This window comes from Abramis brama (genome assembly GCF_963993115.1).
Source record: "Abramis brama genome assembly, chromosome: 17".
NCBI lineage: Eukaryota > Metazoa > Chordata > Actinopteri > Cypriniformes > Leuciscidae > Abramis > Abramis brama.
Window position 1 is genome coordinate 31,766,858 of NC_139979.1, and position 72,089 is coordinate 31,838,946.

General features: G+C 38.8%; 3 protein-coding genes across 4 annotated transcripts; 2 read left to right on the plus strand and 1 right to left on the minus strand.

Annotated features, from left to right (window-relative positions):
- Positions 1 to 2,773: 2,773 nt before the first annotated feature.
- Positions 2,774 to 6,359, minus strand: LOC311067525 (uncharacterized protein). The gene is made up of 2 exons (XM_084089433.1): positions 6,261 to 6,359; positions 2,774 to 4,801 (listed from the first exon to the last, which is right to left on the minus strand). The coding sequence occupies exons 1-2, from the start codon at positions 6,277 to 6,279 to the stop codon at positions 3,354 to 3,356; spliced, it is 1,467 nt and encodes a 488-aa protein (XP_083945559.1). The 5' UTR covers positions 6,280 to 6,359; the 3' UTR covers positions 2,774 to 3,353.
- A 786-nt stretch (positions 6,360 to 7,145) lies between these two features.
- Positions 7,146 to 13,152, plus strand: rrp15 (ribosomal RNA processing 15 homolog). The gene is made up of 5 exons (XM_084088352.1): positions 7,146 to 7,261; positions 7,876 to 8,174; positions 8,702 to 8,799; positions 8,918 to 9,104; positions 12,708 to 13,152. The coding sequence occupies exons 1-5, from the start codon at positions 7,213 to 7,215 to the stop codon at positions 12,855 to 12,857; spliced, it is 783 nt and encodes a 260-aa protein (XP_083944478.1). The 5' UTR covers positions 7,146 to 7,212; the 3' UTR covers positions 12,858 to 13,152.
- A 3,311-nt stretch (positions 13,153 to 16,463) lies between these two features.
- On the plus strand, positions 16,464 to 56,797 carry tgfb2 (transforming growth factor, beta 2). 2 transcript variants are annotated; one of them, XM_084088836.1, is made up of 8 exons: positions 16,464 to 16,614; positions 16,808 to 17,743; positions 42,639 to 42,802; positions 46,839 to 46,971; positions 49,923 to 50,033; positions 52,199 to 52,364; positions 54,057 to 54,210; positions 54,393 to 56,797. In XM_084088836.1, exons 2-8 carry the CDS (start codon positions 17,398 to 17,400, stop codon positions 54,549 to 54,551), a joined length of 1,233 nt encoding a protein of 410 aa, XP_083944962.1. In that variant the 5' UTR covers positions 16,464 to 16,614; positions 16,808 to 17,397; the 3' UTR covers positions 54,552 to 56,797. The 2 variants fall into 2 exon arrangements, with proteins under 2 accessions (XP_083944962.1, XP_083944961.1); XM_084088835.1 differs by lacking the exon at positions 16,464 to 16,614 and adding an exon at positions 16,656 to 16,718.
- Positions 56,798 to 72,089: the final 15,292 nt, after the last annotated feature.

A 72,089-nucleotide genomic window follows, 5' to 3' on the forward strand; every position in this document is an offset into this window, starting at 1 on the left:
TTAACTAAAACTAAAACCATTAAAAAACAACAACAACAACAACAACAACAACAACAACAAAAAAAAAAACATTTAACGGTAGTTACATTTTAACTGAAATAAAATAATAAAAGCATTGTTTCATTTCATTTAGTTTAATTTGAAGTATTAAAATAACTAAAACTAATACATAAAAATAATAAAAACTGTATAGACATATTTTTTAAATAATTATTAAAGTGACAAAAACACACAACAAATTGTAATCAAATTTAAAGTGAAAACATAAAAACCAAACTAAATTCAAAATATGAACAAAAACTATAATACCTTTAATGACCTATAATGGTACATTAAAAATACCTTGTACACTTTTCACCATGAATGAATATGAAAATGGCATATCAGTTTTTCCATAAATCATGACAATCATGTTTACATTCTGCCACGACCAAACATTTAGCCCCATAAACTTTTTTTTCTTTTCTTTTTTTTTTCCTGAAAAGTTAGCATACTTGCTTACCAAGGAGCCAACAGCATCAGATTGGTTTATCGAAACATTAAATACATAACATGAGAAAATACAACAGGAAACAGAACACGCATACCGTTATATGACACGCTAGATTCACACAAACAAGCTTTGTTGCTATGTGAACAGTGATGCTGTTGTGTGAGGATTCTGAGCATGCGCAGACGATCAGAGCTCCCTCACTGGTCGGTGTGCGCTCACCTCACACGTGCGTATGCAGAGAGACGTCAGGAGACAGGAGATGTCCTTCAAAAAACTAACAGAGACAAACTGCATCTTGTGCGCATTTCAGTATTCGATTTTAACTCTGTTTTTAATCTGGAATGGACATATTTGTATAACTGTGTTTTGATAGGTATTTATCATTCATGCCAAAGACTTTGCCCTTACAGCACCTGAGAGCACAGACCACCGGAGATGGACACAACTCGTCTCGCTTTCAATTCATCAGTGTGAATATGAATTGGTCGCACAACAGGTTGTTGAACTGGAATGACACGAAGAATTCAAAGAAATTCAAGATTCACATAACAAAGGAATTTTAATAGTCCACAAGATTACAGATATGACAACAATTTTAAATAATTAACAATTCCATCTTATTCTCCTCTTCTTTCATTTTATTTGATGGAATGAAAAAAAGTCTATCCATCATCACACCTCATATTCATATATGGGTCTCATATTCATGAAACACAAGCAGAATTAACTTTTGGGTTGCACTTTATTTTACTGTATATGTGTAGTTAAAGTGTACCTAAAAAAGTACTGGGTAATATAAGGTAACTACATGGGTTAAGGTTAGGTTTAGGGGTAGGCTCAGGGTTAGTACTAGTTATTACCTAGTTAGAAAGTAATTGAATAGTATTTACATGGGGAACAGGACTGCAATAAGTGCTACCATTTTTTGTGCAAATCTTTCAGTTATGTTGACATACATTTTCAGATTCATGAAAGTGTTCCTCATTGATGCGTAACTTAGTCACTATGAAATCAAAATTGACAATTCTAATTTTTTAGGGAATATAGTGTTTATTATAAATTAATTATCCATGCACAATGTTATATTTTTCAAATTCATCTGCTCTTGTAATCTTTCATCAGAATAAGATCCCCTCCCTCTTGTAGCATTTCTTCTCTTCTCTGATGATGAGGGCGGGGCAACCTGTCACTCACACGAGATCAGCCAATAACAAACCACAACCATCCAATTAATTCCACATAGACTAAATCAAGCCCCGCCCAACAATTTTTCTGGTTCCAGATGCCATTTGACTCGGATATACGTCACATTAGGGAAGCAAAGACTTTAACACATTTAACTAATCAAATCTGAGGTTTACGAAGTGTTTGTGTATCGGAAAGGCACATAATAAGTGCAAATTTCTCTGTCTGAATTTACTTCTTTTTTTTTACATTTTTTTTTGTGTGTATATATATATATATATATATATATATATATATATATATATATATAAAGATACAACGTATATACAGTGTAACCCACACCCAGGTCACACTTATATTGATGATGATGTGGTTATGACGGGCTGGACTGATCTACTCTGCTGTGGATGGAAGAAGACAGTGGCCCTGGTTTGTGGTTTTAATAGTGTTTTCCACCCTCTAGTGGTCACTTTGAAGGTGACTTGACTTGACTTGATATAAAAAGAAGAGTATGAGAAGTAATGTGAAAAATTCTGAAAAAGGCCTCAGGTTGTTCCCGCGGTGCATGTGTTTCACTTGTTCTCCAGCCAAAAATCAATAATAAAAAAATGACTGCATTCTGAAACTTTATCACTGGCAATGGGAAACTAGATTCTGACATTTTAATATTTGACACTTGTCACCATACTATATTATTATGTAGACGAAATACTCCAAGGCACTCATGTGGTAAGTAAACAGCCTTTTATGAACTGGGCTAAATCATTAAAACCAGTTAAAAACTACATTACATTCTACATTATTGTTTGATTTTAATTTAGTTCATTTTGTTAGGTGTAGTTGTTACCTTTATGTTTTTTTTGTTTGTTTTTTTACAGGTGAAATTACAGTACTGTTCGATATATATTCTCTGAAAAGTCTTAATATCTAAAACAAGTTTGCCTATCAGGGAAATTGGTCTTGTTTTTAAACCCGGTAAAGCCTGACATATTAAATAATTTATATATATATAATAATACGTTGGAATAGTTTATTGGGCCTTCAGACAAAATCTTTTTAAAAAATGTTGAATTTATGGCACAAATAGTATAATATAAAGAGAATATGGAGCTCAAAAAGCTCAGTTTTATTCAAGACGCCAAAAATTAGCAATTTGGTGCAGTTTCTGGTATTTATATGACCAAAAAGTAAGATGAAATTCTGATGCTTTTAATGGAAATCAATGAGATCTTTATAACAGTACAGCGACTACTTACATGCACATGAATATCAGTTGTCACTCTATATCTGCCAATATTATGTCTTAGTTAGATGATATAAATGCTTAGCTTTATGATGAAAACTGTAGCTTTAATAATGCAATACAATACAATGTTGATTGAGAGATGAATCATATCGCATACACACATTTTAACATGATTTTTCTGAACATGATGTATGGATAATCAAGTGAACGTTGCTACAGTACAGTGAATGTTCATCTTGAAATATTACTAACAATATCAAAGTTATTCTTACATTTACTTTATAAAAATCATGATCTCACAGCACAAATATATTTGTAACACAACATGAAAAAAAAGTATAAACTATTAATTATCATATGAAGCACTACATCCACTGTTATATAGTCCATAGAGGCTGATTCTTGCCATTCCATTAGTATCATGGCATTTCAAAAAAGATTTGTCATGGCAAAAATGTATGCCACACACACTTGAAGCCCTATTTTAACAATGTCCCACTTTCCAAACACCAAAAGGCCAAAGATCATCCCAGCAGTGGTTGCTATTGTTCCTCCCCATGAGGATGATTTCACAGCTAAAGCTGCAGCTCCTCCCATGGCCACACCAGCCGCTCCAGCCGCCCCACACAAAGCCCCCGCCGTACCACCTACTCCCAGCATCAGCGCCAACGCTTCAACTATCTTCAAAACAACCACTGCAACTACAGACGCCCACACTATCACCTTTCCTCCGGCCTCTCGTGCCATCGGACCCCCGACTGTTGCACCTAAACAAACCTGACACACTTCTGACACGAAGAATCCTGCAGACACTGCCTGTACGGAGGATGTGTGTGTCATCCAGATGCTAATATTCTCCCTGCTTATGTTTTGTCCTGCCCTTCGCATTTTTACAGACATGCCTGCCACCTCCTGTCCGGCATGAACAGTCAGCACAGCAATGGCAAATGTGGCAAACATTGCCATGCATCCTGTGAACATCCAAAAGCTCATACGCCGTGACCTCATGAGCCAAAACGACATGCTCAACACCAACACTAACAGGACGACAAAAACAAATCTGTAATCTCCAAACCCAAAGATGCCAAAGCCAGTGGTCACGAATGCAGTCACGGTCATCGGAATGCCAGAGAATGCAAGAAACTCCATGTATTTGTCCACCGCTTTGAGCAGCCGTTGTCGAGAAGTCCTTTTCTGCATTTCCAGTTCAACGCCCTGTCTCTTAATTTCTACTCTTTCTCTTTGTTGGCTCTTCCAAGCCTCTAGATCTTCCTCTTTCAGTTCCTCCATCTTGCTGGCAATGATCCGCTGTTCCATTTCCATTGCTGCTCGCTCTCTTAGATCGACTTCCATAGCAAATAGTTTTACTTGTTCTTTCCTGTTAAGTTCAGTAAAAATTCCACAGAATTCCCATTCCGTGCATGTAAACTTCACCAAGATGTACATGAATAGTTTTAAGACTGTGAAAATCCCCAATGCCCAAAGCAGGCTGACCATCCCGTAGCTCATGCTCAGTTTTTCAATGACGGCCCCTAGTGTTGCCCCGCTTGAGGTTGTGGTGATGCCCGCGGCCAGTCCTGCGGATGCCCATCTCTCACTCTTCCTCACTCTTAAAAGAAACAAGGCCACAGAAGCGGCTCCGACGACCCCCGTTACCACCGCTGTCATCGATGTGATGAGCGCAGTAGTTCCTAGAAGCGAGCCCAGTCCCAGAGCCCCAACACTCTTAATGCCAGATACGACGGGTTTCAGATGGGTTCCTGAGATGATCCCGGTCATAATCTGATTCACTGGCACCTCCATGGCTCCCAGCGTACTTCCAGCCACTGATCCAAGCACAAAGCTAATGGCATACTCCATTAATGGGCTCTTGGTCTCTGGAAAAAAGTGAAGTACCATCTGTTACAAGTTATTAACATCAAGTCAATAACAGAAAACAATAATGGTGACCTTTTTTTTTTTTTACCAAAAAGCTAAAGTGTGTGTCACTAAATGGAATAAACACAGCATTTTTTTGGACCACAAACCAAATTTCTCTGCTTTTTGTCCCATTTTTAAACTTGGTTCCACGCCTTAAAGTCACAATGAAATGACATATTTTTTTCCACCATACTGTGATGTACATCCGAGATTGTGATTCACAAAAGAAAATGCAAGCGGGGCTTGGTTATATCCATTGGTTGTTTATTGGCTGGAGGCAGATCTGAATGCAAGTTTGCTGTTGATTGTAAGAAAGGGGCGGGGTTTAAACAGACTAAATGATTGGAGAAGTCCTGCATACATCACCAGAGAGAAGTCTGATATTTCACTGGAAGATCCAGTTATGACATTTAGATTAAGAATTACGAGGTCAAAAATAGTACAAATTTAACCCATTTGCCTACAGATGAATACTTTACAAAAAAAAATCAATAGCATGCATGCATCTAGAAAATAGAAAGGGTGAATTATCTGGTGACTAAGTTTTTGTATTAAATTTAATTTGATCAGCTAAATGGAATGTTAGTTCAAAATTTACTTTTTTTGAATATATTTTCCAGAGGAAAGAGTGTTGACTGAAACATGTCGAGCCAGTTTAACCAGGTGCCATACAACATGATGGTGTGTGTATTGTGTCAACAGGCAGGTTGTAGTTAAATATGAATGTGACAACATAGGTTTTAACTTCAGTCAACAAAACTGTTTTCCTTAATACAACTGAAGTAACAATATCTCCTTCTATACTTTTCCAACCATTTGCTGTCCACTGCACTCTAAATACACTCTATTCACACTTTAATTATGTGACATTCATCACATTATACAGAAATGTCAAGTCATTGTCAGTGATTGTCAGTTTAGATTAAATGTTTGTAAATCAGAATTGCACAAAACAATTAATTTATTTTTTTAAATTGCCGTCTTTATGCCTAATATTTTCTACCTGTAGAAGGGTATGTGACACATGTAACATGTCCATTCATTTTTTTATTTTAAGATTTTTTTTGTCAATATTTAGATATAAGTCCATGCATTCTCAATTATGCAGTTTTATAACAAATACATGCATAATAAATATCTAAGAATTAACAAGATAGTACACAAAACTAGTTTTAGATGGAATTTAGCATATCACACCAGAGGACATTTCAGCTTTCTAAAAATATTCCATGTTAATTATACCCAAATATCTATTTCAGAATTGAACAATGGTAAGGAAAAACAACACTGCACATATTATAATATGTAATCTATCCAACCTGCCATACCTCATCAAAGTCTTCAATAACATCTCTGACCTCCAAGTTTTATAACTATTTTTCACCATTGTTAAATGTTAATCGGGTTTTGTCTTACTCTGCTGTGATGGCACCATGGTGATTGGGGCAAACAGGTAAAGTCCTTCCGCTTGAGTGTGTAGATATCACTCGCTCCGACTCTCTCCTTTCCTTCAGTGCAGCTGAGACAGCAGCTCCTTTGCTGACAGCTCTGTATGTGTGTGTGTGTGGTAATACCAGTCATTTTTGACCTTGTGGGGACATTTTTTTTTTTTTTTTGGTTCCCATGAGAAGAGAAAGAGAGAAAAAAAAAACAGCCATCATACTAAATTATTATTATTATTATTATTTTGAATATGTAAAATTGCAGATAGCTTTTTGTAATGGGTAAAGTACCTAAGGGAAGAATATACAGCTTGTTCAGTAAGCCATTGTGTCTATGGAAAGTTCCCATAAAATGTGTGTGTGTGTGTGTGTGTGTGTGTGTGTGTGTGTGTGTGTGTGTGTGTGTGTGTGTCTGTGTCCTAGTAAACCCTACATTTTGGGGACAAAAAGATGCCAATAACCAAAATCCTTGTCCTTGTGGGGAGATTTGTTTGGTCCCCATGAGGAAAAAAAGCTTATAAATCATACTAATTGATTTTTTTGAAAATGTAAAAATGCAGATGGGTAGGTTTAGGTTTAGGTATAAGGTGGTAGAATATACAGTTTGTACAGTAATTAATATGTCTATGGAAATTCCCCATACAATAAAGTTACCGGTGTGTCCTTGATGAATGTTTGTGTATGGGCTTCCTTAATTCCTGGTTTCCTCTCAGGAGTCGTAATTTTATCTAACTATCTTTTTTTCTTTGCAACGTCGCCTTTATTTTATTTTTATTTTTTTATTATTTTTTTTTTTATTGGGGGTTTGTGATGTTCTGTCAACGTTACACGAAGAAAACGTCAAAACTAAATAGATGCGGAACCTTTCCTGAGCGCCTCTTGTTTCACACGGACTGTTTAGAGAGTACTCGTAAATATCAGTAAAGATGGCGACGCTCGTGAAGAAGCCACATGTCGTTGTTGAAGATGGAAATGGTGAGAAATTGTACTTTTACAGTCAAATCATAATATAGCACACATAGCATGTCCTTTTCATAGGATACGTATTATTAATCGTCAATCAAACGACCGTTCTTGACTCAAACTGGAACTCAAAAAGGAGTGATTCAAACTCGTTTACAGTAGATTGTACAGTATTTAGAATATACAATCATCCTCTTTGCAATATATTTAGTGACATGTTGGACAGCTGACTTGTCTTTGCTAAAAAGCTTTTATTTTTAATCTCAATGGATTACATTTAAACTGGCTAGAATTACACAGTTTGGGGTCATTCTAACTTTACGTACATACAACATGTGACTGCAAATGCCCTCAACTAACTTCATAGGGTGCATCCTGAGATGCTGTTAACATGCAATTCATATATTTGAATTATATAACAAATTTCAAGCATTTAAGCCTTTTGATCAAGAGATTCTGAAGATTCAGTCATTTGTGATTAACATTGCACTCCTTGTGTCTAACATTTGGTACATTTTAAAATTAAGCAGAAACTGCTTGAACATAAACTGTGATGCCTTAACTATGTATGAAATTGATGTTGCATTGAATTTATTTTTCTGTCTTTCTGTGATCTGGATGTTCAGATGAAGAGTATGGAGTTTCTGATGACAGCATCAGTAATGATGGAGAGAGTGGACCAAGAAGTGATCAGGAGGGATCCGATGGGGGAAGTGATGTAGAAGACAGCGGTGATCAGGATGGAAAGAGTGAAGAAGAACAGAATGATGCTGAGGAAAATCCCAACGCTGGATGGGCCGAGGCCATGGCCAAAATCCTGGGGAAAAAAACGCCAGACAGCAAACCCAGCATCCTCCTGAAGAACAAGGAGCTGGACAAGATCAAGGAGAAGGAGAAGAAAGAGCGCCTTGAAAAAAAGAAACAGGTGAACTTAACATTGGGTATAATTTGACCTTTGGCAAAACTGGGCTTTACCAAATCTCACATGAATTTTAAAAAATTTGTGAACTGAATGTTGGTAATCAAACAGTTGACGACACCCTTTGACTTCCATAGTATTTTGTTCCTACTGTGGAAATCAATGGCTACCGTCAACTGTTTGATTACCAAAATTCTTCAGACACAGTCAAGTGAAATAAGTAAACTAAGTGTACAAAACTGTTAATCACTATGGTACTAAAAACACTTTTAGTACCATAAATTTCAAAATAAATTTATGGAAATTTATTCGTTTCATTAATTTATCTTGGAGCAAATGTAGATGTTGCTTAATGATGTTCTACATGTTCAGTTGTGAATAATGGCTGCATAGTTTTATGCTCAGTATGAACTTCTAAACATTTGAAGTAAGATTTAAAAAGGCTGAAAAACACCCGTTTTCTTCATTGCATTGGAGAGGTGTTAAAAGGCACATCACATCAGAACATGTTTTTATACATATATAATGTACAGATTGATAAGAAACGAACATGGGAGAATATGTGCCGAGAGAAGCCTGATGTGGTTCGAGACCGAGAGCATGAGAGGAACCTACAAAGAGTTGCTACCAGGTGAAACCTCATTCAGTTCCCCTTTACCAACACTATTGTGATTAGCCAAGCAATTTATGACCTCTTGTGCTATTTTCAGTTTAATGTAGTTCACTGTGTCTTTGTGTGATGCCTTTAGAGGTGTGGTGCAGTTGTTCAATGCGCTGAAGAAACATCAGAAGAATGTGGATGAAAAGATGAAGGAAGTTGGTGGTTCAGAGAGAAAGAAATCTAAAGTTCTGTCCACCGTGTCCAAGAAGGACTTCATTGATGTACTTCGAGGAGCAGATGTGGCTCACGCGTCGACCATGAAGAAGGAGAAAGTGGTGAGATTACTGTACTTTCCCCATACACTTGCTCTCTCTCTCTTTCTTCCTTTTTACATGGCACATTTTCCTTGCTTCAAGTCAACATGGTCAAAATGTACTCTATTTACCAGTGTAACCTAAAACAAAATCAATTTAATTAAAATATAAATATTATATGAAAAAATAGATATTATGTTTTTAACTGAAATAAGATTAAGTTGAAGTACTAAAAATACCAAAACTGAAATAAAAAGTAAATTCAAGATAAATGTAAAATGTTTCATAAAACTCAAACTAATAAAAATAAATATTCTTTTCCATTCAGCAATACGCATGATGGAAATAAAATCAGATGTGAATGCCATTTTATGTTCATTTTATAATAACAGCATTGTCATTCAGTGTAGATTTACGGTAAACAAATTATTAACCATTGCCACAAAAAATTGTTTTGCTCCTTTGGTCAAAAGGTGTCTCGAAGATCTTCACATCACGTCCTTAATCACAGTCTTTGGCATTTAATGTTTTTTTTTTACTCGTCCTCATTATTACTGAATATTTAGGTTACATAGAATGAGTTGTGAGCAGCATGTATACTTTGAAGTCAAGAAATGCATTGTTCTTTTTAAGGATGTCCCGAGCTGATATCAAGGATCGGTATCGGGGCCGATTAAGTTTTTTTTTTTTTTTTTTTTTTTACTGATCGTTATCCGCTATCCTGAGCCCGATCTTTATTTTAATGTCAGGTGTCATGCAGTAGGTGGCGTTATGCACCTTCAAGTGGGTTTGCTAACGGCCATCAAAAGAAGCTCAAATGTGTGTGCGTGATGCTCGAGAACGTCATGCATGTTCGAGCTTCCATGTTTTGCATATTTGATGCGCACTTTTGTAGCAAAACACTTGAAAGTCTTTTATGTATTGTTTATTTATATCTGCAGTCTGACTGTCTGATCTTCTAATGAACTTGAAGTGTGCATCAAGCACATGGAAAATGCAAGTATCGGGACTCACTCTTGGCAGACACTCTATATTCAGTGACTCCGATCGAATCGGGGGCACAAAAAACTTGATCAGGACATCCAGTTCTTTTGCTTTTCTTAAAGTCCCCCTGTAGTCAATAATTGTATCCCTTAACTCAACTTTGATCACCAAAATTATATTTAAACTAGTGCAAAATGCCTGTGCAAAATCAGTTTTTGTGTGTGTTTTTAGTAATTGTTGGTTTGGTGCCCGTGAAAGAGACTGTGAACGCATTGAATTCAGGGAGCAGGCTAGGTTACTACAAATGATGGCTGTGGATAAACTATAATATTCAGAAGTAAACAGTGTAGCTGACAGTGTTTATGTATACCACAACCTTCTAAGTGCTAGTGCAAAATGCCTGTGCAAAATTTGTTTTTGAGTGTGTTTTTAGTAATTGTTGGTTTGGTGTGTTTGAGTGCTCATTGTTACAATTACACAGCAAAAGTTCAGTGACATTTTATTTGTGCATGGTAGAACGCACACAGTGAACTCTGAGAAAACGCTACGCTTGAGCAAACAGTTTGTGAATAGGCAACTACAAATGATGCCCGTGAAAGAGACTGTGAACACATTGAATAGGATATGTTTAGTTGGTGAATAGCATAGGCTACTATTACACAGTAGCGATAACTTTAAGCGCACCAGAATGAAATCTAATATTCAGAAGTAAACAGCATAGCTGACTTACAGATTCAGTTAACATCCACAAATGAATAAGCGCGTCAATTCAGGGAGCAGTGCAAAGTGCCCGTGCAAAATCAGTTTTTGTGAGCTGATCGCCGTCAAAAAAGTTCAGGAGATATTTCTTAGCGATGGCTGATTTCAACAGTTTCAATATGATAGCATTTTGAAAAAAAAAGTGTCATGAATTTATTGCATTTTTGGGGAAAAATAATCCGTTTTTATAATAGATCTTTGAAAATCCAAATCTGGATTTTAATTTTTTATGTTATTATAACCTAAAGATGCTATGTGAAAGTTTGAAACAGAAAATAGTGGTTTTCATCTTGCCACTTTCTTGGTAAAGAAAACACATTTTTACTCAAATTAATCAAAATGGATTTATCACGTTCTGGAACCAAACTATAATATTCAGAAGTAAACAGTGTAGCTGACTGAGTGTTTATTTTTAAACCACAACCTTCTTGGGGCTTCTTTGACCGATACAACCCTCTAATGTCAGGATGTTTATTTTTAAACCACAACCTTTTAAAAATGATATATTTAACGATATCTTTAGCATTTCTCATCCAAACAACGTCAAACTTGGCACTGCACTTACTCGTGCCTGTAGGGAGACACCTGTCGAATTTGAAATCCATCGGACTAACGGTTCGAGAGATATGCAGTTAACAGACACACACACAGACAGACACACACACAGACAGACAGACGTTTCTGTAATTTATAGATGTTTTTTTTTTTCCTTGAAAAACGAATTCTTAATGCCTTAAAATAGCTTTAATGTAACTCTGCACCCTTGCCTCATATAGTGTACACGGTTCAATGAATATGCAAATGAGCCCCGCCTCCACTCACTCACTCAGCTCAGAGATCCACTCGTTGACGATCACACGTTGATCTGATTGGTTACAAGGTAGTTTGTGACGTCAGAAACACCAGCGATTTCAAAGCGTGTTTTTGAGACTGTCTTTGGTTCACTGCAGTTTTAAGGAGAAAATACTCAGCAATGGTGTCGACTTGTGAATTTACACATGGTTTGTCTTAAAGCTTATTAAAAACACCACATAGACATATAAACAACATTATATCTTGATTTTTCTCCACAGTGGGACTTTAATTTCACTCATTGGGGCTGTTTACACCTGGCCACTTCATGCGTTTTCTCAGATCGGATAGCTATCTGATCGTGAAAAGACCAGGTGTAAATGCCCTCCGAAACGCATTCGAGACGGATTTGAATCCGATCGCTCAAACCACTTCAGGAGGAGGTCTGAGTCGCATTCCAGACGAAACTGGACAAGTGTAAATGCATCTGGTTGTTGAAACCATATATGTAAATTGTACTCCTCCCAAAAATGCTAAAAAAATAAACGTGTAAGAGCGTGTTATAGGCTAACATGCAAACTATCGCAAATCAAAGTGAAAGTAAGTCGCAGACGCTTAACACACAATCATCATCATTAAAAGTAAAGAAACAAAATGATCTTCCAGGGCTGTTGCTGCTCTCTCTTATTGCTGTCTTTGATTTAGAAATTTTAGCTGATGATCAATAAAATGCAGCTCATATCTGTTGCTTTCGGTGACGTGAACTCCATTAAATCTGCATATAGCGCGGGAATTGAAGATCGGATTTAAATCCGTTTCGCAAAAACACATTTATGCGTTTTCTCAGATCGGATCGCTATCTGATTTATCAAAACGATTCCATTTACACCTGGTCACAGGTGTAAATGGAATCATTTTGATAAATCAGATAGCTATCCGATCTGAGAAAACGCATGAAGTGGCCAGGTGTAAACAGCCCCATTGTGTCCACTTGCTGGCACTGTTTACATTACAGGCCTTTTTGAATTCATTCATGTGTGTGATTTATGAGACTTGATTCTTCTAACTTGTTCTCTTGATTGATCGTAGCGGCCTGCAGAGGTGAAGGTGGAGAATCCATCCTGGAGCGTGTTAAAGGACGATTTCATGATGGGCGCATCCATGAAGGACTGGGATAAAGAGAGTGATGAAGAGGACAGACATGAGCCTTCTGAAGACTACAGCAGTGAATCGGACTGATCCATGTGCATCGTGTAGTGCATGCATACATACATGCATACAAGTCTATTTCCAGACCCTGCGCACAGAGAGAGAAGACTCGACATTACCCAGAGTTCTCAGAGGGTGGATTAATGATACTGGAGTAGGGAAAGACACTCATCTGTGATGTTGCCCTGATCTCCTAGTAAAACTGGGTTTTTTTCTGAGTGCATTGATAAGTGCTGCAGGTTTAGCCAAACTTCAGCACTCTATTTCTGTATATAGTCATTTATATCAGTGTTTTCTTTTTGCTAATAAATAATTTCTGTCATGATTTCTGTTGTTTTTTATATTGGTGCAGTATATCATGTTGCAGATAAAGTGAGCTGTACGGAGAATCAAATATTCAAATCAAAGACCAATCCAAATATTGCGATTTACAATTTAAGAAAAAAAGTATTAACACTTTATTAAGTGTTTATAATGTCATGTTCTTTTTGCCTTATTTTGGTAAAAATGTGTAAGATACTGCGTTCTAAAGTAACATTTCCATGCTTTCGACAGGCAAGAACTCACTTGCACGTAACGTTGTTCAGCACAACCATGTTTATCCTTGCTGCTTGCGAACGAGGGATTCTCTTTAACGCTGTGTGGTTTTGTTCTTGGTTTGAGGATATGTCGTCATGCAACTTGTCCATTATTGGCCTAGCTTCTATCATTTGATGAATTTATGCACAAGTACTGTATAGTTAATTTGATGCTGAGCCCTTAACAACAGAAACCATGGGTGCTTTTCATTTCTTATAGTGCATCCTCATTTCCTTTCCTAGCTTTCTCCCGTCTCGTCTCCACCCCTCGTAGGGTGCACGAAAAGAAAATGAGGAATCGAAGGAAATCTTATTTGTATATTGGAATATTCTTGATCATGCGAGCGTCACTTAAAAGCATCTTCAGCTGCGCTTAAGGGATCTGTAAAAGTTTGGTTATTTAAGAAATTCATAATAATAAAGCAAGATGCCCTTTTGAAATATGTGAGATGTAGTGTTTATTTAAACTGAAGAGGTAAAATAGTTGTTAAAATTATTGTGACGTGAAGGGAGAGGAGAATTTATACATGCATTGGATACACCTGTGTATCTTCACTTATAGCTCATTTGGAAGCTTCCTCACTCTTTGCAGTGCAATTAGAGAATCGAGATGTTCTTCAAGATTGGTAATTTTGATCCGTTTCTTGGTCACAGGCTGGAGGACGGAGGAGCAAGTAATCAAGGAAGCATCAATTTGAGAATTGAAAAGCACCCTATGTTGTTGGGCAAAGTTAAGTTCATAGACCGTTAAACAGATGTCCAATCTTGGACTTGGAGGCCCAACTTTACCCAACACAGCTGACTGGTAGGGTGCTTCTCATTTCTTATTTGTGCAGCCTTGTTTCATTCACTCACTTCTAAACCTCCCTCGCTCCTCATGTCTAAACTCCTCCCCCTTAGGATGCGAAGGAAGGATACACCCATGTATCCTCACTCATGACTCCTCAGGATGCTTCCTCGCTCCTCATTCCCAGCCTCCTCGCGGTGCAATTAGAGCATTGAGATATCCTTCAAGTTCAACCAGCTTCCAGATCATGAGCTGGAGGAAGGAGGAAACGAGGAAGCATCAATGTGAGTATTGAGAAGCACCGAAGTGTCTAGTAAAGGTCCAGAAGACCTTGATTACTTTGGTTCAGGTGTGTTTAATAAGGGTTGGAGCTAAGCTCTGCAGGACAGTGGACCTCCAGGAGCAGAATAATCCTGATTTAGGTACTTTAAATCTGATTGTTACATTAAGTGTGAAATATGTAGTTCATCACATCTCACAAAGTCTCGAAATACTTCTTGGATCACTGTGACCTTAGTAAGGGGGTTTAATTCTGCTTATGAAGGGCCTATGTTCTGCACATTCAGCTCCAACTTCCCCCAACACACCAGCCTAGAAGCTTCTAGTAATCATGAAGATCTTGATTAGCTGGTTCAAGAGTTTGATTAGGTTTGCAGCTGGATAGTGGCCCTTCAGAAGTAAGGTTGGACACCATTGGCTTTAGTGATGCTTTAGTTGACCACAGGGAGGCGCTGCTGTCAAAGTAGTTCAGTGCTCATCCGCTGGTTTGACTCTCTGACCTCTATGAGAAGCCGGTTCTGTACATGCAATCTTAACTCCTAATGAATTCATACTTTCCATCATGATATGGGCCATATGGTGTATTCTATTCTCTTCAGCTCATTAGGATTGTAGGATGTAATAAAACAGGCCCTTTTAGCAGAAGTGCACTGTTGGCCTCTCTGATTGGAGGATTGCCAGGAGTTGACCTTTGACCTTTAAGGGTGCAGTCTTGCTGGAATGACAGTTGTGCTGATTCTAGACTTTCTTTTCTTTATCTCTCTCAGTCCAGCTATGTGTACACACCCAGTTGAGATATATTTACCCAGTGTCTGAGAGGGTACGCTATCACCCTCAGAGGAGCACTTCATTTTGGCCAACGTAAAAGGTCCATTTGTCACGACAACACTGTGACCTGCCACTCAGGAATGCCCGCCCTATCCAGGGCATGTTGACAGAGCGCCCTAGAAAGGGTCAAGCTCCTCTGTTGCTCCCTTACTCATCTTTTCATAGTTGTCAATTGCCTGTATCACAAAACCTCTTCCTCATTTCATCAGCTTGCTTGAGTCAAAGCAAGTGATTGTGAGAACTATCAGGTGGACCATGCAGAAGAAACAAATTGTGCAATTTTCTACACTTAATTTGATTTGGCTTATTCCTTAACATCCTTAACCTTTTTCTCCCTCGGTCTTACATCTGTCTTTGTTGGTACTGATTTAGTGATAACATCTGGTTTACAGCAGTTGGTAGGGCTGTCGGTGGGGTTCTGAAGGCCTGTCATTCCTGATAGATTACTGGAGTGTGGGCCGGGTACAAAAGGCTTTGGCAAATGATGATTTTTTTAAGCATAAGCTCAAGGAATGGGAGAGTAAATCAAGCAGGTGCTTTGAGGGAGCCTGCCGTTACTTGTTCCACACAGAGAATCTGCCTCGGCCCTGTGATCCAACCTCCCCAAAATGGGTTATCAGCTAGATGTTTATGCACTGATGCAACAGCTGGGCCTGCTTTCTCATTCCTTATCAGTTGTCTGTGTCATAACAGTAGTAATAACATAAGCTACTATTTGCAATTTTTTTTTTTTTTGGACTATACATAATGAAGCAAGATAACAGTTCAGATTAGATGGGTGGTTTTATACTAAGACTTCTCTGTCTCATTTCATTGAATTTATAAAGGCTATAAATATAAACTGCACCACACTGCAGAATAATAAAGTCAATATTGTATGCCTGAAACCTTAATGCTGTTTGTCTGATGATGGATATCCTACATGAAGACAGTGAAATATGAATGATAATTTTGTTGTGTTTAAAAAATAAATAAATAAATCAACCCTGTTACCATGATTTTGTACTGTAAACAACTGATAACACGAGCGTTTTTACGCAGCTGAAATAGCCTGTGCCACTTTGGCTTTTCGACATATTTTTCATGCTATATTTTGTGGTTTACTTTGACTTTCTATTGGGGAGGTTCAAATTAGGGAGGCCAGTCCCCCTGTCTGGTTTTGCCAGAGCTAAAGTAGCCTACCCAGCCCGTGGGCGTTAGGACCTGGCCGCAGTGCTGAAGCGAAACGACACGCTGAGATATTTACACTGAAGTGCTCGGTAAACCCGCGCGCTGACGAATCTCCCGGTCTCACCGTGATGACCACAACCACGTGGTAAGTCAGTCCTATATAAATCTCTCTCTCCAGCCGGCTGCCTTCAGATGTGCATGTGTGTGCTGGCACAGGGACTGTTGTTTTCCACCAGAAGGAATGGAGGCGTGAGTAAACTGAAAAGGAAATCGCTTTTACCTGCTCTTACAGTAATTTACCCCATCAGTCCGTACTCTTTTCTGTTCCACGACTTTAGGACGCGTGAGACGGGTAGAGCTTTATTTTCTTCAGCATCTGCCGGTGCCAAACGCGCAAACCTGTGCGTCAGAGGAGAGGCAATGCGACTTGCGGAGTGAGCAGAGGCTTTTCCTGGACCTCCACATCTTCTCATAGAGTGAGGGCGAGTGGGAGGCGTGATTGCGCGGCGGTTTGGAGAGAGTTCGCGGCGCTCTGATGCGGTGGAAGTGCGCGCAAAAAGCCCGCAGGCGACGCGTCTGTCATCAACAACTGCATCAACAGAGCTCTGAGAAGCAGAAACTTTTGATGGCCGAAACAATAACTGTTTTAGTGCCCCGTGCTTTTGTGCACTCACTATGAAGTGATTTGGAATGAAGATCTTAGTTTCTCACCAGAATATAACGGATCTGACAGACCATTTCATGTTGGCACCTCGGATGGATTTGCAGGTACAATAAAAAGAGAGAGAGAGAGACGTTTGCCATTAATAATAGTGCGCAAAGTTTGAAGTTGGCAAAATATATTTTATTGAAATGATTGGGCTTCTGCGTGACTTAATTCATTAATTAGAATTTTCAGACTCGCTTCTGGTACAAACAAAAGCACAAAATGAACTTGTACGTCTTGAGTCTTCTTCTGACCTTGGATTTAGCCACAGTGGCCGTCAGTTTATCCACATGCAGCACTCTGGACATGAACCAGTTCAAAAAGAAGCGGATCGAGGCCATCCGCGGTCAGATCCTCAGTAAACTCAAGCTGAGCAGTCCTCCTGAGATCTACCCCGAGCCCGAGGAGGTGTCCCGGGACATCATCGCCATCTATAACAGCACACGGGACCTGCTTCAGGAGAAAGCCAACGAGCGCGCGGCCACCTGCGAGAGACAGCGCAGCGAGGAGGAGTACTACGCCAAAGAAGTGCACAAGATAGACATGCAGCCCTACTACCCTGCCGAGAGTGAGTGTTTCAAACCTGTTTCTGGGGTGGGGTTGGGCAACTTGTGATTTAAAGCAGTAGGTTCAAACCTCGTCATCACTGTTCATTGGGAGTGTAAGTCCAGTAGTGTAAATAGGATCTTATGGGCCCCAGTGCAATAACACTTGATGGGCTCCCCCACCCCCACCCTCCGTCAGCCCAAATGAAAGAATGCAAATAGGAATACATGTAAACAGTCTTATTCAATCAATGTTTGTAATATGCAAATCATCTCAAAGCACTTTTTTAACTATCAAAGTACCAACTAGCACAGGATAATTTAGTGTCTTTGTGGTATTTTATTGAGTTTTAGCATAATTTCGCTTTGGATAATATGTATAAATGTAATATGTGTGAGAGCTTACAAAATTTAAAATGGGCATTTACTCAGTTACCACAATCTTTTAACATTGTGGCTGGTGGTTTCGGCTGTCCCGGCACCCCAGATCTACAGGTCCCTCCACCCGCATCGCAGATAGTGGCGCCACTGTTTAAATCACTTTCGATATAAGAACCAGCTCTTCCGTGCTAAAAATGATCATTGTGATGGTTTATGCTCTGCATGTCGTTCCCCTATAATCCATAACTCTTGTAGATCTGGTTTATGGTTTATTTTCTTCTTTATGAGATTTGTATTTTAAAATTTCCTACATAATTGAAAAGAAAAAAAATGCTGCTTGATGGTTATAGCCTGGAGTACTCCGTTATTGTTGTCTAACGTGAACCTCATGTAAAGTGGGATTATTTTACTTTGCTAACTATTGCCAGATTCTTGACTACATTCTAAATGACTAGTTTGTCATTTAGTTCACATTAGAGGTTCAGTCCCACTGGAATAACCAGGCTCCTTTTTCAAGCACACAGTGGCAATGCGGGTTTAAATCAACAGGCTTTCAGTTGCAGTGCAGATTTAACCACTGAGCCACAGTCACCACATCACAGGCTATAGTGTGGTGTCTCCTGATCAATATTTGTGCAGCTGTAGTGAGGACCGTCAACGCTCCTGCAACATCTTTACATTATTTACGCAAATTAGCTGGGCTGAGCAATCATTTGAAAGGATATTTCATGTTCTCTTTTAGCAACTAGAATGTTATCCTCATTCCTTCCCCCCCATTACACACACACACACACACACACACCACGTTTGAATAATGCTTCTCAGTGAACCGAAATACTACCCCACTGTGTCTTGAAAGTCAGTCCTATTTAAGCAAATCAATGCTTTTAAATGTCCTTATTGTACCATTAATTATGTAATTGTTTTGAGTTCCTGGATCAAATGTGAGTATACAGCATAAAAAGCTAAATAAATGAGGAGATATTTAATGCCCCGAGGTATATTTTGGATTAAATGTTATTCTTGGCTCTGCCGGCTGTATAAATACTCCAAATATGAATAGAGATGGCCCAGTGCCAGCCCCAGTCAGTTTACAGGATATAAATAATCCCGTGTCAACAATCAGAGAAACGGCGCTGATTATTTTAGAATTGAACTTTGGCAATCTGCACTTTGAGATTGTGGGTTAGATCACAATGGCTCTGCTCCAAAACCTGAGCTGCCTACGTAGTTCGCATTTGAAGGCATCATAGGCACGCTCCATTGGATGAAGTATAATATGCATCACTTTTTGTAATCGAATTCAATGGTTTGAGCTGTTTTTTTGTTTTTTTTTATACACCAAATGCATCAAATCCACTTTGTTCACTCTTGAAATGAACTTTTGCCTGTATGGTGATTAGATTCACTGTTTTGGATGTCTGCCTTGAACTTGAGCATGCGAGTACAGAATGGCTTGTCTGGTTTGTGATGTGAGTTGTCTGCGACAGGTTTAAAGCAGTATCATATGTGTCCCTACTGGGTATTGAAATCACAGAATGCTTGCGACGAGCTCAAGCGAAGCAAAACAGAAATGTTGATTAGGGTATAACAGGGCTAACCTTAAGGAAAATGTACTTTCCAATTCTCAATTTAAATTGTCATTCTTTTTAAGAATGCATAAAATATTATATTTTAAAAAAAGTAGAGATTCTGAAAGCTTTGCAGTATAACAATACATATATTTTATTATATGATGATTAATATTATTTTTTAATATGATCGTTTCATTACAAAGATGGTGTTCATCTCTAAGCTGGACACCCAACCTAATAAATGATATTTAACTTCTGAATCTAACCATATCATGATAACAAATGGAAAAGTCAGACAGCTATTTATTATCATGTTAATTATTGTGCCTTTCACCCCAACAGCAGGGACGCCTTTTACCCTAAATACCAAACTTTTGCATAGTCTTCAGTTATTGTAAATGTGCTGATTTAATTACTTGAACAAAACTGAAAATCATTAACAAGACCTTTGTCTCAAAACATATGTTCAGTAATTATATCAATTCTCATTTGCTACATAAATTTACAACAATTTAAGGTTTCACTTTATTTTGATGGTCCTTTAACACATTCTGTTGACTATAGCTCTCAGTATTAGTAGACTGGTAGGGTTAAGGTTAGAATAAGCTGACATGTAGTTGCCAAGTTACTTATAGTCAGTAGAATGTGTGTTGAGGAGCATCAAAATGAAGTGTTAGCAGATATTGAGCAGTCTACTAATACTCTAATGAAAGTTAGTTGACATGTAGTTGCAAAATTACTTATTATCAACAGAATGTTCAAAAGTGACCATCAAAATAAAGTGTTAACCATTTTAAATATTAAAGCAGGGCTCAGTAATTTCGGGATTTCTTCGCTGTATTCTCGCTTTTTGCTCGCAGGTTTCTTTCTAGAGCTCCCCCTACAGCTTCGGAATAGATATTTGACAACACTGTTGTAAAAACTCGTTGGCGATTCTCAGACACCAGAGGCTAGTAGATCAACAACATCAAAGCAGATGGGACATTCTTTAAAACGTCTTCTTCATTCGGGTTCGAACAGCGTGAGGGAGCGCAATAATGACAGCATTTTAGCAGATTTCTTTTGGCCGTAAAGCAATTCGTTACATCGCGAGACCTGATATCACGCGATACTTCCTGACGAGGCGGCCGGCGGCCCGCCGGCTCAAAGTTGCAAGTGCGGATTTTCCGCTCACGGGCACCAGGGGGGTGCGAAACGACCACCATTCAACCCGAAATAAGTAATATAACCATTCCAGTGACTCCGAAGCTGTTCAGTTAAGGTAAAAAAGTTACTTAGTTCACCTTTTGAACATTACTTAGTTCACCTCATCAAATTAGTGCAGAATGATTGCATCAAGAATCAAATGTTCATGTGAATCGTGAAACAACGATGTTTAGAAAAGCGCTGCGGTGAGTTTTGTGCTATCTAGTGGTTTATAAGGAGAATAAAATCAATTGCGCCTTTTACCACAGTGTGAATTTAGAGCCGTTTTACCCTAAAATTTAGTTAAAAAGTGTGCAAAAAGTAAAATGTATGGACGAAAAAATAGTTCAGTCTAATTAAAAATGAACAAAATGTAGCAAATATTTGTGTGCTATGTGTTTTATTTAAAGTTTACTGGTGTTAGCTTAGCAACACGCTAACATCAAACTTTTCAGAAACCAATCGTGAGTCAAGCATCCAGTGCACTTCCTGTGAGGAGTGCTATTTGTAGTCACTGATTATGTAGAGCGTTCCAAAATGGTCAGTTCAGTTGTGAGATTCCATTTCAGATCAGAATCATTAGCAGGCAGCTGCCTATGAAGATAGTGCAGATTCTGGAGCAGAGCCAATGTGTGGCAAAGAAACAAAGAGCAAATAGAAAAGAACGAAGAATACATAGGACGTAGTTAACTTTTTCCTGGACTTGGAATGAAGTGTCCTGTGTCAGAATAATGTGCTGGCTAATAAACACATACAGGCTATCTGCCTTATTTGGTTGGGCGCCAGGAAGCGCTCGCAGGGCACAACGGCACTGGAAGCCACACAAATATGTGAGAGAGAAAGAGAGAGATATAGAGTGGGGCTCATGCGGAGACAGAGCGCTGGCAGAGCCCACACAGCACTATTTAAACTCGAGAGCAGTGTGCGTATGCCACATGCTCCATGGAAAATTCCAGCCCGAGACCCACTGTTGCTGGGGTGTGGAGCTGGAGTCACTGGAGAGGTTCTCCCCTCTCCCCACCTCCAGCCAATCTCATGTGCTCTCACAAATAAAGCTTCTTCAGTGGCTCGTGGGTTCAGCAAAGAACTCTCTTCTGATCAAGAGTTGCCCGGATGGTTCTGCGGAGTTTAAAGTGGACCTATTATGCTTTTTATTTTAACATTTTCAACTTACTTGTAATGTTGCTGTTCGAGCATGAAAAATGTCTGCAAAGTTCCTCCAAAGGCAGTTATTCTGAATATCAGTGTCACTGTTTCTGAACTCCTGAAGTCTCCCTCCATTGTAGTCTTGAGTTTTCTTCCGGAATGAACACGTCACAATATTCCTCATTTAAATAATTAATACGCAGAATAAAGGGGCGGGGCCTGGTTGAGTTAGTTAGTAGTGTGTTAAACTGGCGGTTATGGAAAGGGGCGGGACATTTCCCAAACACACTCGAAGCGCTTGGCCAATCACAACACACTGCTCCAGCCGACCAATCAGAGCACAGTGTGCTTTTCAGAAGGAGGGGCTTCATAGAGACAGGAACTAAACAGAGCGTTACTGACAGACTGGGAAGAGAGGAGATTAAACAATGGAGAATATGAGGAAAAATTAGTTTTTTGAACATTCAAGCATGAAAACCTGTTCTTATAGAGCCCAAAAACTAAATCAAGGCTTTGTAAAAGGGCATGATATGGCCTCTTTAAATAGTTATTGTGGTGCATTATGGTTTCTTTAGAACAACATACTGGTACAGGGGTTCTTTAAAGCACCAAAATAAAATGCTTCAATTTTAAATATAAAGGTTATTTATTTGCATCGATGAAGAACCATTAACATCCACAGAACATTTCCATTCTACTTAAGGTTCTTCTAAGTCAAAAAATGTTCTTTAGATTATTAAAATGTTCATCACACTAAGACAAAAATGTTTCTTTTAAGAACTGTTCACTGAAAGGTTATTTGTGGAACCAAAACATACATTTGATACATACTTTACAGGGTTAATTATTTTTTAACGGTTAAAATATTTTAATATGTTTTAAATAAAACACTTCTGCTCACTAAGATTGCATTTATTTCATCAAAAATATATATTTTTTAATACATTATTATTATTATTATTGCAATTTAAAACAATTGTTTTCTATGTGAATATATAGTAAAATGTAATTGATTCCTTTGATAGAAACATTTCTGATTATTATCAATGTTGAAAACTGCTGTGCTGCTTTATATAATTTTAGGATTCTTTTATAAATAGAAAGTTCAAAAGAACAGCATTTATTTGAAATTGGATTGTTTTTGTAACTATGTGAACGTCTTTAACTGTAACTTTTGATCAATTTAATGCAGTCTTGCTGAATAAAAGTATTGTTATTATTATTATTATTAACATTATTTCTAAATTGGATTGACCTCAAACTTTTGAACGGTAATGTGTGTTCTTGCACTGATTGAGTTCTTGGGGTGTAAAAAAAGTTCTCCAATGAAACCAGGCTCTAAAACCCATTTTGGTTCTAATTGGAATCATTATTTTTAACAGTATTTTTATTCACCAAATTGCATCAATTTCTAGTTTACTGCTTTATTATTAGCAATAACGTTGCTCATACATCATTCACAAAGTGAACTTTCCAACAGTAAACACACACACACACACACACCCCCGTTATTTACTGCAGTCTCATGATACATGGATTTTTCTGCCCCGTTATTTAAGAAACAAACCAACTCGTTCAAAGATCGTCCGTCCTGCAGGAACGTCCATTAAATCTAATGTCCCATACAGCTCAACAGGTCCGCATGTTTTCACTGTGGTATTAAATGTCCATGCATGCATAAATGCTAACATACCGTGGCCCCACCGGTCTGTTTTTAAACGCAGGTCTCTTGGAGCCCAGTACAGAGCTCCCTTGTGACTGTACACACAGGAACACAAGGCCGTCTCTGTGCACCGGGACCAGGCTCTAGGAAATGGTTTATGTTGCAGCCGTTTTATGACTTTGTGTGGTTTATGCTGTTCAAGAGTATATGACTTAGTATATATGTGCTTTGAGTGCTTGCTGAAGTATGCTCTCTGTTTGCGCTGGATATCAGCACCATATTTTTTTGCCACTAACACACCTAACCTGTTAAAAAAATGACAGTGAGTCATTGAGCAAAAACAGCTGGACGTGGCTGTTAAACTTCTTTGCGTTATCTCCTCCGAGCAACTAAAATAACACTCGTGATTACACTGTTAAACCAACTTTCATGCAATTAATAACTAGCCAAACAAAAGCAATATCTTAGCATTAACCCAGCTAACAGGGAATATTCTCAGAAAGTTCTAGCAATATTCTCTCAGAGTTATGAACAAACGTTCTTCCAGTAACGTTACCAGAACATTCTTTCAAAGTTATCTGCTATTTAATAATGTTCTCAAAACATTAGCACAAAAACATACATCATTCATGGAACGTTCCACCCGTTAGGGTTCGAGTAAGTAGAATAAATTGACATGTATTTGTAAAGTTACTTATAATCAGTGGAATGTCAGTTGATGAGCATCAAAATAAAGTGTTAGCAGATATTAAATAGACAGTCTACTAATACTCTAATGAGAGTCAGTTGACATGTAGTTGCAAAGTTACTTATAGTTAGTGGAATGGAGTCAAGTGGACTCGAAATAAAGTGTTACCAATTTTTTAAATGTTATACAGTTACTTTTTAATGTTCTCTGAACATTCAGCAACATTTCCATAATGTTTGCAAAATGATAAAATAGAATATTCCCTAAACATTCGCACAACCAAGAAAAAAAGTGTTTAAAACATTTAAAATGCTAGACGTTTTAAATGTTCAAAAATATCATTTTAGGAACTTAATGGGAACTTTAGCTAAACATTCTTAGAAAATATTTTTGTTAGCTGGGAATATCATTCATGCTCCCAATAATTTGCAATATATCTTAAATCTACATTTTCATAAAAGGAATTAGCTCAATTGAGCTTTGCAGTTTTAGATTGACTTGATCATTGCTTTAGTTTGCATCAGTATTTGGCATCGTAGAAATGAAATATTTTGAGCTCCTACACTCTTTTAATGATTGTTCAGCACAGTAACCGTTAGATAAAAACATTTTTTTCATATAGACAGCTTCATATAGACCATTACTCATTACAGGAGTTTGTATAATATTTGATTTGTGTTTATTTAATCACTTTCCGGACAAATATTCAGCCTTACATGAATGAATGTACTGAACTGTAGCAAGATACCTGTAACAGTGTAGTTCACAGAGTAAATATACGTTGTCTCCCGTACATTACACATGCTAACATACACCTAAATGTTCCTCAAAATGAAGAATGGCTGCAGTCAGTGCCAGACGGCTCACTTTCTACCCTGTGGGTAAAATCATTGAGAATGCCAAAGGATCCAGATCATACTCAACCCAGTTACACTCATTTTCACTAATATATCATTAACAAGCACTTTGCTCAACATATCAGTCGTTCTTGTACAACCAAATGAAGGAATGTTTGTGAAAATGTATCAATCAAGTTTTCATTACTTCATCAGAATGTACATTAAGTAGTGATTTGTTGAGAGTTATATAATGCACTAATGCACATTGATGAAGTTATTATGAAGTGTTACCCAAACCTCTGTGACAGTGAGGTTTTGTCTCTAAGCAAACATTCAGTCATGAAAAGGTTCGCAAACACCCTAAATTTAAACCCGCATCGAAACAATATTGCTTTTGTTGCTATTTCTGCTCGTCTGAGGTCAGCCGTTTTGTTAGTTTAAGAGCAAAATAATTTGTGCCTTTTAACACAGTTGTAGACAGAAGTTCCTCTTTTATCTCTGAGAAAATTACAGGGTGTACAAACTAATTTGTTACACATGGCAAACGGAGCTGAGCTAATTTTACCCAAATAACGAAATAGTCCAGAGAATATCTGCCCTGCTGTATAAACACGCCACAAGTTGATACTAAATGAATCATAGATAGATGAGAAGTTAAATAGTAGCTAAATGATCTGAAGATCTTATCATTTGAAACCTAACACACTTACTTTAGAAAAGTCTGCTTGTACCATCACCTTTTTGATCAATCGCAGTGACATTCAATCATTTTCTTTGTGCAAATACAGGATCCTCTGTGTGTATGCAGTACTGCTTGTTTAGAAAGTTGAAGTTGTTCTCGAGTGTGTTTGGAGTGCATGGGTGTAAGAAGTGTGTCAGCATTTGTGTATGTTCCAGAAGAGGCCGGTGCGTGTGCATGACGGATTATGTTTAGTGACTCTGAGAGATCTCCCAGCGCCTCTCCCTCTGTAAATAAACACAGGCGTGCGGACAGGCCATCCCAAAAACAACCCAACACACCAGAGCGAGTGGGCCAAGGGCGGCGCTTGAACTGCACTGCCTGTCACACTCACGTCAGCTCTTCTAGGCCTGCATGGCTGTTTTTTGAGGGATATTGATGGATACTAAAGGAGCGATCTGCAGGGAGAAAACGTGCGTGACATCGTACAGCCAGCCAATCAGAGCATGGGTAACACTTTATTTCGATGGTCCACTTTAGACGATCGACTAACTAAGTAACTTTGCAACTACATGTCAATTAACTCTCATTAGAGTATTAGTAGACTTAATATCAGCTAACTCTTTATTTTGATGCTCCCCAACAGACACTCTACTGACTATAAGTAACTTTGCAACATGGCAACTTATTCTACTAACCCGAACCCTAACAGTCCATTAATACTCTAATGAGAGTTGACATGTGGTTGCAAAGTTACTTGTAGTTAGTAGAATGTCTAAAGTGGACCGTCGAAATAAAGTGTTACCAGAGCATGTCATCCGCCGGCTTTGATTCCATTCCCACAAATGTATATTGCACACAAAACTGGAAAGCATTTTATTGAACTGGCAAGCTCTAATCTGTCTAATCGTGGAGTTTAGGCAACTTCCAAGAGTTGAATGTTTTCAATCACACTGCCTGGAAACAGTTGCTTACAGGATAACAGGTTGATACACAATGAGTTGTGTCTTAGTAGCAAGTAAACTAGATGTTCACAGAAGATGTGCATATTCTGCTTTGCTTTCGGAGTTGTCAATGAAATAATTGGCCAGTTTCACAGACAATGTTTAAGTTAGTCCCAGACTAAAATGCATGTTTGAGCTGTTTTACCTGAAAGCAACTTGCACTGCCATTGTTTTGTCTCAAGATGCAACCAGTAATGTTTGTTTTTTGTTTTTTTCTTTCTAAGGCACATTTTAAAGCTACTTGAATGTCCTAACTGAACTAAGGCCTAATCCTGGCTTAATCTAAGCCCTTTCTGTGAAACCGGGCCATTGGTTCTTATCTTTTGGACTGGCAGAAAATATGTTTTCTGACCTATTATTTTTAGTTCAATTCTTTGATGAATAGAAAGTTCAAAAGTTCAACGTTGATTTGAAAAATAAATATTTTGTAACATTAGAAATGTCTTTACTGTTGCTATTGATAAATTTAATGCATACTTACTGACCCCAGACTCTTGAATATTAGTGTATTTTTTTCTCTCCACACAACAACCTATTATTGTGGTATAATCTATTTCTAACATAACATAAATGCACCTCTAAATGGAAGCTAAAAAAAAAACATGTTTTACATGTCAGTCAGTCTTTTCTTGTCTATATGGGCGGTTCTTTACCAGAATGAGCTGCGATGTGGACCAGTCATTTTAGCAATTTAGTCAGTGGTCTGGCTGAGTGAGATTATCCACCAACTATTTATTTATGGACGTCTACTTTTGCACATTTCTTTGGGTTCCCCTCAGATGTGAGTGTGAACTGTTGATGTTATGAAAGCTTGGGGAGAAATGTACCAAGTTGGATCGGAGCATTAGGAGTATACTGAGTGCAGATTTACCGCCTGTGTGTTTATACAGAACATCCTGATCACAAAACCCTCGGTTTCCTCATAGCTGCCTTGAGAGATTTGATTTTGGTCCACTAAACATCTCTCTGTGAGATTCTCGAGTGGGGTTATTGTCGAAAAAGGGGGACTCAGTACTTACGCAAGACCTGGACCCTCTTCTGCTTCTACTCGGGAGTTAGCGACAGCCAAACTGCATTGCGTAACAGGGAAAGAGTGAAAGGGAGTGAGAAAGAAAGAGTCTGAGTAAAGGATGAGAGAGGGAGAGAGAGAGAGATTGTGAAAGAATAACAACTGCTCTTCCAACGCTTTTATACTGTTTACAGGCAGAGCGCAGGTCTCATGTAATACAATACTCTAACACGAGCTCAGCACAGTGTGGGAATGAAATCTGGGGCCCTTCGACGTGTCCAGGGCCTCGAAAGAAGCGAGAAAGGAAGATCGAGATGCTCTGGGAGGATGGACAGATGTTACGTTTCCATGCATACTGAGCTTCCAAAGAAAGACAAATACATTTTTTGCACATAATTTTGGATACCACACAATATTCTATACCACATAATATTCTATACCACGTAATCATATTTGACATTTTAACATGCAGAAATGTGGAGCAGGCCAATGAGATTTAGTGGTGGTCCTGGCTCGTAACACAAATTCTGATTTACTTGTATACTATAGGTAATATTTCAAGATGAACACTTACTGGACTGAAGCACCTTATGTTTACTTGATTATCCATACATCATTATAAGAAAAATCATGAGTATCACATATAATCGTCAGGCTTTTGAGGTCCAAGGTTTATTTGTTCATCTCTCAGTCATCATTGCCCCCACAATAAAAACTACAGAGTTTTGATCATAAAATTAACCACCTTTCTAAGACGTATTATTGGGAAATATAGAGCAACAAGTGGTATTTATAAGCATATTATGTCAGTAGTCTATTATACTGTTATAATTATGAAAATCTCATTTATTTACATTACAAGATGTCAGAATTTCATTGCACTTTTTCTTCCATATAAATATCAGCATCTGCACCAAATTGCATATTTTTGCTCCGTTTGAATCTCTGAAAAAAACTGAGGTGTTTTTCCTCCTCTAGTATGAGCTCCATATTCTCACTATATCATACTATATGAGCCATAAAAGCCTGATATATCAAATGTGATCTTCAACAACAAATATATATATATATATATATATATATATATATATATATATATATATATATATATATATATATATATATATATATATATATATATATATATATATTAAATAATTTATAAAATAACTATTCCATTTCAAATGTCAGGCTTTACAGTGTTAAGGATTTGAACTCTGGTGTTAAATATCATCCAGAACCATTTGTGCTACAGATATGATTCATTTTCAGGGAAACGCACGGCTAAAGTAGTTCCAGGCAGGTCTTGACTGCAATACAGTTCTATATCACTTCGTCAAATGATTTCAGTTATTTCAAAGGTCCTTACAGGCTACAACAGCAAAAGAACCAAAACCCACAGCGACACTGACCAAGCTAATAAACATAATAAACAATAGGATAAAAATGACAAATTATTTCCATGTTTTTGCCACAAAATTAAATTTTATTATGTACAGAAAGGACGTACTCTTTCTCCCGTTTAAACCATAGACTGTAAAAAAATATGGACGTAGTGTCCGTGACGTCACCCGTAGGTTTCTGAAGACCGTTTTCGTTTATGTACTTGCGCACTTCTTATAACTTACTGTGTTTACTCAGCTCTTACGGTGATTTTCTGAAGTAAAACTGGCGCTTCATCTTTTGTGTGATGTACAATAAACTTTATTAAACTCATCAGTATATGTTTGATCATCATTCGGACCTGGTCCGAAACAGCAGACTTGTAGGCTATTGATAATGGATACATACAAGCAGATGACAAATACGTTATAACCGTAATTAAACTACTAAACTATACCTGTTCCATCCCTATACAGCACTCTGACTCTGTAGGCATTATTGTCCGACTCGAAATGAACACCATTACTGAGAGTTTCTGATATTATCATCATTCCGTGAGATGAAATTGTCCTGAGAGACTGAGCGCCAGCTCATGAAGCTCCGCCCCCTGGGCCGTCCAGCAGCAGCTTATTTGCATTTAAAGGGCACACACTAAAACAGCGCGTTTTTCTGAGCCCCAAAAAATGACAATTTAAACATGCTGTAAAAAATGATCTGTTGGGTATTTTGAGCTAAAACTTCACATACACACTCTGGGGACAACAGAGACTTATTTTACATCTTGTGAAAAGGGGCATAATATGGGACCTTTAAGGCTTAATATAATTTAAACGGATGAGTTATAAAAAAATTCACCCCCCTCACAGTTGTCAGGAAGGGAAAAATAAGCTATATAGACAAAGCCACTTTTTGCACCAGGCTGTAAACGTGTTTTTTTCTGCTATAAAGTTGGGCATTTTAACATGGCGGAGATACAGATTTGACTCACTTCTGCACCCAGCCTCAAGCGGCCAGTCGATGAATTGCCGTTGAATTCACTTCCGTGTGGGGTTTCAAGAGAGACAGGGAGGTTGCCACTTGGTTTAAACGCACATCCAGTACGGACACACACTCACACAGAAACGTGTTGTCAGTGCTGCTCTGACGATTTTATTGGTAAAATAGTTTAACAACTTTGACAACAATGACATTTCTCACTAGCGAGGTAATAACGGCCCTGTTCTTGAAGCAGATAAACTTACAGTTTCACTATTAGTATACACTGCTGCTGAACACTGTTGTGAGATGCACAGACTCGGGTAATTCACACACACACTTGATAACTCTCTCTCTCTCTCTCTCTCTCTCTCTAACTCTCTCTTGCTCTAAAAATGGCATAGACTTTGCTTTAGTCTGCTATCAGTGGCTCAAGCCTCTGTTACTAACTAGCAATGGAGGCTTGGGATTTAATGCGAAAGAAATTAGTCCGACACAAGAGCGTTTTAAGGTCAAAAATCTGACAAATATCTTGAAATACATCATCTGAACAATGTTTCGAGGTGTGGTAACCATAGTATAAGCAGAATAATTGACTCCAGCCCATTGAATTATTAGAAAAATAATGCACACCCGAGGTGGTAATGCGTGGCCGTTACACCTTGGGTGTGCATACATAATCAAACGTTGTTAATTATCAATTAGTTGTTACTCTTATAACTATTACTCTAAGAGTAACTCTTATCTACCAATAAAAGTTCCTAATAGTCCCTTAAGGTGCATAATACTACTCTAAGTGTATTGCCCCTGAGACAAGCAGTTGTACCCCTAAAGGTACAATTTTTGTAAATTTTTCTGACAGTGCAGCACGCATATTGGCAGTCACACACACACACACACACACACTCCTAGCTTTGTGACAGCAACTTTTGCATGGCAAGAACTAATCACACTTTCTTCAAAAAAAAAAAAAAAAAGAAAGAAAAAAGATCGCTTTGAATTTTTTTAATTTATTGCGGATTCAAATTAAAGTGCCAATATAAATTCTTCCAGCTCTTTGTCTATCATTTTTCTGTGTGTGTGTGTTTTGGACGGTTGCTCAGAAGGAGTCTTGCGGGGACTAAGCAGCCTTCATGGAAGGGCCTTCAAAAGTATGGGGTATTTTTAGTTCCTAGGGATTATGAACAGAGTTGTTTTCAATTTGCTATTGGCAGGTGAGCGTCAGGGTGGAGGGAAGAACTCTTCCATCTCACATTCCCTCTCTTTATTTCTCTCTCTGTTTTCCCTCTCAGTCACTTTTCTCCCTCCCACTCTTTCCCAGTCTTTCATTTCTTTCCCAGCATTCCCTTGTCTTCCCACTCCCACTCCTCTGCCCTCGCTGCTTAATCTGGCTTCCGTTCGGCCTCTCAAGGCTTCGACTCTCAGTAGCAGTTTTTTGGAAGCTACTTTGGCTGCTTCCACGCAGTGTTCGAGATCGGAAAAACAGTGTTTACTAACAGGTGCAAGTCGAGCGACTCTCCAAATGTCCTGTACATACAACAGCAGACAGAGAAAGAGAAAAATGTCTGCATGAACAGGTCACCACAGTCAATTTCCAAGTTGAGTCATTGTTTATTTGTGGAATGCAGGTGTGCTAAATGTCTTGACTTTTCATTGCATTAAATTTTTATTTCTAAAAAGCAGCTCCCAATGCTTTCATCCTCTGCAGCCAAAGATCTGGCTTGTTTTTTCTCTCTTTCTCTTCTGCACAAACACTTAACTGAAGTTTTGTCTAGCTTTATGACTGTACATTACCACTATATTGTGGCAGTTTTCATTATATTGTGCCAGCGAATTGCTTATTGCCATATTTATGTCAAAGACGTAACAGACAACTATAGCTGTCATGCAGCACAAATTCAATCCAAGCCCTGAAAATGCATGGTATATGCTTGGGTTATAGTATGCTTTTGGCAGTCTCTGAGTTTGAACAGAATTTAATGTGGTGCTTTAAACAAAACTGACTCCTGTATTCTGCGGTTGTGTGATTTTAGCCTTGGAAACTAAGTTACTCACTATTTAAGTAGCTAAACTACAGTAAGCCTAAGTAGTTAGTTTCACTATAAGCTACTAACACAAAGCAGCTAACACCATTGAAGATATGTGGGGGAGGTGGGCTATATCAAAGCTATTTAAAGGGGTAATGTATATATATTTTTTATAACTATCAGATGACATAACTTTGTTGTTGTTTTTTCTCTCCAATCTGAATATTTGAACAGATCAATTTACACTTTTAAATACCACTTTTAGAAAACTAGAAGAAAAAACATAATTCATACACACTTCCTTTTGAAGGTTTGGGGTCAGTATAAGATGTTTTTCAATGAAGCCTCTTCTGCTCACCAAGGCTTGCATTATATAAGTAAAAACAATAGTATTGTGATTTTTTTTTTTTTTTTTTTTTTTTTTCAATTTAAAACATTATTTATTTATTGGTCATGTAGCATTTTTTTTCGGAAATGTTTTAGTTGGACATTCATCCAACATTTTTAAATGTTACTGCTTGTTTTAGAATGTTCAGAGAACATTCTGTTGTTTGAACAATAGAATGTTCCCTTAAATTTCACATGTAACCAACACTCTTAAAAAAGGCTGAGTTAAAAACACCCCGACAGGAAACCCAGTGCTGGGTAAATATTGGACAGAACACATGCTGGTTTAAAGTAACCCATCCAATGTCAGCACATATTGACTAAAAGCTGGGTTTATTTTACCTCATAATTGTTTTTTTTTTTGTTTTTTTTCTTGCAGCAGATGTTATTTATATAAGTATTTAATTTATATAAATTATTTAGTGGAGCAAAACAACTGTAAATGTAATTGAAAAAAATTTAAACTACAGATGTTTTTGTCTGTACAGTAGGCTAATTATTGAATACTTTAAACTTCAAACTTTAAAGTTGTTCAGGAAAATCACCTATGAAAGTTTTCTCTCAGAACAGGAGACGAAATCATCCGGTTTGGCAAACAAGCAGTGAGTTACTATAACCCAGCAGTAACCCAGAGTTTGTGAGGTAGTGCGTCATTTCCACTATGGGTTACAGAAAACTACCCAACACCATGCAAATAACCCAACAAATTGACCCAACATCAGTCTGGGTTAAAAAATAACCCAGCAATTTTTAGAGTGAAGAAAAACATTTTTAAAACATAAAAAAATAAAAACGATTGGAAATGTTGAACGCTCAGAGAACCTTCCGAAATAACGTTTTCATAACTCAATGGGAATCTTAGCAAAATGTTCTTAAAACGTATTTTTGTTAGCTGGGGATGTAGCATTTCAACACGCTATGCTCAACTGAATGGAAAAAGTAGGAAAGGCAAATTACTGGAAAGGCAACAATGTCTTGAAAAGAGTTTAACTACTGTCATGTTATTGAAATGTTGTTCTAGTTAGTACTTGAAGTACTACTATCGAACAACACATCCCAGCAGCAGCTTACAGTGTGAGGTTCACCTCTCCGCCTCCGGTCAGCCTGCACTGTCCCGTTTCCTCTCTCTTACCCTCACAGGACAGGACGAGAGCAGTGCGTCCTGCTGAGGGAACGGGGGAATCCGAGAGCATGTCTTACAGAAGTGAGAAATGCTCAAAAGTAGGTCAAATGCTTTCCCTCTGCTCTCCTTCCCGGAGTTTTAGCACAGTGCTACCAGTATTTGGTCTCAGTTTCCATTTTCAAATGGTAAAAATGACTCTGAGGTTGCAAACGGTTGCATCCGGCAATTTCTTGAACTCATAAATCAGGATCAAGTCTTTTGAATGTGAACAAACGTTTGAATATTTTCCTTATAATTCACTGCTTGTAAAAACTGAGAAAACTAATATATCCCCATAAATAAGGCCCTTAATGTCATCGTTTTATTGAAGCCACATGCCGTGCCATAAGTCTCCACGGTAACTAAAACTTATACCTTTGAAAATAATATAAACACTATTCTGTGTCTGTGTGTTAAACATAAGTAAGCGTCTGTGTTTGTTTTGTAATATGTAAGGCTAAAAAGGCTTTTTGTGTTGGAAAGCTTTTCTTTTGCTTGCTCAGCTGTTTAAAGGAATAGTTCACTCATTAAAAAAATGGCAACACTTTATTTTGATTGTCCACTTTAGATATTATTCTAACTATAAGTAACTTTGCATCTGCATGTCAAGCAGTCATTAGAGTATTAGTAGACTTAATATCTGCAAACACTTTATTTTGATGCTCCCCAACAGACTACTGACTATAAGTAACTCTGCATGTACATGTCAACTTATTCTACTAACCCGAACCCAAACCTAACAGTCTAGTAATACTCTTATGAGAGTTAGTTGACATGCAGTTGCAAAGTTACTAGTTAGTAGAATGTCTAAAGTGGACTATCGAAATAAAGTGTAACCAAAGCCTCTACAAACATATGGTAGCTTTGTATGGGGAAACAGACTCAAATTTACATTATTATTCAGTTAAAATCTTCTTTTCTGCTGTAGCTTTCAGATCTCGACATGATGGTGAGTAAATGGGACAGAATTTACGTTGCTGAGTGATCGGTCCCTTTAAAGGGTTAGTTCACCCAAAAATGAAACTTCTGTCACCAATTACTTCCAATTGAGGTTTGATCTTACACATCAAGGTGGAGGTGTCAAGGTGTCAATATTTTGGTGGAGGGACAGAAATTTGTCAGATTTCATAAAAAATGTATTAAAGGCATACTTTGCAGTTTCCGTTTTTGTCAAACAGCGACCCGAGTCGCTGTGGAGTACATGTATTTAACGTTACTGTGGTAAATACCACTCACGCAGAGTTTTCGTTTTCCTTTCCTTGACTCTTCCGACTGCTCTTTCTTCATCGACTCTGCCATGATTCACGTCTGAAATGCGTGCTAGTGTCTTCCATAGAGGCTGCTTCATTATGTTGTTGATGTATGTGACGTCGTGCCGTAAAGCAAGTCGTGATTGTCGCGAGATTTGGTAGGGCACCCCTAACCCCCCCCCCCCCCCCCCCCCCCCCCCGCTTTGCTATTGGGATGATTCGCCCTACTACGAGTTCGTTTACCATCGAAATGACTTCCAAGCTGTTATATTAAGGAACAAATCTTGCATAGTGTGGCTTTAATTTGTGTGTCAATGATGAACAGAAGTCTTACGGGTTTGGAACGACATGACGCCGTTTCACACGAGACGGTCAAGAAGAGGCGGAAGCAGTGCAGAATCTGTGCGTATACAGAATCTGTGTGTACAGTGCGGAAGCTGTGCTTTCACACTGGCAGTGTAATACAGTCAACTATCGTCGTTGACCTCTAACTCCTCTGACCACTGTCTGTCACGTGCTTTGATTTATGATGGGCAGCATACTCTGCTGTGTATAGTGACATACATTTAAAAAATTCTGTATATATGTAGTTTATATGATACAATTAATCTTCTAAAGTTAAGATATACCCTTAGTTTGAATAATTTAAACAGACTTTTGACATTTGGGCAAATAATGTTTTCGTGTAATAGTGCTGAAAGTCAAATGGTCACTGTGAAACACAGAACACGTCATATGATTTTATGGTGAAATTTGTTATTTTTTGTGTTAACGCAGGTGTAATTTTTTTCCCCAGAACAATACATGCTGGCTTTAATTCAGTGTGAGAACCACAGACTGCGAACACTGCCGGCCAACCAAAAAAAAAAGTTTAAATAGGCAAATACTGAAGAGTCTGATTGGATCATTATTGCAGTGATTATGTTTCTGGCATGTTATATGTTTGGCAACAGTTCTTCTAACCCTAACTGATGGAGTGTGTAGCTTTTTATTTCTTAAACCACCATGTTGGAAGACACATAGCCATATTCCAGGATGACAAAGTCAAGATTCATCAGACTTCAATTGTGAAAGAATGGTTGTGAGGGAGCATGAAGAATCATTTTCACACATGAATCGTCTCCTCATCGAGTCCAGACCTTACATTCACTGAAAGTCTTTGGGATGTGCTGGAGGAGACTTTACAGAGTGCTGGACTCTTGCATTGTCAATACAACATCTTGATGGAAATAAATGATGTTATGTTATTTTGATGTTATTGCAAATAACATGCTAGAAACATAATAATCTGCAATAATGATCCAATCATAGACTCTTAAGCATTTTCCAATTTAAATCCAAACAGTGGCTTTTTTTGGCCATGCAGTGTATGTGAAACAGGCATTTGTGAAGGTAAAAGGTTTTAGATGGTTTTCGAGCTACAGTGAAGTGAATGCTTTATCAATTCTGTTGCTACCCAGAAATACAAGTTGTGATTTGCTTGCAAACTGTATGTCATTAATTTGCAATGTTATAATCCCACACAGAGCTATCATGCCTGAGGAATATAAGATGTTCATTGAAAAAACTTTGATTATGGTCAAAAGTAAATGAAATGTTCTTAGATATTGCTCAAATTGTATGTCCTTCCTTAATGTTGTGCCAATTTTTCACTCTGGTGTCAACTATCAATATTTTTCAGGGTAATGCATCAAAGTTATAGTTAACACTCTAATGTAAATATAATGTCAGTATAACAAATATGTGGGTCCCACTTTATATTAGGTATATTTAACTACTATGTACTAACATTTAAATTAATAATTTGATACAATTGTGTACATAGATTTTTACATTGCATTTAAAAAAAAAAAATATCTGCATCTATAATTACACAGTTGACCCTTTCCTACCCGTACCACCAAACCTGTCCCTAATCTTACCCGTAACCCACCTCAATAACAGCAATTGTTTACAACATGAACACTATAAGTAAATTGTACTTTTTTAAAATTTAAATACATAGTAGTTAAAGACACCTAATATAAAGTGTGACCGATATTTGTTGTTAACAAGGCCAAATAGCTTTTCCTCCAAGAGTTGTGGCCACTAATGAGGCCCGTGACAGACGACCTGAAACATCTGTAGGAGATGAGTGGGGTGTTTTACTGTAATGTAGATAGGTATACGCTCAACTGTTAGTGTGTGTTGCGGAGGCGTAGCGCTGTATGTGTAATTTGATTCAAACGCTAACTCTTTCCCTGTCAACCACACATCTGACAGCGTTTTCCAGCCAGAGAGAGAGAGACTGTCCGCTCAGCAACAGGAGTTATTTCGAGACCTAAGGACGGACAGCCGTGTCATCGAGCAGACAAGCTCACTAATCTATCAGTTTCATTAAAGCCTGGAGGAAATCCAGCACACAGGAAGAAGGACCGGGGTCAGTGGGGGAGCAAAGGACACTGGGAGGCATTTACTGGCACAGGTGTTTGATCAGTGAGCGTTCAGATCAGTAACCAGGATCCAGTCTCCATGTCTATTTAACTACTTAATGCCTTCAAGATGTATAGTCCACATAGGGTAAACAGCTTATTCACCGGCAGGGCTTACGGTTTTAGTGTTTGAAATGAACATGATGTCATGTATTCACAGATGTGCGTACGAGGGTTCAGTTAAGGTTTATATATTGGAAACTGTGCAGAAGCGTCAGATAAGCGTTTTGCGATAACTAAACACAGTGAAGCTCTGTAATGTCTTTCCTCTCAGGAAGGAAGCTCTTGTGAGATCAAGCCACTGTGCATATTTTTTGGAGCACATCACAAGTGCTCCTCATTCACAAAGACTTCCTGAGTTTAAGATCCAAGTGTTTGCAATGGCAAACCTGTTGAGTGATTTATAGGAACTTAAAAAGGCTATTTGCTGTTATTAATGTGTGTGTGTGTGTGTGCGTGCCTGCGTGCATGTGTGTGAGAGAATCATTAATCAGGGCTATTGCTCTTTGTGGGCACTTTATATCGGGTTCAACCAGTTCAATTTCAGAATCTGACTAATCTTTCCCAATGTTATCTCTTTTTATTGAAAAACTTTTTTCTTTTTTTTCTGTATGTTTGGTAATGAGGTGCTATCAACGAGCTTATGTAAGCCAGTAAAATTCCTTAGATGGGAATATTAAGCCCTTGCGAGATATTTTCATTCTTGCACGATCAAAAAGAAAATACGGCCAGCTGAGAGTGTCAGTTTCACTTTTTACAGTACCTATAAAGTTAGGTCATACAGTAGTGGCCAAAAGTCATGTCTGGCCTTGGAAAATTGACATTTTCACCTCTTATTGAAATATTATTAAAAATGTCTTAAAGATTTTATAGGCATATTGTGCAGTTGTGCTTGGAGTCGATTGTTTTATTTGTGATAATAACGCAATGAAACATGCCAAATTGTACCGAAATAATTTTTGGCCAGGCTGTCAAGAAAGAAACTATGCACACATGCAAAAACAAGAGAGAACCAACGGAAAATTAATAACTGATTATGATGTAGTCAATCTGCTTTTGTGAGCTTTTTGTTTTTCTATGCTTTTTTTTTCATAGTAAAATAAAACCTGTAGCTGTAGTTTGCCTTTTTTAATACTGCTTATTCCGCAGCTAGCCATATTTTAACCATGTTCATACTTTTTAGCTGAATAATTGTTTAGTAATAGTTAATAATAAACTATGACTTGATTTTTCTTTAATTTATGATAATCACATTGAGGTCATTATTTTATGTTAAAACTGTGTAATGCAATTCAAATGCATAAATCTTACATTGAGGCGTAAATATTTTTTGAGTGTGTCACATGACCTTTAATTTCAGATGACACGCCCATAGTCTGTTTACTGGCCATCTGGACATAAAACTCAAAGGCACATTCTCGATCTGGCATACTCTAATCTGATTGGTTGGCTGACTTTTGAGGAAGACCTAATCACTGAATTTTCAAAGCTTTAGGTCAGTAGCATCTAATCATTGAAAGAGTTTGATGCTGGAGGCACTCAGGAAAGATTAAACCACATGTCCACGAGTAGCACTATATGTCCTGCTTTGTTTATGCGCAATAATCAGTACTTGTCACTTTTGGATGTCTATACACATTCTAATATTTTCTGTGTGTTTCACTGTAATTATAATACATTCTCTCTGTGTATGTTAATGTGGTTCTGATGAGTTTGTTCAGACCACAGCGGCACCACATGTAACTAATCATTTTTATGTCACGTTCGTATAAATCAGCGGTTACAGAGTCTCCGCTACTGAATCTCTGTAAATCAGCGGTTTTCTTCCTGCGTCAGCCCAGATTCCCCAGTGGATTGCAGAGTGACAGGAAGCTTGCGGTGTATAGAGATTAGAAGGATCATTATACGTATGTGCGCTCTCACTGGTGTGTGAACTCAGAAGAGCGTGCGCTGTGGTTTCCAGTGAACCCTGCTCAAAGCGTCCAGTGTAGAACCAGCACAGCAGAGCCTTTCATGGAGTCGAGATGTAAATACTGCGCCGTATGCTGGCTCATTGTAAGAGTGACTTGGTCTGTTGATGGAGTGAGAAAGCTTCAGAGAAGTGCACTAGTCTTGGCCCTTCTGTCCAGCTGGTCAAGAGAAGAGTTGGAGTCGGCTCCTACATAAATTTGATCATGCTTATAAGGATATATAGACTTGTGGTGCTTGAGATCTTGAGCATTTGAGAACTGACACGTGACGTTTTTGCAATAGGATAAAACGCAGGAACCATCACAACAGGGCTTTCCTTTAAAACCCTGATTGTTCTCACAGTCACTGCAGCTGCCAAATGTTTTCTTCTGTCCGTCTCATGTGCGTAGGCTTATTAAACAAACCGTTGAGCCTCTGTGATCCCTGGCTTCTGTGCAACGCTCAGGGTCCGTTTAGTGCTTCAGGCCTCATCATACACCGTCTGACAGAATCACACACATGGTTTCTCTCTGTAGGCATGCTAAGCTCATGGTTGCTGTTTTATGTGTGTTGTGGTAGGTTAACCCTCTCGAATCACATGGGATAAACTGAGTATATCGCTGTGTGTCACACGACATCGCGCCGCCGTAATTCATGCGGAGTCACGCCGGCCTGCTGCCGTATCCCTCAGATGTTAGCTTACACAGTTGTGCATGTGGCTTTGGTTGTCTTTGTTAATTTGTTGAGCTACTGTGCACAGTGTCGCTCTCATCTCGCTGTTGCACACATGGTTCTCGGCACACGCAGTGTGTGTGTGTACGGAGCCTGTCAAAGCACATGACATTCACACATGGTTTTGAGTACTGAATGAATGTTGGGCTACTGGGTTCACTCGGGAACATATGGAGCGGGTCTGTACCCCAGCTGACCCTCGCGTGACAGCTCGGCCCGAGAGGTGTGTCCCTCCACTGTTTCATCACACTTTGAGTGTACACACTACATCACTGCCCAACATGCACCAGGGCTCGCACGTAAACAGTGACATCATCGCAGCACTGTGCATTGCCTCTACAAGACTTTGTTTTGCTCAGTCAAAGTTCAAACGCCTTGATTGCCATGAGCTGTGTGCAATATGCAGACCCTTGTGAAAAAGAAGTACACTTTAGTATACTGAACTGAATATTAATGCAATTAAATGTATTATATTATAGTTACAATTTATGTTAAATGCAATTAGTAGTTCTTAAGAGTGCTTTTTGACCCACTTTAGTAGGACTTAAGTACATCTTTATTTGTTATTTTATTCACATTTATACACTTTTATAATGGTGTGGGCTTTACTTTGAAAAGATTTTCACTCAGAAATTGCTTGAAAATGTCACAAATAATTACACAGAAATGGCAAGTAACACGTTATATTAAAAAAAAAGTGTGAAATAGTATTTTCTTGTAAAACTTTCTCCAATAATCGTTTAATTTACAACTTTACAAAATCAATTTCTACTGTGTAATTACTTCTATTGTCTTTAAAATATGGTTAAAGCTTACTGACAAGCATTTATGGTAAACTAAAATACATACAGTACCTTAATGTCATTTCTATTGAAACTTGCATGTTATGTATTTAAATATTATTTATAATTACACATTTGTAATGATGAAGTTGCAATTTAGTACATTTAAAATATATTAACGGTAACATTTTATTTTTGATGGTCCACTTTACACATTCTACTAACTATAAGTAACTTTGAATCTACAGTTCACCTTCAGTCATTAGAGTATTAGTTGACTGTCTGCTTAATATCGGCGAACACTTTATTTTGATGCTTCCCAACAGACAGTTAAGCAACTTTGCATATGCATGCCAACTTATTTAACTGTTATGATTCTTGTCTTGTTTAGGACTCTTATGTTGAAGCATATATTACTTGTTCCCATTGTTCCAGTGTTTCACTTCCATGTGTCCCAAATGACACACTTTACACTATGCACTTATACTCTATGTACTTATGCACTGTGTACTCAACAATGTAGTGTATGAATTGTATATGGTTATTTTGTCATTCAACTTTGGAGTCTGATAGCTCCTCTGCTACGTAATTAAAGCTGCGACAGTTGAGTGCATGAGGTGTCCAACATTCCAGTGTAAACACAATAATTGCAATATTTATAGTACAAAACGTCATAGAATAGTTCATGAGTACGTGAATTTGGACACACCTCCTGTGTTTAGTCTCTGTTTGCTTTTGTTTCCATAGTTACCATCATTACTTCCCATAATATTTCATTGTTCACACCTGTCCTTTGTTAGTCCTTGTTATGCTGTGTATATAAACCCCAGTGTTTCCTGTGTTGTTTGTCAGCTCTATCCTTCTATTAGCTGTCATGTTGACTTGATCAGTTCTGTTCCTGGAGTTTCCTAGTGACCTTGTTTATTTTGGTCCCTTTTACATTTTTAATAAACCTTATTTGCATCTGAATCTAACCTTTTTTTGTTTCTGAGTTCACTTTACATCTACCAACCCTAACCTAGCACTCTACTAACAGTCTACTAATACTTTAAGAGTTAGTTGACATGTAGTTGGATGGAGTTGTCTAAAGTGGACCATGTTAACTTTAAAAGTAATATTGAATAACACTCTACAGATACAATTATAATCAACTACTTTAGTACATCTGCTGTAGAATGTTAGTCAACATATCAAAATAAGTGTACTTCTTTAAAGCATGACAGAAGGGTATTAATCATAATGAGTTAAAATGTACTTTAAGGTAAAACTTTTATTTTGACATTAATACCAAGTTTACTTAAGTAAACAGTTACGAATGTACACTCACTTATGTGGCCAATTATTTCATTTATAATATATTACCTTCAAATTTTGTTTGCAAAAAAATAAACATTCAATGCAATTAAGTACATTTCTTTTCACAAGGGGAGGTTCCTCAACTCCTGTAATCAGTTTTGATTTCATGTTGACCAATAGGCTAATACTACTCTATTTATACAAACGTACTAAACAATGGTGTAAAAGATTTACTGGCAAAGGAACTGGATGTACATACTGTAACTCCACACATGCAGGTACATAAGGAAAGTGTCTTAGCAGGTCAGTAACGGTGCCCACTGCGTTTGTTCCAGATGTCATCTCTCCAACACATTACAACCCGTACTTCAGGAGGCTAAGGTTTGACGTGAGCTCCATGGAGAAAAACGCTTCAAACCTGGTGAAGGCCGAGCTCAGGATCTTCAGGCTGCAGAACCCAAAGGCCCGTGTGTCTGAGCAGCGGATTGAGCTTTACCAGGTAAGTCTTCTCCTGTCCCTCAGCCCTTCATCATTCTTGCATTTCGTTTGACTTCATGCACTCATTCAACTCCCCGAACAACTGCCATGACAGCAGCAGTACAAAAATCTTGTCTGGACAATTACTTGCATGCAAACTTTGGCTTTGGTTTTCACACGTGAGAATTAAGATATAAATTATTAAAATATTTTTCTAAGAAATACTATTCAAAGTTTGTGTCAAACTATTACAATTTCCTCATTTATGAGATCAGATATGATGTATATATATATATATATATATATATATATATATATATATATTTTTTTTTTTTTTACTTTTATGCCCCCAAAAAATTATTACAGAAAACATGATTATCCTAGAAGAGGTGTATTCAAATGTAGTCATTGTATGTAAAAATTCCAATTTAATGTATTTTTAAAGGTATATTATGTAACTTTTTTGTTAATTATCAATCCTTCTGAAAAAAAATGTTTGTCTTACCCTGATTCACTATGCTATTGTGTAAATGTGTCACTCGCCCATGTGTATCTCGTCATATCTGTAAATTTAGGTTAGTTGTCACATCGAGTGAGAAAGGTTGACATGGAGCCGCTAAACCTCGAGCCTCCAAGGAATCACCCGTTTTAAACAAACGCTAAATAGAGGAGAGTCTGCTGGAGAAAAGAGAACGACAGAGCTCGTAATAAAACAAGAATCAACATTAGCTTGGCTTTTGAGAGATGGCGAGGACTGAGGGATTTAAAATGTTATAAAAGCGATGCAGAGATGGCTTTTTTATTACTCAACAGGTGAAATAAGGTATGTTATTGAACAGATAAATTGGCATATGTAGCTCTCTGACAGAGTTCATTGTAAATTGCATTATCAGTTGTGAAGGCTCATTTCATTATGGTTGTTGTAACGCTGTGATGGAGTTTATTTTTAAGGAAGTACCGTGTCTATTAATGGGTAAAGCTACAGTAATGTTTTCAGCTAATCTAAACTGGTTATATCTCTTAATAGTGAATGTTTTATGAGCAGTAGGATAATCTTGCTCTCTCTTTTTTAGTTAGGATGAACCATATTCATTCACATAGTCATGCAGAGCCGAAACGCAATAAAAAACAATGTTCTTCCGCAAAATGCATGCAGTTTTTTTTTTTTTAAATGCCAGAAAGCCAAAAGAGCCAGGCAAAAAAATGAGTACCATGTCATTGACCCATTCACAACGATAGCATTCTTGCTGATGTGATATTGCTTAATAAAGGTGACGTGCAAAGATGCAAATTATTTGTCGTCAATAGCACCTCTTTAATCTTATTAATATTTGAACTGTTTCTCATAAATTGCAATTAGATGAGCAAATGGAGACTTGCGTCCCCGGCTTCTCATATTTTCCTCCTGAGAACAAAACTTCAAAATTCAGTGATTTCAATAAGAACTCAAGCATTTCTCATCAAATACTCCCGAAACCAAATGATCTGAGCTATGCCATCCAAATTATAGCCCTATACTCTTAATGTATTTATATTAACTATGGAAGCTTGTTTCCGCCAAAGAATACAAAATAAATGAGGAAATTACGACTTTTATCTGGCAATTGTGTGTTTCTGACTTTTTTCTCAGAAATTCAGTTGTGAATTATAAAGTCCAAATTGTGAGATAAAAACTCGCTATTGCGAGACAAAAGTCTTGCAAAAATATATTTTATTCCTTGGAAACAAGCGTCCATAATCAACTCTTGTTTTATATGTTCATTTTTATTTTGACTAAACGAGGTCTAGGAAATACACTGAAAATGCCACTCAGAAATTGCTAGTGCATTTCATAACTTTTTTTTACAGTGTACAGATAAATAAATAATAAAGAAGTCTTCTGAGCTATGAATGAGCCTGTGAATCATACCAGAGTTAATAGTAACCCAGGCCAGTTTTCAGATGGACTCAGGTGTGGTTCACCAACACACACTCAAGTTCAGAAAACCGTTTTCACACCAACCAAGTGAACCAAACTCTGACGTCAAACAGGCTTGTGTACGCAGTGTGAAAGCGCCCACACATGCACTTTTTAACCTCTCTTCTCCTCCTCTTTCCTCGTATGTTCGTTTATTTATCTTAAGGGTGCTGTAGAGCTCCGGCCCATCGATCAGCGGGGTTTTATGTGTGTGTGGAGAGAAGTGAGTGTGGAATGCTGTTTGGTGATTTAGAGTTCCGAGGGTCTCGAGGGCCAAATAAAATCCCAGTGCTGTCGAGGTCTGTGCTCCCCTCCTCCCACCTGCCTCTCCATTTAACCTCGCTCCCCTCCTCTCTGTTCATGTGTCAGGTCTGTCATGACAGGTGCAGTAAACACTGTCCCACTAACACAGAGATGGTGAATGTGTTAGGGAGGTTTTAAAAGGAGTTTGCAGGGAAGGGAGAGGTTGATCCTGTTCCATTTTTATTACTCATGTTAATGATCCTGTTGTAGCTGGTCAGGAAAATATGGTCATTATAATTAAAGTGAACTTTAATTAAAGTGCAAAATAATACATTTAATATAGCATGTTTCTGCATATTAATCTGCATATAACATTGACTGTTTTTTACTCCCATCTTGAACTAGTCAATCTAGTCAGGCAAAAGTTTGCTTTAAGAATGGACTGTTGTCTGAAGTGAACTGGTGAAACAGCTCAAACGGAAAGAGTAGAAAGAGTGATATTTTATGCAATTTCCCTATATTTAGTATATACTTTATTCACGCTGTCAATCCACAAATCTTTTTCTAATATCATGAATTATTATGAAGACGAAATACTCCAAGGCACTCGCGAGGTGAAGTAAAAAACATTTAATTAACTGGGCTAAATCATAAAAAAAAAAAAAAAAAAGTGTAGATATAAGCATTTCGGCTACACCGCTTTCTTCAGGATGCATATCAATTGTCTTCTTAAACTATTAGTAATTAGTGGATCATCAAAGACAGCTGGTTGAACATCATGAATTATTATTTGATGAATATCAGTGACATTGACAGTCGTCACATGACTTTGACAAAACTTTTTCAGATATTCAAAACTGCTTTCACAATGTCAGGAAAATGATATCGCACTGACATTTTTGAAGACCAAAATCTATTTTTAATTTAGGAATGAAACATGTTCATCACAGAAGAGGTGTTTTAAGTAATTGTGGGCATGAATAGCATTTCTAATGTTACACTGGCGTTCAAAAGTTTGGGGCAAAGTCGCCAAGGCTCCATATGTTTGATCAAAAATGTAGTAAAAACTGTTTTTTGTGTACAATTTAAAATAATAATAAAACAAATGCTGATTGTTGTTCAGGATTCTTTGATCAACAGAAAGTTCAAAAGAACAGCATTTATTTGATAGAAATCTTTTGTAACATTAAAAATGTCTTTACTATAATTTTTGAGCTCTTTAATGCATCCATGCTGAATTAAATATTCATTTCTTTAAAAACGAAATCTTACGGTAGTGTATTTTAGAATAAATGAATAGATCCCTCATTAAGTAATTCAGCTCTCCTGTTAAACCAATCAAGTGTTATTTCAGTTCAGCATGGAGATTTATCTCCATATCAGCAGTTGTGTAACTACAGTAGATTCCAAACCGTCCCAAAAGCCCCTCGACTGCTTTATGGACAGCCGACCCCTGTAGCTCAAGTCTAAAGATCCTACAATTAGTATCTCCATTTTGGCCTCCGTCTGAGCCTCTCCATCCCACATTCACCTCCACGGCCCGATGGAAGGAGGCTGAGCCATTGCAGATCTACAGCTGAAGCAGTGTTTTACGCATTAAGAGCTGCTCTGTCCAATGTAAACACGCAGCCACGAAGGACAGAGGAATAACAGTGCACCCTGTCCAGCATCTGTTTCCGCCACCACAGCCTCTCCAAGCATTTCCCAGACCTGGCTAATCAATCAGGGAGCTTCCAATGGGAAGAAGGGAACCGCTGTTGAGGCACTGGATAAGGGTACCGTTTCATACGGGGTGAACGAGGGCTAGCACATCGATGACAGCGTTTGCAGTCTGCTGATGTGTTTCCTGTTTCTTTAGATTTTAGGTCATAAAGAGCTCACATCACCCACACAGCGCTACATCGACAGCAAGGTGGTGCGCACCCGTATGGAGGGCGAGTGGCTGTCGTTCGACGTGACCGAGGCCGTCAGTGAGTGGCTGCTGCACAGAGGTAAAGGAGTGTAAGACAGTGTTTTACTAGAAATGTCTTGTGCATATTTATGTCTAATTCCTGCTGGAAAATCTAAAAACTCAAAATCAACTTTTGAAGATTCAAAATTGAAGATTAATGGTATATTTTTCTCCAAAACATTGACAAAAAAAATAATAATAAAAAAATCAATCTTTCTCGACCAAAAATATTGATGACTCATCTTGTACTCAAGGGTGTGTCCCTTGTGAAAAAGAGGAGTGCTTAATTGTATTGAATGTGCACTTGTAATGTACTAGAATATAGGTAATGAATTGAAATAAAAGGCCAGTACTTTTATGACTATGTTTCTCAACTTATGAACACTTTCAAAAGGTGCACTGTAATATAAAATTAATAGTTTTACTTAAAGTACATTAAGTTTTGCATTCAGTTAATTGCATTTAATTTACATTTAAACTACAATACATTTTCATTTAACTGTGAATAACATGCAATTCAGTGTCCAAAAATAGCTACCATTTTCCGTTCCAGAGATCTAGCTTGACCACCTTATGCTGGTTCCCTTTCATGTCGGTCACTCCAACGTTCGTCGGAGGGAGCCGACAGAAATGGGATCTTCGCAGAGAGACCAATCTTCTTCGAGAGAAACTAAACGAGCCAAAGCACATTGGCATGCGATAATTGCACCAGCTGCTTTTATCACGCAGTGAGGGTATATAATGAGCAGCAGGAGCAACGCATCCTTGCATTTCGCTTCGGAGCCGAGCTGATTCATGTTCTGTTCCAGCAGTCTTACTTCTAAAGAAGAGACAACTTTTCGAGTGTTCTTTTTGGAAGAAGCCCTCACCTTCGTGTTGCATGTCACAGCTGGATCACAGCAGGATCACCTCAGAAAAAAACACAGCTGTTTTCACAGCTCTGAGCATGGCGGTTCGGTTGAGTGCCTCAGCGGATTGCACTATTTCCCGCTGTTGGCCGCGGACATCCTCCTGTGCGCTTCAGCACTAGAGAGAGCAAATTTTCTTAAAAGAGCTTACACAAGTGTGACTTGACAATCGTGTGTTTCTGGATGTGGTCGTTCCATGCCCTCATGTGACGGCCACGATTACTGTCTCACATGCCTGGGCTGCCGTCGAGCTGCCGGTGCACGGGTTGTCAGTATTGTATGTCGCCGCTATTGCCTCGCATCACAATGCAGTTGAAGGTAAGTCATTGGGAAAGCATGACCTGATCGTCAGGTTCCTGTCCCGTCCGCTCCTTGCGGTTATACGTGGACAGAACGCAAAGCTTTAGGACCTCAGACCTGCTTTTCGTTTGTTACGGAGGCCAGCAGAAGGGAAAGGCTGTCTCCAAGCAGAGGTTAGCCCACTGGATAGTGGATGCTATTGTCTTGGCATATCAATCCCAAGATGTGCCTTGCCCTTTCGGGTTGCGAGCGCACTCAGCCTGAAGTGTTGCTTCCTCCTGGGCGTTGGCTCAAGGTGCCTCGCTGACATATATATTGTAGAGCTGCGGGCTGGGCGACACCCAACACGTTCACTAGATTTTATAGCCTTCGTGTAGAGCCGGTATCCTCATGTATACTCGCCCCAAGTGGCCAGTAGCGCGAGGAACCTGCTCAAGTGTCAGCTTGCTACGCATTCTCGCCTGGTCGGCCAGATACGTGCGTCTATTTGCTCCAGTGTGTTCCCCGGAGACGGCTAACCCTATTGAGTTCCTCCGTCACCCCTATGGCAGGCCTAACACTCGTATGCATTGAGGAACCTGTGCTAGGCTGGGTTTCCATATGTAGCGGTCCCTGCAGTGACCCCACATTTGTAAATTCCACGGTACGGCTACCCTGTCGGCTAGCCAGTGTCTTTCCCGTGGCAGAGCCCGCTGGAACCACCCCAGAGACTTCCATGTGTTGCACTACCCTGCTGTATTCTCCACATGTTAGCTCCCTCCGGGCAGGTCGTGGCTTCTCCGCAGTGTTCTCCTTCCCCTAGGAAGGGCACGCTTTCCCAGTGTTATCCAATGTTCTCACTGAGTGGGTCTTTCGTAACATCAGTGGCCAGGACTCCCCACATAAGCTTCTGCCCCTAATAAAGGGAGAGAAGCGAGGCTTATGCAGGGCACTGGAAGGGCCAACAACATGGCGTGTTGGTAGGGATTCCATTTCCGAAAGGGAATGTCTCGGTTGCGTATGGTAACCCACATTCCCTGAAAACAGAGACGTTCGTGCCGTTGCCATGTTGTTGTACCATCGCTGCAGACGGCTGGGTCCCTGGCTCGGATCCTCAGCGAAAACCAAGGATGCGTTGTACCTGCTGCTCATTATATACCCGCACTGCGTGATAGAATGTGCATTGGCTCGTTTAGTTTCTCTCGAAGTAGATTGGTCTCTCTGCGAAGATCCCATTTCTGTCGGATCCCTCCGACGAACATCTCCGTTCCCTCTTTCAGGGAACATGGGTTACCATACGTAACCGAGACGTTTTCTAGCAGGAAGAAAATAAGAATTAGTCAAAATGTTTTAAACATGACATTTTGAAGTAGAAAGTGTGAAATAGTATTTCCTTGTAAAAATTTATTTTAATGATTTAAAAAAAAAATTGTATCCTTCATGCATGCAAAGTTTAGTGAGTTTTCACCATAGCTTATCAAAGTGCATGAGAATAGCAGTAATAACAGGCCAGAGCATGAAGGTGTAGGATCATCGTCAGCATACATGAGCTCATAACAGTTGGAGCCCAGCGGTTCTCCATCACATTACGCAAGAGAGCGATAGACATCCGCGCAGCAGCAGAGATATTCAGCATTTCTAGCGGTTGTGATGAATGCTGGAGCTGAGAGACAGCAGTGACGGTGTGTGACTCCTGAGGGATCATGGGAGTGGGCTCACATCAGATGAGCTCATTTATCTGCTGTAGATTATCTGACCTTGCTGTGCAAGTGTTTTATTTTTCTCTGTTTTTCTCTCCCACCAGACAGAAACAATGGATTCAAGATCAGCCTGCACTGTCCCTGCTGCACATTTGTGCCGTCAAATAATTACATCATCCCCAACAAGAGCGAGGAGCTGGAGACACGCTTTGCAGGTGGCTTTGGGTGTGGATGCGTGTGTTTGTGTGTGTGAGTGAGTGCGTGTGTGTGTGTGTGTGTGTGTGTGTGTGTGTGTGTGTGTGTGTGTGTGTGTGTGAGAGAGAGAGAGAGAGAAATGGAAATAAATGTTTGTCAGAAAGAAGTGGGTCTGATTGAGGCCCAAATCCCCCCGAATACATTAGAGGCAAAAGGGTGCTTAAAAAGTCCACTACCAGTCCAAAGTCTGGACACACCTACTCATTCTAGATTATGCCTATTTGTCACATTTTAGAATAATAATCATAGTCATCAAAACTATGAAACAACACAACTGAAGACATGGGAATTATGTAGTGACCAAAAAATGTGACACAAAAGAAAACTAGCTTATATTTGAACTTCTTTAAAGTTTCCACCCTTTGTCTAGATTCCAGATTCTAGTCAGATAATGCTTTTTTAAACTGTATTGAACCGTGACTATCTGGTCCTATTAAAAAGTGTATGTTTTGACAGTGCTTTCAAGCAATATTTCATCAACCCAAAAAGTTACATTACAAATTAGTCAGATCACAGTTTAAGGGGTATTAATGCACCTGTTAATGAATATTAATATCATCTAATGTTCCTGAAATACTCCATATGTTGTGTGCATTAAAGCATACTGAAACATGTATGATTAAAAATTACACTTACAGCAGTTTTATGTTTTTCTATGAATTTTAATTATGCGACTCCTAGTAAAATCACTGTCGCCTCTCATGGTTAATTGTTTTGGCAATGATTTATGCATTTGGCAAATCTGATTTGGCAGATTTGATCCAAAGCGACTTGCATTGTTTTCAAGGTACACTGAAAAAATAATTACACTTTTATTTAAAAATAAATGAAAGAACATTTTATTAGTCAATGATTAATTTAGTTTACTAAATTTAGTAATTTAGTTAACTTCAAAATACCTTAATGGCGATGTCTTTTTGATGAATTCATCATACTAACAAATAAAATACAACAGAATTTTTTTTTAAATTCCCAATAATTTGTTTCTTTTAATTTTTTCTATGGAGTGCATTAAAGGGGCATTCCACCCATAGGAACATTGTTTTTTATTGAAAGTGGGTCATATATGTAGTCGAAATGTAAAATAAATTTTGAATTTGGTGCCTTCGTGACCGAGGAAAGACAAAAAATAACTTCAGGACGTATTTGTATGAAAGACAACAACTCCCACAATGCACCACATTGCACAGCTCCGCAAGCCACTCCCACTAATCCAGAACAGCGCATATCTGCCTATAAGAGAAATCACTCTTCCGTCTACAAGGCTAGCTACCACCAGAGCTTGAAATTCATTTCACACAAAATGTCTAGTTAGTTGGCAAACTCATTAGTGCATTACTCCTCGTTTGTATTTCTTTCGAAAAGGTGAATTATTGCATGGTACCGGGATGTTCAGTCAGAACATGCGGTGCGAAACTAGGATAGTTCACAACACAAACGTCCGTGTCCTCGTCTGATTCAGAGATTTTGTCCAGGCGAAATTGTCATCGTTGAAATTCTTTGCCGCAGACGGACTCTATCTCTGTGTTCGTAGTTGCATAGTGAGATCACCGGCTTCAGCTTAGCTTCAAACAAGATGGAGGATATTGCTTTCAGTTTCAGAGAGTAAAGTCCCACCCACTGATCTGTAATAGGTCTGTAGCGTGAGCGGGTCCCGCCCCTGGGAAAGATTGGAGAGATGAGGAACTAGTGCTTGTAGTCTCAACAGAAATCCCCCCCTCTTACACTTCCTCCGACAATGACGCAAAATGACGATTTTTGCGTCATTGTGGGAGGAAGTGTAAGAGGTAAATAACGGATTTCTCCCGTCTCAGGGGAAAATGAGAGAGTGTTGCACGACCATTCAATAGTATGACTGGGTTTCTAACAATACAAAGCTTAGTGCAAATGGGTGGAGTGTCCCTTTAACAAAACAGGTTTAAACCGGAAACCATGACTTTAAATTAGACCAGTATACAAATGCACTTTAAATGAATGACTCAGTCATTTTATTTTATTTTTCAGTGTATGCAATGTTCTAGTTCATGCATTCCCTGGGAATGGAACCCATGACCTTCTCTGCACCATGCTCAACAGGAATGCCCTGTATAATTTGTTAAATTTCTGTCTGATTTCTGGTTCACAGGTATAGATGACAGCTTTGGGCACGGAGGGGATAAGATGTTTAAAAAGCGCCGTCACAGTGGCCAGTCTCCACACCTGCTGCTGATGTTGCTTCCATCGTACCGCCTGGAGTCCCAACACAAGAGCCACCGACAGAAGCGAGCTCTGGACGCAGCCTTCTGCTCCAGGTAGGACCTTTTCCCACAGTCTGTATCTGAACCACAACATAATGTTTAAAACTGCACTTCTGGTGTCTGTATAGATACTCATCTGTCATTAGTTAAAAACAGCCAGATGTCAGTCCAGGATTATGCAATCGATGAGCCATATATCAAAGCAGACTGGACCACCTATCAATGTAGACTGAACTTAATCAATGAACTGGAAAACTTTTCACTGTTAGATTAAAGCTAATGTGACTCGATTGTCTTTTAATAAAAATCATCTGTACTCTATCTCGTCCAACCCATTGCTGACACGATCATATAACAATGTGCTGTTAATTTTATACTTCCTGACATATCCAAGATAACATCCAGTATTAACAAGCTGAGAAAATATCAGACATGTCTGTCCAAATCCTAAAGAGAAAAATCGACATTAAAATGAAAAAGTGGACTGATCTGATTATCAGTGTTTTAAGAAATCACCAACCGTGAAAGAACCGTGTTTTTTTTTTCTTAATTCCTGTGTTTACAAATTTCCTATCGGAATAAAGGGTTTGGGTGGGACGTCTCCAAGGACTCATCCTTTTCCCCTTTTTTTCCTTTTTTTATATCCAGTAGACATTGAACACATCACAGCTGTAAACCATTATTTGCTTCTTTCTAGTCAGTTGTGGGTTATATTAGAGGGAGGAGCATTCTCATTCTAGAAAGCATTTGATTGGTCAGAAAACTGTATAGAGTAGGATGAGTCATCAATATTTTAAATGTGTATACATTAATTAGAATTGAATTAACCACAGTGATATTACATTAATCCAATACTCGTTTTGCAATATGTTTTAAATATTTTTAATATGAGGGAAGAACCAAATATTAAACTTGGTTAAGGTATTTATCTGACAAAATTATTTGGAAAAAAAGGGCAAACTACATTTTTTAAATTTTACTATACAAAAAAAGCATAGAAAAACAAAAAGCTCACAGGAAAAAGCACACATTGACGACAACATAATCAGTTATTAATATTTGGTTGATTCTCTCTTGTTTTTGCATGTGTTCATCATTTCTTTGTATGACAGCATGACCAAAAATTACGTCAGCACAATTTGTCATGTTTCATTGCGTTATCACAAATAAAACAATCGACTCCAAGCACAACTACGCAATTTGCTCACAAAATCTTTAACACATCTTTAAGAATATTTGAATGAAGGGTGATGTCGTCAATTTTCCTGGCCACAACTCTACTGTGCGTTGTGTGTATGAAAATGTTTATGGGTAAAAATATCAAATGTATTATTAATTCCATGCTAAATTTAGGTTCAAGAACTGAAATGAGCCTCATTCACTAGCCTCATTTTATTCTCAATGCTGAACATTTAGCATACCACTATTGTACATGTGCTACAATTGCATTTGTAGAACAGAAAGCTAAATTTGCTGTGGGATTCAATAGTAGAAAATCTGTTGATGTAAAACTAGTCATATCAATATATGCTATAGAGAAGCTATATAGAAGGTTACTGCCATTATTTCTGTCAAAAATAGTTTTTTCTTTACTCATTTTAAGCTTATAGTTGATTATTTATATTTGAAAAAAATGGAGTTTTATGTGCATGTAATATCAAAGTGTAGCAAACCATTTTTCCATGCCAAACTTCTCTGGCCCTCAAGCCATTGGGTTAAACATCAGTTCTGTTTATCATACCACAGAAATGTGCAGGACAACTGCTGTTTACGCTCTCTCTACATCGACTTCAAGAAGGATCTGGGCTGGAGGTGGATCCACGAACCGAAAGGTTATAACGCCAACTTCTGTGCAGGAGCCTGTCCGTATCTGTGGAGCGCGGACACTCAACACAGCAATGTAAGACATATTTCAGCTGCTTTTGCAACTCAGCGACTGGTTAGGACCAAAACTTGTACAAGTTATTACCGGTGTCTGGTTGGGATGAGCTGGAATGATTCTAGATGTAAAGCTACTAGGTGCTGAAGACAACAGATGAATTATAAATAGTCTGAATAACTGCATTTTATGTCCTGTTTCAGATCCTTGGCCTCTATAACACCATTAATCCAGAAGCGTCTGCATCTCCTTGCTGTGTGTCTCAGGATCTGGAACCCCTCACAATCCTTTACTACATCGGCAAAACCCCCAAAATTGAGCAGCTCTCCAACATGATTGTCAAGTCCTGCAAGTGCAGCTAGGAACAGATTAACTCAGTTTCCAAGAACACACATCCACACAAACAAACACACAATAATTTAAACCCAATCACAAACATGCTGGACAGGGTGTCAAGGTACAGCAGAGTAATTCCTACAGAATAGTTCCTACAAGAAGTACAGACCATTAAAAACTCTCCAAAACCAAGATGATACGTAAAAACACACATCTGAATGGCGTGTGGATGTGTGAACTTGTGCTGGAAACAGCCCTGTCGGCATGTGTCACATCACCCGCTCATCACTCTATGGATGTGAGTTTGGCAAACACTGGAAGTTTGTTATAGGTGTCTATATGTGAAGCAAGCGGAAGAAAAATCCCTTGTTCCATTTATTTCAAACAAACACTTCTTTCTGTTTTTTTTTTTTTTTTTGTTGTTTTGTTTCCCCTCAATTCAGATATTGTTTGCTTGACTATTTGATCATATTTAAAACCCATGATATTGTTCACCAATACTGGTGAAGAGCTGGAAATTTCTGAAAAGCATTTGTCTCAAACTGTGTTGCTGCCACAAATGAACTCCATGTCTGGCGCGAATAAACTGTTTTTGCAAGGGGGTCGAGTTGGCGACTGACAGATGAAATATTTTTAAAGTTAATGCACGCCTCAGAAAGACATAGTTTTACCACCTTACATGGTGTAAAAAAGGCCAAGACCAACAAGTCATGTTGCTCCAAGCAGCCAAAGACGTTTTGTTCCATTGCGAACAGTCATTTAGGTCAGAAACATTCTCTACACAACTGCAGTCATGAATGCTTGGCCAACACATTGCAAGCAAAACCATTGCACACTCTACATTCTTGCATTATTGTGGCAGCAACAAATAGATTTTCCATCAAATGTCTGTGCCATTAAGCCAAATGTTTTATCATGCAGATAGCTAGATATAAACATGTTGACAGTGCCAAGCAAGATTATCTTCAAATTGTTGTTCCAGCAACATTGATCTGAAAGAGAAAAGTGACTAGAAGTTTATGCAAAAAGATGGCGTTTCTGAAAAGAATGACCATGACTTTTTGATACTCACCACGCAGAGCTATACCAGAGCATATAGTGCCTGGTTAAACTGGAATACGGGTGGTTAGTGAATAAAACGCTGGTTTTGCGCTGAAATACAGCACGCAAAAGTGGCAACTTTGTGAATTCACCCCTTGGCCCCTTATTACAGAGTGAGTGCAGCTATGATGTCAGCAACTCAGCAGTGTTGAAAGGAAGTGATGTCTAGTAATGAAATGGGTATGTTTACATGCACTAATTTTCATCAGTCGAATGGATCAAATCCGATTTCATATTCTAAAAGTTCCCTAAGAGTTGGAATCCAATCCACATATTCGTTTACATTCGTGTGTATTACATATATTCCAAACAAACCTTCACGTGACTAGACTTACCCCAAGTAAAATTGCAATTTTTTGCCTTAACGACATGTAAATATTGACCAGTTCGGAAGACGTGAGAAGTCATGGCTCGCATGTAAATGTAGCTATTGATGTGAGAAGAGTTGTGTCAGTAAAGTCAGATTTTGATGAAAGGATGAAGAATGTGAGCAGACATGTAATGGACAGGTCATGTAAGTGAGAGACAGTAACCCCAGTTCATCCTTGTGAACATGTTGTGCAGAGGCCAGCTTGACAAATGCACTGCAGCAGCCGGCGGGGACGCTGACGTCGACGTCCAAAACGTTTTCATGGAGAAATGTTTTATACACATCTCAAAGTGTCTTCCTGAATTTGTGATTTTGTTTTCTCTCAGAGAAAGTGATCATTTGTTATGAAGAATTGCACTGACTATTTTATTTCTACAATTTTTTTTTTTTATTATTATTATTTGTAACTATTGTTTGCTGGTTTTTATTCGTAGTTATAGCTTCACCCACATAACATGAGCTGATGATGTGAGTAGCTTCCAAGTTGAGGTTCACCTTTTAAGTCCTATCTTAACCAGAATTAGAGAAACTGGTGCCAGATCAGTTTAAAAGAGAAACGTTGACTCATGCCCAGGATTTTTAGGTGACACTTATTTTATTTGTATTAGGGCAAGAATGCCAGTGGATTTCCTGCAGACACAGGAAGCAGAAGGAGACACCAGCATTGTCACACTAGAGCTGTTTATTGTTATTGTTGTCTATGATGATGATGATGATGTCGATATTGTTGACCCACTATGATGTATTGTAACACATTACTGTTGTGGTGCTCTAGTGGTAAATAAATTATTTAAGTGACAAGGGATGGTGTGTGTGCTCTTGTGTGTATTATATTTTTTTCTTAAATTTTCTTGTCAGACGAGTTAAATACTGGAAATAAAACTTATTTTTAGGACCATCAAGATTGTTTTAATATACTGTATTCAAACAATCTTTATGGTCTCCTAAAAGTAATTTTTTTCTTTAATAATCCTCTGCTAACATAAACAGACGACATTACACTGCCTTATGATGAAACCCTAAACATTTAATCTCCATTTATTCCATTTGTTTATTTAACTTGCATTCTGTGTGGGCAAGTTGACATAAACTACAGTACAAACCCTTGAGATTATTCTGACAATGCTCTGATACTGTATTTCCTCCCAATGGCCCTTAAACTCTGGAGGCTTGCCAGGCTCATTAGCTGAGAGTTTGTGGTTCCTTATTTAGGTGTGGGACTCGAGCAGCAGAAAGCTCTGGAGACTGTCAATCTGGAATTAGGTTTGGATTGATCATGACTCAACATTCTACAGATAAATGCTCTGCAAACGGATGATGTCAGACATATAGGCTGTGTGAAAATTGCTGGTTTTTACCAAGTTCTTGGGACTGGCGTTTTCAGGCGGATGCCATCTTGGTACTTCACAAGAGTCTTTCATAATTAAACACAGCAGTGCAAACTCTGACATAGGACACAATTATAAAAATTTGTTTCGGAAATTTATTCCACTGTGTGTGGGAATATTTCTGGGTAAAAATACTGATAATAAATCAATGGGTTTTCTCAATGGATATAAGATTTCATCTCTTACCTTATGGATTACTTTTAAGAAAAACAAACTTATGGTTTATTTAGAAAGTGTTTGAGTTTTTAGAAAACCTCGATGGTAACTCTTATTGACTTGATAGACAGAGTATAAACAATTAAAGAGGTTAATTGTCACACAATGGGTTGCAAACATGTTAATAAAGGATTTATTTACAAGCACTAATTTTGAATTAAATTTAAAATTAATTTCTTTAATTTTAAAAAGCAGAATACACTCAATTACACTTTTCAAGAAATCTGGGAATAAAAACAGAAAACTGAACAACCACAGTATAGACAAGATTAAACAACTGAAAATCAGGGCTATATATATACAAACTCAAACCAATCAAAAGCAAGAAACAGGCATTACGACTTTAATTAAACAATTAACAACTATGGCAACAAATGAAAGCAAGGAAACAGAACATCTCTGGGTTATGTATATAACCCAGTTCCCATGGAGAGCCTTCCAGGAGAGACACCAGGTCTGCAAACCATACTCATACATGCCTGCCGGAATGCGGCTACCAGAATCAAACCAAAACTCCCGGGAGCAGAGCAATCGGAGGAAAGGCATCCATAGCATCCTATCCCAGAGTAGGATGGAGAGAGAACCAAAGTGGACAGTGGGTTGACTCCTCTGAGTTAAACAAGTCCACTTCTGCCTGGCCAAACTTCTGCAATATGGGCTCCACTGTTTAAGGGTGGAGTTGCCAATCCCCGGGCCTCAGCCCCTGCCTCGACAGGTCGTCTGCTCCCAAAATAGAGGTGTCCAGGGATGTAAACTACCCTCAGGGAGAGCAGTTTGCCATCCGCACAGAGCAGGATCTGCTGTGCCAGCCTGAACAGGGGACACAAAAAAGGCAAGCCGCCCTGGTGATTTATATAGGCGACTAGACACTTGTCCTTCCACACCAACACATGATAACACCAGAGATCTGCTTATTGGCGCGGAGAGACAAATGTGTTGCTCTGCGGAGCTCTTTCAGCGCATCTGGGCTAAGGCCCTTGTCTGTGTCGAGTCTCTGAGCAGGTCAGCCTGGTAAGCCTGTAACACCGCCATGGTGTGCAGGGACCCACCAGTCTGACCTGCTGCCTTATAAGCCTTTGAGGGCAAGGCTGGCCTCTTTAACGATAAAGCAGATGCGGGAGAGAGATAGCCCGCAAGCATCTTTTCTATCTCAGGCATAGACTTATGTACAGTGAACCCAGATGACAACTGCCCGCTGGTCGCACTCGACTCATAAACCTCCCTCTATGTCTAGTTCCTTGAATCTAGACCCCCCTGAGAGCAGAGCGAGCTTCCAACTCCTGGGTGGGGCCCACGGAGTCTGTAGATAAAGCGAGAGAAAGGGCAGCGCCCGTCTCACGCTCCTGTAACAGCGCCATCTGTGAGCTCCATGATCGAAGTCGACGTGCCGCATCGGCAGACGTGGGACACGAACCACGGGTGCAGATATAAAATTCCCTTTATCATCAAAGAGGGCGAGGCAGGAGTGGAGCTTCCTGACTGTAAAACACTCATAGTGAGGGCAATCAGCTCCCTCGAGAGCACATAACTCGTGTCCGTCGGCCCCGGGAATAGAGCGGGGGCACTGTGAAACACGTCTCCTAAACTTAGACAGTTTTTTTGGTAACACTTTACAATAAGGTTCATTAGTTAACATTAGTTAATGTATAATTAACGAACATGAACTTACCATGAGCAATCCATTTGTTACTGTATTTGTTAATCTTTGTTAACATTATTTAAAGGGGACATATCATGCCAAATGCACTTTTTTAGCCCTTAAATGCATTTTGTTGTATATTTGGAGTGTTTAGAAGTACAGAAAATATGAAGTTATTCTCTTCAGGTGCTTCGTTGATATCTTTATATTCTGTTTTGGTCATATTTTTCAACCTGTTCCGATTTTTCTGTTATCTATGACGTTTTTTGAACTATTACATCACAGTATTTGCAGCGGAACTGCCAAATAAGGACATTGAATTCCGGCCCAACACTTCGAGCAATCCGCCATTTTTATTTCTCGCTGCAATTTTGTAGTCCAAGCTAAAGGATGCAGAAGTTACGAGAGGGTAAGTTAAAATGTTCGGTTGTTGGATGTAGTAACCCACACGCTTCATTACACCGTTTAATGTAGATGAACTGCCGCGCTTGTTACAGAACGCATGTTTAACTGAAAGAACGAGCAGAGAGAGAGACCCGGTCGCGCGCGCGCTCACTCTCTCTTCAGAGCCAGGCGAAAGTGTAAACAAGACTTCACCGTCTCCAAACTAGACGCTGTCTTGCTCTCTCTCCCTCGCACATATTAATCAAAATAAATCGACACGGTGGTAAAAGGTCGGAAGACCAAAGTTTCATGTGTAAATACAGTAACACACCATTGCGATACATCCATATGAAGACGTTGTTCTACAGGTTCGTCGTCTTCATTTTCATCTCGCTCCGGCTCCGACTCTGGCTCGAACATGTAAGGCTGGCTGGACAAGTCTTCCGTTGTTGACATTTTGTTAATAACGTGTGAATAAAAAGTTTCTGTGCCGCTAGTCGCTAGATAATCGTATCTCTGCTATAAGACTACAAAAATGGCCGAACGGGGTGGAGTTGAACCTCTGCAACCTGGAGAGGGGGCGGGGTATGAAGTGTCTCAATTGTATTTAAAGAGACCGCACCAAAACGAGTTGCTCTCAGACGCACATCAGAAAAGGGGTAGAAAAGGGGCCTGTGGAGCTATAATAATGAGGAATTCAGACCCAAGCATTGCAGTTCCGCTTTATATAGACTACAAATGTATGATTTATATGTAAAAAGGAACAATTTAAAAGCATGATATGTCTCCTTTAATAAAAATACAGCTGTTCATTGTTAGTTCATGTTAGTTCACAATGCATTAACTAACGTTAACAAGATTTTAATAAAGTATTAGTAAATGTTGAAATTAACATTAACAAAGATTAATAAATGCTGTATACTGTACGTGCAGTTCATTATTAGTTCATGTTAACTAATGTAGTTAACTAATGTTAACTAGCGAACCTTATTGTAAAGTGTTACCGTTTTTCTTTTCTTTTTTTCCTCCTGTTCTAAGTCTAATAGTCTGTACACACAGTGGCAGACAAAGTGGCTTCTGAAGACAAGAAGCTGGTGACACCCCTGGGCAGGTATTATTTATATAATTGATTACGCACATCTTTGCATCATCTGACTTGGTCCTAGGCCAATAGCTTGGCATGTACTACTTTTGGCCGGTCATTTACACGACAACAGCGTTTTGAGGACCTGAAAATGCAAACTTTTGAAATTGTGATTCAAAGTGCAAGTGTTTGAAAACGATGTCATTGTCTTCACCATCTAAACTACAAAATGAATTTGTGAAAACTGTGACGCCATGTGGACGTATTATGTGTTCAGTCCATAGGCGCATACTGTTTCTTTACAAAGTTACATCGCCAACTACTGACCTGGCAGCAGAATACAGCGTTTTAGTCGTTTTCGCGGACACGTGTGAACGGCCATCATTTTGACAACATTGTCGTCTGTACACGAAAAAACGCGAACCAGTCCTTCAAGTCCCATTACAGTCCCAGTTTAAGGTCCTTTCCTAAGCCTTTTCCACTTTCTACTACAGATTAATGACAAAATAATGGCAAAAGTTTGGGACAAGCTGTTTTTGCAGATTATTTTCAATAAATGTCCTTCTTAGATTAGGGGAGACATTTTTGGTTCTGAAAGTCACTATGTCTTATACTACAATGAAGTTATTTCAAAAGATCAAGGACATATCGATTGCTCATGCAATAAATTTTGTTTACTAATAAGCTGACTTTCACTCATCCCAACAGGGTGTGCAAACACAGAACTGATGTGCAACTAGCTCAGCTGTAGCTTTGTGTTTGTTTTGGACTCGCACATGAATCTTTAGTCCAAGGTCCCTTTCTTTAAATGTGGCTTACTCAATTAGGTGGATTTTTCAAGATAACCTGGCATAAAGAAGCATAAACCAAGATTTTCCATTCTTTTGAAGCAAACTTAAATTGACCAAGCTAAATAAGTAGGCCTTAAGCCAAAACATACTTTATGCTAGGACGCAAATGGAGATAGAAATGGTTCGCTGACAGTGTGCAAGTGCATGGTGCTGTTGTACAGACGTTATTAAAGGCCACAAATCTAATTTCTCAATTCTTTCAAATGTATGTGCTATTAAACTAGGTTGTTTTTTATTCAGGTAGCTAGATATAAATGTGTTGACATCTTGCTCAGCAGGAATCTCTTCAAACTGTTTCTCCATGCAAACCCAAAAGGGAGCTCAGTTGTATTTGAATGTGCACTTTTAGTCTACTTCAAATCTTAAAAGTATATTTTTAAAAAACTGTACTTGCAGATAATATTAAAGAAATAAAAGGTCACTTAAGTGTACTTAGAGTACACTTTCACATTTTAGTGCACTTTATAATCATGTAAAATTAAAAGTTTTACCATCCAGTACATTTTAAATCGTTACGTTTCAATCATTAACAATGCTTTGTCATGCTTAAAAGTGCACTATAGCATTGACTAAAATCACATGTAAAGTACTTGATTATAATTTTAACTGCATTTTGTTGTATGAAATTACATTTAAAGTTAATATATAAATATGTACTTAAGTCATACTTAAGTGATACTTAAGTAGGTCAAATTGGATATATAAAATTGGATTTTATATACATTTTCATTTAATTGTAAATAACATGCAATTAATTGTTCAAAGCCAGTACATTCAGGAAACACTAAAATATATTATTTTAATGAATATTATTTCTTTAATAAGTACTCTTTTTAAAAGTATGCTAAAGTGTACTTATTTTCCACACGGGAATATAGTTGCTAATACACAAATGACTGGCATGTTACTGAACTGAAATTGAACTGCATAGATTCATAATTTTACTTTGTTCTCACACTCTCTTGTAGAAAACAAAAACATTTTTTTCCTTTTATCACTTCTCAGTTTCTCTCATCGACTACTTGCTCCCTGCTTTCATTCTATCAAGTGTTCACGTGTCACACACACACACACACACGGCTCTTGTAATCCAGCAGGAAAGGTTCGAGGTGAAAAGGTCTCCGGTCCCTTGGGATCTGAATGTTTTGGGGATTCAGTGATTCAGCCACAGCTGGCTGCACACAACAATATGAAATTAGTGAGAAGCATTTGCAGCGGTGATGTCAGCACTAAACCATGCAGGGACCCCATTAGCACACAGAGGAATTTTGGGACTACTTGTCAAAGGCTGTTTGTGTGTCCATTCATGCAGAGAGAAAAAAAATGATAGGAAAGCAACGTTCCTCTTGTCTCAAATGTTTGTATGAAAAATGCAAAGAATTCCTTTGATGCTGTCTTGACATCTGTCTCTAGTGCTCTTGGCCTGTCTCATGTGTGTCAACACTAATTGCCCTGCAGACAGAGGCTTGTATTGCATCTGTAATTACACAGGAAAGCCTGTTCCTTTGAGCTGTGGATTAGTAACTCTTTGTGTTAGCATTGAAAAGGGGCACAAAGGCAGTCCGAGTGAAGCATCACACAGAATCCGAGTACAAAGTGTTCCTCCACTCAACCCTTCCCTTGAGTTTGACAGGCGTCTTGGAGATGTCATGATAGAGAGAGATCTGTGGATATTCAATCCCTGCAGCGCCGGTCTGCCTGGCGACGGGGCCAGACTCTGGACCCCCGTTACCCTCGCACAACATATGCGGTCATATCGTATACAGCCTAAAGCGTGGGAGGAATGAGGACAAACACAGTTGAAGAAGGGTGAGGATGTATTTATAGCACATACTCGAGGCTAAGTGAGGAGATGGGGTGGTCTGTATCAATCCCTCTAGGAAAAAAAGGCGATGTGCTGCAGTCATTAGTCCAATTTTCACAAAGCCGGTGCTCAGTTGGGAACTGTTGCATGCATTTCCACTTCAGAAAAAGCCGTTATGAGCCAGAAAAACTGGCTCTGCAATAGAAAATGCTTTAGATGCTCCTGAACACTCATGTTAAAATCTCTTTATTCCAAATTTGTATGCATTTCTTTGTTTTGTGGAATGCAATTGAAGCTATATTGAAGAATGTCTCAGTGTCAGGGTAAGGTTGTTGGGGTTTTTTTTGTCCAATGGACAAAATGTTGTTTGGACCCTAACATTCTTCAAACTATTTTCTCTCGGTTATTGCAGAAAAACTGTTTGTACAGGTTTAGAACAAGGGTTGGAACAGCGTGATGGTAACTATGACATAATTTTAATTTTTGGGGGGACTACACCATTAAGACAACCACCATGTTAACACTTGAGGAACCTAAGCCCATACCTATCTATTTACTAATCGGTAACAATTTACAATAAGGTATAATTTGTTATTTTTAAAGCATTTAATAATCTTTGTTAATTTAATTACAAATACAAATTGTTCATTGTTTGTTTACAGTGCATTAACTAATGTTAACAAATACAACATTTGAGTTAAATGGGTTACATTTTATTTTGATAGTCCACTTTAGATATTCTAACTATAAGTAACTTTATTAACTTTTAGTAACTACAGTAGTGGTCAAAAGTGATGTCCATCCTAGGAAAATTGACATCTTCACCCTCTATGCAAAGATTATTGAAAATGTGTTAAAGATTTTTTTAAGTATATTGTGCAGTTGTTCTTGGAGACAATTGTTTTATTTGTTATAACACAATGAATCATGCCAATTTGTGCAGAAATAGTTTTGGGCCAGGCTGTCATGCAGTCATTAAATGTTGTGAACTAACTCTCAGAGTATTAGTAGATAGGTTAGTGTTAGGGTTAGCTGATTAAGCCGACATGTACAGTGGGTACGGAAAGTATTCAGACCCCCTTAAAGTTTTCACTCTTTGTTATATTGCAGCCATTTGCTAAAATCATTTAAGTTCATTTTTTTTCCTCATTATTGTACACACAGCACCCCATACTGACAGAAAAACACAGAATTGTTGACATTTTTGCACATTCATTAAAAAAGAAAAACTGAAATATCACATGGTCTTAAGTATTCAGACCCTTTGCTCAGTATTTAGTAGAAGCACCCTTTTGATCTAATACAGCCATGAGTCTTTTTGGGAAAGATGCAACAAGTTTTTCACACCTGGATTTGGGTATCCTCTGCCATTCCTCCTTGCAGATCCTCTCCAGTTCTGTCAGGTTGGATGGTAAACGTTGGTGGACAGCCATTTTCAGGTCTCTCCAGAGATGCTCAATTGGGTTTAAGTCAGGGCTCTGGCTGGGCCATTCAAGAACAGTCACGGAGTTGTTGTGAAGCCACTCCTTCGTTATTTTAGCTGTGTGCTTAGGGTCATTGTCTTGTTGGAAGGTGAACCTTCGGCCCAGTCTGAGGTCCAGAGCACTCTGGAGAAGGTTTTCATCCAGGATATCCCTGTACTTGGCCGCATTCATCTTTCCCTCGATTGCAACCAGTCGTCCTGTCCCTGCAGCTGAAAAACACCCTCACAGCATGATGCTGCCACCACCATGCTTCACTGTTGAGACTGTATTGGACAGGTGATGAGCAGTGCCTGGTTTTCTCCACACATACCGCTTAGAATTAAGGCCAAAAAGTTCTATCTTGGTCTCATCAGACCAGAGAATGTTATTTATCACCATCTTGGAGTCCTTCAGGTGTTTTTTAGCAAACTCCATGCGGGCTTTCATGTGTTTTGCACTGAGGAGAGGCTTCCGTCGGGCCACTCTGCCATAAAGCCCCGACTGGTGGATGGCTGCAGTGATGGTTGACTTACTATAACTTTCTCCCATCTCCCGACTGCATCTCTGGAGCTCAGCCACAGTGATCTTTGGGTTCTTTTTTACCTCTCTCACCAAGGCTCTTCTCCCCCGATAGCTCAGTTTGGCCAGACGGCCAGCTCTAGGAAGGGTTCTGGTCGTCCCAAACATCTTCCATTTAAGGATTATGGAGGCCACTGTGCTCTTAGGAACCGTAAGTAGAGCAGAATTTTTTTTGTAACCTTGGCCAGATCTGTGCCTTGCCACAATTCTGTCTCTGAGCTCTTCAGGCAGTTCCTTTGACCTCATGATTTTCATTTGCTCTGACATGCACTGTGAGCTGTAAGGTCTTATATAGACAGGTGTGTGGCTTTCCTAATCAAGTCCAATCAGTATAATCAAACACAGCTGGACTCAAATGAAGGTGTAGAACCATCTCAAGGATGATCAGAAGAAATGGACAGCACCTGAGTTAAATATATGAGTGTCACAATAAAGGGTCTGAATACTTAGGACCATGTGATATTTCAGTTTTTCTTTTTTAATAAATGTGCAAAAATGTCAACAATTCTGTGTTTTTCTGTCAATATGGGGTGCTGTGTGTACAATAATGAGGAAAAAAAATTAACTTAAATGATTTGAGCAAATGGCTCCAATATAACAAAGAGTGAAAAATTTAAGGGGGTCTGAATACTTTCCGTACCCACTGTAGTTACAAAGTTACTCATAGTTAGTCTAAAGTGGACAATCGAAATAAAGTGTTACCTGAAATAAAATATTTTAAAATGTTGAAATTGGAAAATGAATATGATGTAGAATCATTTTTCATTGTTAATTCATGTTAACTAATGTAGTTAATTGATGATAACAAATGAAACCTTATTAAGTGTTCTAACCATTAAAATCAAATGAGTTCAGTCTCCCATGTGCTGCATATGTGAGGAGAACTATTTAAATGACATGTAGAGCTTTCCAAATCAGCCACCAGCATCAAACCAGCACTAACCAGCACCAATATAGACCAGAATGGACATTAGGTCTGGTCTACCACAGCTAACAGGAAACATTCTCTGAACTTAAACAAACATGAATGAACAAACGTTCTTCCATTCATGTTGAAACAACAAACAATCATGAAAAAAAGAGTGTACCTGTAAAGCTGTAATCCAAAAATGGATCAAATACTTTGAAGCGAAGCATACTGTGCGCCTCAAAGCAATGAGAATTGATACAGAGAAATTAACCCAACAGACATGAGTTCCTGGGGTTGAGTCCATATCCAGACTGTAAAACTTTATGAATGTGTGCGGGGAGGACCAGACTGCCACACCACAAACATCTTGCAATGACGCACCTTTAGCTAGCACATTAGAGGCGCCACTCCAAGTAGAATGAGCCCTGAAACCTAGAGGCGAAGCCATACTGCATGCCTCATAGGCAAAATCAAAAGCAGCAACAATCCAATCTGCTCAGATATGGGAGAACCTCTGCCACGGCCTTCAAAGCAGACCAGCAACTGATAGGATTTATGCCACAAACCTGAGTGGTCAACATAAATCCTCAGTGCTCTGACTGGACACAAAAGGTGAAGCGTTTCTTGCTCCGGCAATTCAAAAGGCAGGGAAGAAAAGGCTAGAAGGACGACCAGATGGACTGTCGAAAATGGCACCTTTGGAACGTATCCCAGCTTCGGAAGCAATATGACCTAAACTAGTCCAGGGGCAAAGTCTAGACAGGATGGGGTAACTGACAAGGCCTGCAAATGTCCTATACCCTTTTTAATGAAGTTTATTCTAATAACAGAGCCTCCTTGAGAGTCAGAAACTTCTCTGATGCTGACTCCAGCGGCTCGAATGGGGCCTCTGATAACCCTTCCAGGACTATTGAAAGATCCCGGGAAGGAACTCGCAGTCTGCAGATAGGCCTCAGACGTCTGGCACCATGAAAAAAGCAACATATCAGGGGATGCCTCCTCACAGCAGATGTAGCAGCTGCGTGCACATTAAGCATAGCAGAGGATAAACCATCCTAAAAGGCACTTCAGTAAAAACTCCAGCACTGAACCACTGAACTGGGCAATCGACTGAGTTAGATTTGCGCCTTTTGCACCATGACTCGAAGAGACCACTTAGGGGCATATAGTTTCCTAGTGGACGGAGAAGGTCCCTCCTGGTTGGAATCTCCCACGGAGAACCTTCCAGGAGATATATTAGGTCTAAGAACCATACTCTGGCTGACCAGAACAGAACAATTAGCAATAATCAAGCTCTGTCCTCACAAACTCTGGCTTCGGGGGAAAGGCCTACAGATGTAGATTTGGACACGCCTGTACCATAGCATCCAACCCTAATGGAGCTGAAGGTATAAGGGAGAACCATAGAGGACAGTGGGTTGATTCCTCGGAGGCGACCAGATCTACATCCATTTTGCTGAACCTCTGCCAGATTTGCACCATTAATTCTAGGTAAAGTCTCCATTCCCCAGGCCTCAGCCCCTGCCTTGATATCTGCTCCCACATACATGTGCCCTGGAATGTAAACTGCACTCAGAGACAACAGTGTGCCTTGAGCACAGAGCAGAATCTGCTGCACCAACCTGAACAGGGGGCACAAACGCAGACCACTCTGGTGATTTATTTATGAGACTACCAACGTATTGTCAGTCCACACCAAGATGTGGTTACCCCTCAGTTCTGGGAGAAAGTACTTCAAAGCAAGAAACACAGCCTTCATCTCCAGGCAATTTATTTATTTATATAAATATTTATATTTATATATATATAAATATAGAATGGACTCAACTCAACTCAAGCAGGAGACAATCATGCCTGCATGGAGGTTGAGTTCCATACCACCTCTAATTTGTTAATGAAGTTGACTAGACTGTGCACGCTGCATGCACGTGCAACTCACTAGGACAATTATAGAAAGACATGGTTTCTTGCCATTATTTTGCATGGTACACTTAATTTGAAGCGCTGCTGCTGAAAAGCAGTACAGGAAAAACTGCTTAAAATATTATTTCATACTGGGATAATTCTAGGGTGTCAGATGGGGTGGCAATGAAGAAGAAGAAGAAGTTTTATTTATACAGTATAGCGCCTTTCCATAGCTCAAGGTCGCTTTATATTGTACATTACAATACATTTAAACACCCACACATACATTAGTCAGATGGACATTTTGGAGGTCGGTAAATTAAGATTACAGCCAGTGGCGTTTGGCCAGTCATTTTCAGCGCTAGGTATTCAAATGCTGAAACATCATGAAACTCGATCTTAGAAATTTTAATGGTCTCACGGCAAACTACAGCCAGCCCTCCACCTCTACGATGAAGACGCGGTTGAGAGAAATAGATGTACCCAGGTGGAGTTAAGAGGTTAAGGTTGAAAAGGTCATTAGGAACCTGCCAGGTTTCCGTCAAAAGTAGCATGTCCAGGTTTGTGTCAGTGATTATGTCATTCAGCACTGATGCTTTATCAGTTAGAGAGCGTTTAAATGTTCTGAGATGGGCTGCAGAAAATTGTAGAGCCATCTCAGGGAAACTAATGTCATTCAAAAACAGCAAAAACCAAAAAAGACCAAAAAACAAAACCGGCAAGTGGATAAGTGACGACATGACCAGTGATGACCAACGCGACCTACACAACAATTTATCGGTTTAACTACGTTAGCCAGAACCGGTCCGTATCAGACCCACAATCCACACAATCCACAGAAAGGAAGGCTACCCAACCATACCAAGGATTGACACCACAAAATGATAAAGAGAGGGGAGACTCACAGTATCAGATGTCGCGGGGGATATGAGGATAGGAATGGAGAGGGCTCGTAGCCGATCAGTGTGACAGGATCACGGAAACAGCCAGGTCAGTTATCCAAGAACTTTTGAGCGTGTAAATAGTCCAGCGAACAATCCAAAAAGTGTTTCAGGAGTGTTAGATAGTCCGGTGAATAATCCAAGAAGGTCGATTCCAAGAAAAAAACAGACGTAACAACAGCAGACAAACAGGTACCAGCGTGAAGCGGTAACACAAGCGCGCCTAACGTTCTCACACCGGAAGTGACAGTGAGAGAGAGAGGATAATCTCTCTCAAGTCGAACTTAAAGAGATGAGTTCAATGCTTTTTCAATGCTTTGATGAAATGCTTTTTCTTATGTTGGCAGTTGCCACCCCATACTGCCCCTGCCCCTGCCCCTGCACAAGTATGGGTTGACCCAAGACCGCGATACCTCAGTATGGAGGTCCGGGAAGAATGGCAGATTCCTACAAGGCTGCGTACTTCCTCCACTAGAGAGGAAGCGATCATCCAGCTTACTACTTCATTTTTTCTCATCTAGCCATTCTAATTTATGCTCATCCATATGTGAACCGCATGATTTAACCTGCCATGCTGCCTGGGTATTAATGAGGGCAATCGGCTCCCTCGAGATCCAATCAAACGTGCTCCGCTCCTAAGCAGATGACACATCGATTGTTTTCATCATCCCTGGTGATATAGCGGCAACCTGCCGCTTGTAATTCTTTAAAGCTATTTCTTTACACACAAAGACTGTAGACAATCTTCTTTTCTTTTTTTTAACTTTAACTTAAAGGAACACTCCACCATTTTTTGAAATAGGGCTTATTCACCTTCTTTCCTTCATTTAGATAGGTGGGCAAATGCATTTTTGTCTCAGTGCATGGATTGTTTTAGTTTGACAGGGTCAGCGATAGCTTAGCTTAATGAATGAATCCTTTGTTGCCAGCTAGCATGTCCTAGCATGTAAAAGTGATAAAAACTTTTACAACGAGTACAAATAGCGATGCAGATTAACACTAGGCGATTTCCTAGGCAGATATTGACTTGGGACTATATTAGGGGGAAGCTAATATAGTCTCAAGTCAATATCTGCCTAGGAAATCGCCTAGTGTTAATCTGCATCGCTATTTGTACTCGTTGTGAATACGCAGGCCACAAGAAGTAATTAGGTGCGTTTTTTTATTATTTTTGTATCACTTTTACTCAGGACATGCTAGCTGGCAACAAAGGATTCCATTCATTAAACTAAGCTAAGCTCGCGCCGACCCTCTCAAACTAAAACAATGCATGCACTGAGACAAAAATGCATTTGCCCACCTATCTAAATGTAGGAAAGAAGGTGAATAAGCCCTATTTTAAAAAACGGTGGAGTGTTCCTTTAAGTTTACTTTTAACTTTTAACTTCTAACACACAGAACAAGACTTCCCACTCACATGCAAACAAACGGCATCCTGAAGACAAAGAAGTTGGTGACGTGTTTCAGGCATCTATTTATGAACTCAGTGATGCGCTGATGCTAAGTCACCTTACCACACTTTTGGCCAATCAAGATTTCTGTTTCCCACATGTGCTTCAGACACCGGCCCATGCATAAGCGTTCCCATAGCAAAAACATCATGACGCAGCATTTAGTTCCACTCGAAAAGGAGACTGGATGTCTTGATGTTCAGAGAACATTCATTTTCATAACCTAATGGGAGCATTAGCACAACATTCTTAGAATTTTTTTTTTTTGCTTGCTGGGACACTGGTCAGAAATATAACAATATATGTTCCAAATCAAATTTTGGGAGGAGCATGTTCATATCATCCCAGCGATCACCGATCACAAAGCTACTAGGCTACAAAATATTTAAACTGTCACTTAACCCTAGTTTGCACAACCCTAATCATATCTGTCACACACATAATGATGAAAAATGCAGTCTGGATTAGAAAATGACCAAAACTGTTGCTAATACTTCTGAAAGAATAATCATAATTGTGAGATTATCTGTACAGTGCTACACATTGATATATGAGAGCTCTGCTCTACATTAGGAGGTGCATTAAATGCATTTCAGTGTGGGAACTCAATGTCTCTCTGCTGCTGCTGTGAGAAACTGTGCCTGCTACTGAGTGAGGGGAAGTTTAGGATCCCTGTGGAGCATTCCAGCTTTACATATAAAATATGACCCACCACAGTATAAAATAACAATTAAAACTCAGCAGCCCCTGGAAATAACCCAGCTTCTCATTGGAGGTGCAGAGAAGCTCAATGTGTTTTGGGTGTATGATCATTCATGTTAGTTGTACTAATAGTATTCTGGACTTGTTTTTAAAGGGAGCCTGACATATGCAAGCCCGCTTATATTCACAAAAACCTCTATAACAGTTCAGGACTTCACATCTATCAGCTTACTTAAAGCTGCAGTCCGCAGTTTTTTTTCTTTGTCGCCATCTGTGTTCGAAATCTGCAATTGCAGTTATTTGCGGAATTATCAATGTAACGCACTTCAGAGTATGTACACCCTAGGTTCGTAGGAGCTGAGAAGTACAGTAATAACCAAGCAACACAGGTGTAACGTTTTGAAATGTGTAAACTTTTTAGTTCAACAAAATATTTCAACACTTCACAACAATTGTGTGCACACTACCTATGGGCCCAAAATAAATGTAGAATAAAATAAAATAAAAATGTCCTTTTTGAAAATGTTCCTTGGAAATTGTTCTTAGGGGTCCCAGAGCTCAATTCAGAGTTCGAGTCAGTTAGTCAAAAGGGGGATAGTCAAAGTCAAGGGTAAGTATTCGGAAGGGAAAATCTCGTTGGTGTCGGTTTGTTGAACTGACACAATCCTACCACAGGCTTCCGGAATGCTGTGGTGAAGGTTCACAGTTCATTGGAAAGGCTCGCCATCTATGGTTCAATGGTTCACCTGGTATGATCCAAGGACTGGAGCTTCTGG

Bases quoted from the DNA above. Each gene is read 5' to 3' on its own strand.
- tgfb2 (XM_084088836.1), top strand. From the start codon at position 17,398: ATGAACTTGTACGTCTTGAGTCTTCTTCTGACCTTGGATTTAGCCACA. The intron at 17,744-42,638 runs GTGAGTGTTTCA...CGTTTGTTCCAG, and splicing joins GCCCTACTACCCTGCCGAGA to ATGTCATCTCTCCAACACAT. The intron at 52,365-54,056 runs GTAGGACCTTTT...ATCATACCACAG, and splicing joins GACGCAGCCTTCTGCTCCAG to AAATGTGCAGGACAACTGCT.
- rrp15 (XM_084088352.1), top strand. From the start codon at position 7,213: ATGGCGACGCTCGTGAAGAAGCCACATGTCGTTGTTGAAGATGGAAAT. The intron at 7,262-7,875 runs GTGAGAAATTGT...CTGGATGTTCAG, and splicing joins CGTTGTTGAAGATGGAAATG to ATGAAGAGTATGGAGTTTCT. The intron at 8,800-8,917 runs GTGAAACCTCAT...TGATGCCTTTAG, and splicing joins CTACAAAGAGTTGCTACCAG to AGGTGTGGTGCAGTTGTTCA.